The sequence below is a fragment of the Ranitomeya variabilis genome, chromosome 4 (genome assembly GCF_051348905.1).
Source record: "Ranitomeya variabilis isolate aRanVar5 chromosome 4, aRanVar5.hap1, whole genome shotgun sequence".
Taxonomy (NCBI): Eukaryota; Metazoa; Chordata; class Amphibia; order Anura; family Dendrobatidae; genus Ranitomeya; species Ranitomeya variabilis.
Genome location: NC_135235.1, coordinates 599926713 through 599998801, shown reverse-complemented (window position 1 = coordinate 599998801; position 72089 = coordinate 599926713). Strand labels below are relative to the sequence as shown.

Below are 72089 nucleotides of genomic sequence, written 5' to 3'. Positions count from 1 at the left end.
TCATACGGGTGCGTCCCAACCATAACACCGGGAGGGACGGAGGATTAGCAGGACATCATCTAATCGAGTTGTTGTGAGGGAACACGAGAAACAGACACAACAGTTGTGGGGACTATTCCGTAAGCACAGCAGGGGAGGACCACAACACATAGCGCTAGCAGGAAGGCACAGATTTCCACCTGCAAGGAGAACTCTGGAGGTGCCATCGGACCGGCCGGACTTGCGCAGCCTGGTGAACCGTATTCCGGACTGAGGACCCAGAGACCTTCAGTAAAGAGGTAAAGAGACTGCAACCTGGTGTCCTCGTTATTTACTGCACCGCACCACCACCACTATCTACATCTATCACTGTACGCCCCTCAGCAGGGTCACGGACCGGGTCTAGCCACCGTGACAACCCCAGAGCAGAGACTCAGAGGCCCGGTACCGGGTACCCCTCGGCCCTGCGGCAGTGGGGGCGCTACAACTTGGCGTCACGAACAGGATCTACTTAAGCCTGAAGAATCAGGTCATGTGTGCCTTGGAACTGTGATTTATTGTGCTTGGACTGTGCTTTATTGAGAGGATTGTGTATCGCTGTTTGCCGCCAGAAGTTCCCGCCAAAAATCGCCGCCATTGCTACACCAAAGAAGAAGGAGGGCGTGCCATGGGAGGAGACTATCAAAGTGGCGCCAGAAGCGGCGACCGCCCCCTGCGCCTCTTGCTGCAAAGCGAGGACCTGCCTCAAAGCAGAGGACCACCCCTTGATTTGCAACGGCGGGAAGTGGGTGACGGAGAAGCTCGGCCCCGGAGAAATGGCGGAGTCAGGTGCATGCACTGCCACCGACTATCAGACAGCGATGATGAACAGCAAGTGCCTGAACGAGGAGGGAGCAATCCCGGCTTGCCCTCATCCACCAGAGGCGGGCCCACGTCCACTGCAGCGGAGGGACCTGAATTCCTTGGAACCGGCAACGGAGCTGAGCCTACCCATCCCGACCTCGGAGCCAGCGGAGGAGGGACCATGGAGGGCGGAGCCGCATCCGGAGACCGCATTGGAGGAGCCGCGGTCCGGGCTGCAGCCGACTCCAGTGTCCTCGTTAGTGGACCGGATCGACATCGGTGGAATCACATCAGGCGCAGGTATGGAAGACGCCCCTGCTCCCCCGCTCGATCCCGCTCTCGCGACCGACCCTCATCCCAGTAAAAGCCGCCTCCTCTCGGCAGAGCTAGTGGTGTTACCCCCCGACGCAATGGGGAAGTTGGTACCACCGCTGCCGACCAGGATGGGAGAACCCATAGACGTGGGCCCAGACGGGGTGATTCTCCAGTGGGACACTCCCCGGATTGGACCAGGTGGGGCTCGGGAGGAAGGTTTCACCCTTGCTGTGCTTACCTGGGAACAATACAAATAATGGTTGATCCTACATTGGAGAAGACAAAAAGAGGCAGAATTAACTGACCCACCGAGAGTACAACGACCACCCCTTGCGCGTGGTAGGAAAGACGTGGTAAAGCGGGGAACTGTGTTGGCCTTCCACCCGAAGAGGGGATGGGGCTCCATACAGGAACCGGGGCTACCAACTGACGTCTTCGTTACTAGTCACAACGTGAAAACTCCCTGCTGCAGCCGAGATGGTGACCCGTTGCAAAAGGGGGATCAGGTGACCTATACCCGTCATCGGAATGCGCAAGGATGGTACGCTCGGAACGTTCACCGATGTGAACCTGAAGGGGCGTCATCTGTTACTTCAACTGGGATTGAACCAGACGTGACAGACCTTACTACTATTGCCGCCGTGCGTCTTATTGCACCAACTGAGCTGGCGGCTAGAGTCCGCCTTCAGATCCAGACATCAGGTGGTCTGACTGCACCCGAGGGACCAACTATTGACACTGGCACCGCATCAGTCGTGGACCAGGGGCCGGGGCCTGCGCAGTCAGGAGGTGTCCACTTTCGGCTGATGTCGTGCACCCTACTATGAGGATAAACCTCGATACCATGAGAATGTAAATAGTTCCTTGTTTTTCTCTACTACTTTGCTGCTAAAACCCATACGGGGTTAGTCAGTGAGTCCTCTTAGGAGCCATGTAAGGATGGCTCAGTGATTTCAAACCGAAAGTAAATGTTATGTTCTATACTGTGTATAGTGGTTGAAAAGGCAGTAGGCCTGGGTTGAAAGGGGCGGTCCTGTAAAGAAAGGAGAGGCAGTAGGCCTGGAGCAGTTAGGACAGGCGGTCCTGCAGATTTAACGAAGAAGAATGAAAGAGAAAGAGTTAGGCTACTTTCACACACAGCATATTTGCTGCGTATTTTTACGCGCGCGTATTTTGCTGCTGCTTTACCTGCGTTTTTTTACGCAGGCAAAAAACGCAGCTGCTTTCACACACAGCGTTTTTTGCTGCGTTTTTTGCAGCTGCGTTTTTTCAGCATTGTGTACTGAAAATAAAGTTTGTTTGAAAAAAAAAAAAAGGGGAAAAAAAAAAAAGAGTCATTGAGGTCATTTCCTGTCTTTATGACTCAGAATACAATACACACTGGAGTTAACATCATGTCGATTCTGCCAGCTGCAATGGCCTTGAGCCAAAGACGCCTCAGCAAGCGGAACAGACATCAGCTGGGGTTTACTAACCCCACTGTCACTAACCCCAGGTTACTAGGGCAGGCGTCAGTCAGACGCCCCCCCTCGTAACCCTGTACGGTAAGGGTATGTTCACACGATCCTGATTTCAATCCTTTTTTTTCAGGACAAAAACCGCAGCTCTTGGCAGAAAACGCAGGTGCGTTTTTGGTGCGTTTGTGGTGCGGTTTTTGATGCGGTTTTTAGTGCGGTTTTCTCTGCAGATTGTCTGTGTTTGACACAAATAAAGCTTTAACTGCAGTGGGGGAAAAAAAAAAGAAATGATGTCATTTCCTTGTCCAACCCTTTTCTTCTTCCATCCTCCATTTTGGGACTAAACACCAAAATGAGTGGACGTGTTTTGAATGACAGCGCTCCGCAGAGTGCTGAGCGTAGGCCAGATCACAGCCCGCGGATCCAGCTCTATCCAGCTATTTAAGTCTACGTTCACATTTGTGGTCTGCGCCGCAGCGTCGGGCGCCGCATGCATCATGCGCCCCTATATTTAACATGGGGGCGCATGGACATGCGTCGCACTTGCGTTTTGCGCCGGCCGCATGCGTCACTGCAGCGCACGCATCCGGCCGCAGAGGACGCAGCAAGTTGCATTTTTGCTGCGTCCAAAATCAATCAAAAAAAGGACGCATGCGGCGCACAACGCAAATGTGAACATAGCCTAAGTGCCACGTATTTAAGTGCCACGTATTTAAGTGCCACGTATTTAAGTGCCACGTATTTAAGTGCCACGTATTTCAGTGCCACGTATTTCAGTGCCACGTATTTCAGTGCCACGTATTTCAGTGCCACGTGCCACGTATTTAAGTGCCACGTGTCACGTATTTAAGTGCCACGTGCCACGTATTTCAGTGCCACGTATTTCAGTGCCACGTATTTCAGTGCCACGTATCAAAGTGCCACGTGCCACGTATCAAAGTGCCACGTGCCACATATTTCAGTGCCACGTATCAAAGTGCCACGTGCCACGTATCAAAGTGCCACGTGCCACGTATTTAAGTGACACGTGCCACGTATCAAAGTGCCACGTGCCACATATTTCAGTGCCACATATTTCAGTGCCACGTGCCACGTATCAAAGTGCCACGTATCAAAGTGCCACGTGCCACGTATTTAAGTGACACGTGCCACGTATCAAAGTGCCACATATTTCAGTGCCACATATTTCAGTGCCACGTGCCACGTATCAAAGTGACTGAGCGCCGGCCCTAAAGTGAAAGTGAAAGCAGAGCGGTGACGTCACCGCTGTGCTGTTAAGGCCGGAGCTCAGTCAGTGTCGGGAAGCAGAGGCTGGGGGACGCGCAGGTGAGCATGTACTGTTTGTTTTTTTTACTTTTACGCTGGTAACCAGGGTAAACATCGGGTTACTAAGCGCGGCCCTGCGCTTAGTAACCCGATGTTTACTCTGGTTACCCGGGGGCCTCTGCATCCTTGGTCGCTGGAGAGCGGTCTGTGTGACAGCTCTCCAGCGATCAAACAGCGACGCTGCAGCGATCGGCATCGTTGTCGCTATCGCTGCAGCGTCGCCACACACACACTCACACTCCATGCTGCTTCACTGGGGGGCGGGGGCTTCCCTCTTCCTGTCCGACGTCACGTCCGGTCCTGGGTGTCAACCCCTCCGTACAAAGACGCCGACACCCAGGACAAAGGCGCTGTGTGTGCACGTTAATATGGGGCCCTAGGGGGATACGCAGACACGCCGCTGCGTAAAGAATTGACATGTCAATTCTTTTTACGCCGGCGTGTTTGCAGACAAAAGCGCCGCGTTTTTTTGCGGTGTGTCTGAACGGCAAAGTGAATTTCTCATTCACTTTGCCGGCAGACGAAAATGACATTGCGCATTTTTGAAAAGCGCCCGCAAAATAGCGCTCAAAAATGCGCTATGTCTGAAAGTAGCCTTAATTAATATTATAATGTTCAGAATAATTCTTTAGTGGGTCAGCTTGCACGCCCTTAAAGAAGAAGTCAGTTTCATAATGTTTTATAAGTAAGTCTTTAGTGGATAGGGAGTATACGTCCTTAAAGGCAATGTCAACTTGTTATTCAAAAGTTTGCACTACGTAGAATACCCGGTTGGGTAACAGGAGTTATTTATAACCTGTAATTTATAATGTTTAACCATGTTTGTAACGTTCAAGTGTCCTCACCTCCCATAAAGGGAAGCTCTGTTCAAGCTTACTTATTGTTATTACATTTTCAAAATTGTATGTCTTTTTGCTAACCTGTATTGTTGTTTTCTTCCCAGTCCAGGAGTACTGGATTTAACCGGGGGGGAGTGCAGCACCCCAAAGTCCTGGTCGTTGCAGTACTGTGGCTCCGCCACTAAGGGGAGCTATGGTACGTCTGATGGCACTGAAGGAGTTCATCTGACCAGGTATCACAGACACCAATACATTTCACAGTCGGGCCTCCAGGGGGAGCTAAGGGTTCTATTCATTAGGCCACTCCTCACATACTGGTAAAACTGGGGGTCAGGCAGGAAGTTAGAGAGAAAGCTGACTGGGTTGGAACCAGGCAACACCTTGTGGCAGGGGGTGTTGTGGGGAAAGATTCGGTAGGGCCCCTGTCGGGGGTGGGATCCTGACAGAGGTCTGGCAACTTGAGAGAACGTGACGGGACCGTGCCTGCTCAGGATAGTGGCGGTGCCCAAGGAAGGATTAGAAGCGAGATATATTGTGCTGAGTGAGAAACGAGGTCAAAGCAAGAAGGAGAATACCAGTAGGAGTCGTGCTGTAAGACCGAGGCAACATCCTACTGAGGCGCACAACCGGAGGCCGGAACGCCGAGGAAGTATTCATATATCTAGCTCCAAGCAATACTTCAAACCAACGGCTGGACAGTCAGTCACAGGCGGGCTGTCTCACCTAAATCACCTATGCAGACTTGGGGGGCAACCTGTGGAGAGGAGCGACTCTAGGGTCCCGGAAGAGCTCCGAGCCTACCCGTCATACGGGTGCGTCCCAACCATAACACCGGGAGGGACGGAGGATTAGCAGGACATCATCTAATCGAGTTGTTGTGAGGGAACACGAGAAACAGACACAAAAGTTGTGGGGACTATCCCGTAAGCACAGCAGGGGAGGACCACAACACATAGCGCTAGCAGGAAGGCACAGATTTCCACCTGCAAGGAGAACTCTGGAGGTGCCATCGGACCGGCCGGACTTGCGCAGCCTGGTGAACCGTATTCCGAACTGAGGACCTAGAGACCTTCAGTAAAGAGGTAAAGAGACTGCAACCTGGTGTCCTCGTTATTTACTGCACCGCACCACCACCACTATCTACATCTATCACTGTACGCCCCTCAGCAGGGTCACGGACCGGGTCTAGCCACCGTGACAACCCCAGAGCAGAGACTCAGAGGCCCGGTACCGGGTACCCCTCGGCCCTGCGGCAGTGGGGGCGCTACACATGTGTGACTGTATGTGTGCTACATAGGACATGTGACTGTGTGTGTGCTACATAGGACATGTGACTGTGTGTGCTATAGAGGGGGCATGTGACTGTGTGTGCTACAGAGGGGGACATGTGTGACGGTATGTGTGCTACAGAGGGGGACATGTGTGACTGTGTGTGGTACAGAGGACATGTGTGACTGTGTGTGCTACAGAGGGGGACATGTGTGACTGTATGTGTGCTACAAAGGGGGATATATGTGACTGTGTGTGTGCTACAGAGGACATGTGTGACTGTGTGTGTGCCACAGAGGCGTACATGTGTGACTGTATGTGTGCTACAGAGGGGGGCATGTGTGACTGTATGTGTGCTACATAGGACATGTGACTGTGTGTGTGCTACATAGGACATGTGTGACTGTGTGTGTGTGCTACAGAGGAGGACATGTGACTGTGTGTGCTACAGAGGGGGACATGTGAGACTGTATGTGTGCTACAAAGGGGAACATGTCTGACTGTGTGTGCTACAGAGTACATGTGTGACTGTGTGCCACAGAGGCGTACATGTGTGACGGTATGTGTGCTACAGAGGGGGACATGTGTGACTGTGTGTGCCACAGAGGACATGTGTGACTGTGTGTGCTACAGAGGGGGACATGTGTGACTGTATGTGTGCTACAAAGGGGACTGTGTGTGTGCTACAGAGGGGGACATGCATGACTGTGTTTGTGCTACATAGGACATGTGACTGTGTGCTACAGCGGGGGACATGTGACTGTGTGTGCTACAGAGGGGGACATGTGTGACTGTGTGTGTGCTACAGAGGACATGTGTGAATGTGGGTGTGTGCCACAGAGGCGTACATGTGTGACTGTATGTGTGCTACAGAGGGGGGCATGTGTGACTGTATGTGTGCTACAAAGGGGGACATGTGTGACTGTGTGTGGTACAGAGAGGGACGTGTGACTGTGTGTGCTACAGAGGGGGACATGTGAGACTGTATGTGTGCTACAAAGGGGGACGTGTGACTCTGTGTGCTACAGAGGACATGTGTGACTGTGTGTGTGTGTGCGCTACAGAGAAGGACATGTGTGACTGTATGTGTGCTACAAAGGGGGACATGTGTGACTGTGTGTGTGCTACAGAGGACATGTGTGACTGTGTGTGTGTGCTACAGAGGGGGACATGTGTGACTGTGTGCGTGCTACAGAGGAGGACATGTGTGACTGTGTGCTACAGAGGGGGACATATGTGACTGTGTGCTACAGAGGGGGACATGTGCGACTGTGTGTGTGCTACAGAGGGGGACATGTGTGACTGTATGTATGCTACAGAGGGGGACATGTGTGACTGTGTGTGTGCTACATAGGACATGTGACTGTGTGTGCTACAGAGGGGGACATGTGTGATTGTGTGTGTGTGCCACAGAGGAGGACATGTGCGACTGTGTGTGCTACAGAGGACATGTGTGACTGTGTGTGTGCTACAAGGGGGACAGGTGTGACTGTTGTGAAATTGGATTCTGGGCTCCCCCGGTGGCCACTTGTGGAATTTAACTTGTGTGCATCATCCCCTCTGTTCACCTGCTCCTATCAGGATGTGGGAGTCGCTATATAACCTTGCTCCTCTGTCAGTTTCATGCCGGTCAACAATGTAATCAGAAGCCTTTCTGTGCATGTTCCTGCTACTAGACAACTCCCAGCTAAGTTGGACTTTTGTCCTTGTGTGTTTTTGCATTTTGTTCCTGTTCACAGCTGCTGTTTCGTTACTGTGTCTGGAAAGCTCTTGTGAGCGGAAATTGCCACTCTGGTGTTATGAGTTAATGCTAGAGTCTTAAAGTAATTTCTGGATGGTGTTTTGATAGGGTTTTCTGCTGACCATGAAAGTGCCCTTTCTGTCTTCATGCTATCTAGTAAGCGGACCTCGATTTTGCTAAACCTATTTTCATACTACGTTTGTCATTTCATCTAAAATCACCGCCAATATATGTGGGGGCCTCTGTCTGCCTTTTGGGAAAATTTCTCTAGAGGTGAGCCAGGACTGTCTTTTTCTCTGCTAGGATTAGGTAGTTCTCCGGCTGGCGCTGGGCATCTAGGGATAAAAAACGTAGGCATGCTACCCGGCCACTTCTAGTTGTGCGGCAGGTTTAGTTCATGGTCAGTATAGTTTCCATCTTCCAAGAGCTAGTTCTCATGTATGCTGGGCTATGTTCTCTCGCCATTGAGAATCATGACAGTTTGACCGGCCAAAAAAAGGGTTAAATTACTGGCTGAGAAAGGAGAGAAAAAAAGAAGTCTGCTACAATTTTTTTTTTTCCCTCTAGTTCTGAGTGTGCTCTTAATTGAATCACTTGCTAGTCTGCCTATGCTGCAGCCTTCCTCTCTTCCTCTCCTTCTAATCCTTGAATGGCTCTGTGTTCACCTGTTTCAAATGGATCTTCAGAGTGTAGCTACAGGTTTGAATAATCTCGCCACAAAGGTACAAAATTTGCAAGATTTTGTTGTTCATGCACCTATGTCTGAGCCTAGAATTCCTTTGCCTGAATTCTTCTCGGGGAATAGATCTCACTTTCAAAATTTTAAAAATAATTGCAAATTGTTTTTGTCCCTGAAGTCTCGCTCTGCCGGAGACCCTGCACAGCAGGTCAGGATTGTAATTTCCTTGCTCCGGGGCGACCCTCAAGACTGGGCTTTTGCATTGGCACCAGGGGATCCTGCGTTGCTCAATGTGGATGCGTTTTTTCTGGCCTTGGGGTTGCTTTATGAGGAACCTCATTTAGAGCTTCAGGCGGAAAAGGCCTTGATGTCCTTGTCTCAGGGGCAAGATGAAGCTGAAATATACTGCCAAAAATTCCGCAAATGGTCTGTGCTTACTCAGTGGAATGAGTGCGCCCTGGCGGCGATTTTCAGAGAAGGTCTCTCTGATGCCATTAAGGATGTTATGGTGGGGTTCCCTGTGCCTGCGAGTCTGAATGAGTCCATGACGATGGCTATTCAGATCGATAGGCGTCTGCGGGAGCGCAAACCTGTGCACCATTTGGCGGTGTCTACTGAGAAAACGCCAGAAAATATGCAATGTGATAGAATTCTGTCCAGAAGCGAGCGGCAGAATTTTAGACGAAAAAATGGGTTGTGCTTCTATTGTGGTGATTCAACTCATGTTATATCAGCATGCTTTAAGCGTACTAAGAAGCCTGACAAGTCTGTTTCAATTAGCACTTTACAGTCTAAGTTTATTCTATCTGTGACCCTGATTTGTTCTTTGTCATCTATTACCGCGGACGCCTATGTCGACTCTGGCGCTGCTTTGAGTCTTATGGATTGGTCCTTTGCCAAACGCTGTGGGTATGATTTGGAGCCATTGGAGGCTCCGATACCTCTGAAAGGGATTGACTCCACCCCATTGGCTAGTAATAAACCACAATACTGGACACAAGTGACTATGCGTGTTAATCCGGATCACCAGGAGGTTATTCGCTTTCTGGTGCTGTATAATCTACATGATGTTTTGGTGCTGGGATTGCCATGGCTGCAATCTCATAACCCAGTCCTCGACTGGAGAGCTATGTCTGTGTTAAGCTGGGGATGTAAAGGAACTCATGGGGACGTACCTTTGGTTTCCATTTCATCATCTATTCCCTCTGAGATTCCTGAATTCTTGTCTGACTTTCGTGACGTTTTTGAAGAACCCAAGGTTGGTTCACTACCTCCGCACCGGGAGTGCGATTGTGCCATAGACTTGATCCCGGGTAGTAAATACCCTAAGGGTCGTTTATTTAATCTGTCTGTGCCTGAACACGCTGCTATGCGAGAATATATAAAGGAGTCCTTGGAAAAGGGACATATTCGTCCTTCGTCATCTCCCTTAGGAGCCGGTTTTTTCTTTGTGTCTAAGAAAGACGGCTCTTTGAGGCCGTGTATTGATTATCGACTTTTGAATAAAATCACGGATTAAATATCAATATCCGTTACCACTGCTTACTGATTTGTTTGCTCGTATAAAGGGGGCCAAGTGGTTCTCTAAGATTGATCTCCGTGGGGCGTATAATTTGGTGCGAATCAAGCAGGGGGATGAGTGGAAAACCGCATTTAATACGCCCGAGGGCCATTTTGAGTATTTGGTGATGCCTTTTGGTCTTTCAAATGCCCCTTCAGTCTTCCAGTCCTTTATGCATGACATTTTCCGCGATTATTTGGATAAATTTATGATTGTGTATCTGGATGATATTCTGATTTTTTCGGATGACTGGGACTCTCATGTCCAGCAGGTCAGGAGGGTTTTTCAGGTTTTGCGGTCTAATTCCTTGTGTGTGAAGGGTTCTAAGTGTGTTTTTGGGGTTCAGAAGATTTCCTTCTTGGGATACATTTTTTCCCCCTCTTCCATCGAGATGGATCCTGTCAAGGTTCAGGCTATTGGTGATTGGACGCAACCCTCTTCTCTTAAGAGTCTTCAGAAATTTTTGGGCTTTGCTAACTTTTATCGTCGATTTATTGCTGGTTTTTCTGATGTTGTAAAACCATTGACTGATTTGACTAAGAAGGGTGCTGATGTTGCTGATTGGTCCCCTGATGCTGTGGAGGCCTTTCGGGAGCTCAAGCGCCGCTTTTCTTCCGCCCCAGTGTTGCGTCAGCCTGATGTTGCTCTTCCTTTTCAGGTTGAGGTCGACGCTTCTGAAATCGGAGCTGGGGCGGTTTTGTCGCAGAGAAGTTCCGACTGCTCCGTGATGAGACCTTGTGCTTTTTTTTCCCGTAAATTTTCGCCCGCCGAGCGGAATTATGATATTGGGAATCGGGAGCTTTTGGCCATGAAGTGGGCTTTTGAGGAGTGGCGTCACTGGCTTGAGGGGGCCAGACATCAGGTGGTGGTATTGACTGACCACAAAAATTTAATTTACCTTGAGTCTGCCAGGCGCCTGAATCCTAGACAAGCGCGCTGGTCGTTGTTTTTCTCTCGGTTTAATTTTGTGGTGTCTTACCTACCGGGTTCTAAGAATGTTAAGGCGGATGCCCTTTCTAGGAGTTTTGAGCCTGACTCCCCTGGTAATTCTGAGCCCACAGGTATCCTTAAAGATGGAGTGATATTGTCTGCCGTTTCTCCAGACCTGCGGCGGGCCTTGCAGGAGTTTCAGGCGGATAGACCTGATCGTTGCCCACCTGGTAGACTGTTTGTTCCTGATGATTGGACCAGTAGAGTCATCTCTGAGGTTCATTCTTCTGCGTTGGCAGGTCATCCTGGAATCTTTGGTACCAGGGATTTGGTGGCAAGGTCCTTCTGGTGGCCTTCCCTGTCACGAGATGTGCGAGGCTTTGTGCAGTCTTGTGACGTTTGTGCTCGGGCCAAGCCTTGTTGTTCTCGGGCTAGTGGATTGTTGTTACCCTTGCCTATCCCGAAGAGGCCTTGGACGCACATCTCGATGGATTTTATTTCGGATCTGCCTGTTTCTCAGAAGATGTCTGTCATCTGGGTGGTGTGTGACCGTTTCTCTAAGATGGTCCATCTGGTTCCCTTGCCTAAGTTGCCTTCTTCTTCCGAGTTGGTTCCTCTGTTTTTTCAAAATGTTGTTCGTTTGCATGGTATTCCGGAGAATATCGTTTCTGACAGAGGGACCCAATTCGTGTCTAGATTTTGGCGGGCATTCTGTGCTAGGATGGGCATAGATTTGTCTTTTTCGTCTGCTTTCCATCCTCAGACTAATGGCCAGACCGAGCGGACTAATCAGACCTTGGAGACATATTTGAGGTGTTTTGTGTCTGCGGATCAGGATGATTGGGTTGCTTTTTTGCCTTTGGCGGAGTTCGCCCTCAATAATCGGGCCAGCTCTGCCACCTTAGTGTCCCCGTTTTTCTGTAATTCGGGGTTTCATCCTCGATTTTCCTCCGGTCAAGTGGAATCTTCGGATTGTCCTGGAGTGGATGCTGTGGTGGAGAGGTTGCATCAGATTTGGGGGCAGGTGGTGGACAATTTGAAGTTGTCCCAGGAGAAGACTCAGCTTTTTGCCAACCGCCGTCGTCGTGTTGGTCCTCGGCTTTGTGTTGGGGACTTGGTGTGGTTGTCTTCTCGTTTTGTCCCTATGAGGGTTTCTTCTCCTAAGTTTAAGCCTCGGTTCATCGGCCCGTACAAGATATTGGAGATTCTTAACCCTGTGTCCTTCCGTTTGGACCTCCCTGCATCCTTTTCGATTCATAATGTTTTTCATTGGTCATTGTTGCGCAGGTATGAGGTACCAGCTGTGCCTTCCGTTGAGCCTCCTGCTCCGGTGTTGGTTGAGGGTGAGTTGGAGTACATTGTGGAAAAGATCTTGGACTCTCGTGTTTCCAGACGGAAACTCCAGTATCTGGTCAAATGGAAGGGATACGGTCAGGAGGATAATTCTTGGGTCACTGCCTCTGATGTTCATGCCTCCGATCTTGTCCGTGCCTTTCATAGGGCTCATCCTGATCGCCCTGGTGGTTCTGGTGAGGGTTCGGTGTCCCCTCCTTGAGGGGGGGGGTACTGTTGTGAAATTGGATTCTGGGCTCCCCCGGTGGCCACTTGTGGAATTTAACTTGTGTGCATCATCCCCTCTGTTCACCTGCTCCTATCAGGATGTGGGAGTCGCTATATAACCTTGCTCCTCTGTCAGTTTCATGCCGGTCAACAATGTAATCAGAAGCCTTTCTGTGCATGTTCCTGCTACTAGACAACTCCCAGCTAAGTTGGACTTTTGTCCTTGTGTGTTTTTGCATTTTGTTCCTGTTCACAGCTGCTGTTTCGTTACTGTGTCTGGAAAGCTCTTGTGAGCGGAAATTGCCACTCTGGTGTTATGAGTTAATGCTAGAGTCTTAAAGTAATTTCTGGATGGTGTTTTGATAGGGTTTTCTGCTGACCATGAAAGTGCCCTATCTGTCTTCATGCTATCTAGTAAGCGGACCTCGATTTTGCTAAACCTATTTTCATACTACGTTTGTCATTTCATCTAAAATCACCGCCAATATATGTGGGGGCCTCTGTCTGCCTTTTGGGAAAATTTCTCTAGAGGTGAGCCAGGACTGTCTTTTTCTCTGCTAGGATTAGGTAGTTCTCCGGCTGGCGCTGGGCATCTAGGGATAAAAAACGTAGGCATGCTACCCGGCCACTTCTAGTTGTGCGGCAGGTTTAGTTCATGGTCAGTATAGTTTCCATCTTCCAAGAGCTAGTTCTCATGTATGCTGGGCTATGTTCTCTCGCCATTGAGAATCATGACATGTGACTGTGCTACAGAGGACATGTGACTGTGTGTGTGCTACAGAGGGACGTGTGACTGTGTGTGTGCTACATAGGACATGTGACTGAGTGTGCTACAGAGGGAGACATGTGTGACTGCAGTTGTGACTGTGTGCTACAGAGGACATGTGACTGTGTGTGTGCTACAGAGGGGGACATGTGTGAGTCTCCCAACCATCCCGGATCCAGCGGGACTGTCCCGATTTTGACAGTCAGCCCCGCGATCCCGGGCGGGACATTAGTTGTCCCGCACTGGTTGGAAGGTGTGTATATCACCCGGTCAGCTCCCTGAGCCCTTGCACCCGCAGAGCAGCATATTGGCTGCTCTGTGCACACAGGACCTGTGATGAAGTCACAGGATGGGAGGAGTCAGGGGGGTCACATGATCGGGATGACCTCCTTGTACAGGACTCTGCTGGTTGTCATGGCGCTGGAGGAAGGTAAGTGTATGTGTGAGGTCAGGAGGTGTTTGCAGTGTGGATGTAGCAGAGCCGTGTGTGTACGAGGTGTATGGATCGGAGCAGCGTGTGAAAGGTGTATGGAGCGGAGTCGTGTGTGTACGAGGTGTACGGAGCGGAGCAGCGTGTGAAAGGTGTATGGAGCTGAGTCGTGTGTGTAAGACGTGTACGGAGCGAAGCCACGTGTGTACGAGGTGTATGGAGCGGAGCAGCGTGTGAAAGGTGTATGAAGGGGAGTCGTGTGTGTAAGAGGTGTACGGAGCCGTGTGTACGAGGTGGATGTAGCACAGCCGCGTGTGTACGAGGTGTACGGAGCAGAGCCCCGTGTGTACGAGGTGTGCGGAGTGGAGCAGCATGTGCAATGTGTATGGAGCGGAGCCGTGTGTGTACGAGGTGTATGGAGCAGAGCCGTGTGTGTACGAGGTGTATGGAGCAGAGCCGTGTGTGTACGAGGTGTATGAAGCAGAGCCGTGTGTGTACTAGGTGTATGGAGCAGAGCCGTGTGTGTACGAGGTGTATGGAGCAGAGCCGTGTGTGTGCGAGATGTATGGAGAGGAGCCGTGTGTGTGCGAGGTGTATGGAGCGGAGTCGTGTGTGTACGGAGTGGAGCCGTGTGTGTACGAGATGTATGGAGAGGAGCCGTGTGTGTATGAGGTGTAGGGAGCGGAGCCGTGTGTGTATGAGGTGTAGGGAGCGGAGCCGTGTGTGTGCAAGGTATACGGAGCGGAGCAGCCTCTGCAATGTGTATGGAGCGGAGCCGTGTGTGTACGAGGTGTATGGAGCAGAGCCGTGTGTGTACGAGGTGTATGGAGCAGAGCCGTGTGTACGAGGTGTATGGAGCAGAGCCGTGTGTGTACGAGGTGTATGGAGCAGAGCCGTGTGTGTACGAGGTGTATGGAGCAGAGCCGTGTGTGTATGAGGTGTACGGAGCGGAGCCGTGTGTGTACGAGGTGTACGGAGCGGAGCCGTGTGTGTACGAAGTGTACGGAGCGGAGCCGTGTGTGTACGAAGTGTACGGAGTGGAGCCGTGTGTGTACGAGGTGTACGGAGTGGAGCCGTGTGTGTGAGAGGTGTACGGAGTGGAGCCGTGTGTGTACGAGATGTATGGAGAGGAGCTGTTTGTGTAATGAGGTGTACAGAGCGGAGCCGTGTGTGTATAAAGTGTATGGAGCGGAGCCGTGTGTGTACGAAGTGTATGGAGTGGAGCCGTGTGTGTACGAGGTGTATGGGGAGGAGCCGTGTGTGTATAAAGTATATGGAGCGGAGCCGTGTGTGTACGAAGTGTATGGAGTGGAGCCGTGTGTGTACGAGGTGTATGGAGAGGAGCTGTTTGTGTAATGAGGTGTACAGAGCGGAGCCGTGTGTGTATAAAGTGTATGGAGCGGAGCCGTGTGTGTACGAGGTGTATGGGGAGGAGCCGTGTGTGTATGAGGTGTACGGAGCGGAGCCGTGTGTGTACGAGGTGTACGGAGGGGAGTCGCATGTGCAAGGTGTATGGAGCGGAGTCGTGTGTGTACGAGGTGTATGGAGTAGAGTCGCATGTGTACGAGGTGTACGGCGCGGACGCTGTCGGATCGGAGCAGATATTGCTCCTCGCTCTGACACTGACTGGCACAGGAGACACAGGAGATCTTTATCAGTGGCGTATCAAAGCTGCAGCGACGTGAGCAGTCAGCGGGGCAGCTGGATGACACCATTCAGCGCCGTGGGAGTGGAAGCTGCCGGCTGCTGCGAGGGAGCCGGTGAAAGGTGTGTGTGTGTAGTGATGGAGAAGGCAATGATGGGGGTGGGGTAACCATGTGTGGCCATTATACTGCACCCAGCATTGTGTGGGGCCATTATACTGTATGGAGCATCGTGAGGGACCATTATACTGTACCCAGCATTATGTGTCGCCATTATACTGTACCCAGCATCGTGTGGGGCCATTATACTGTAAAAAGCATCATGTGGGGTCATTATACTGTATGGACCATCACGTGGGGCAAGTATACTGTACGCAGCATCATGTGGGGCCATTATACAGTATGGAGCATAATGTGGCCATTATACAGCATGGAGCATTATGTGTGGCCATTATACAGTATGGAGCATCATGTGGAGCCATTATACAGTAAGGAGCATCATGTTTGGCCATTATACAGTATGGAGCATCATGTGTGGCCATTATACAGTACGCAGCATCATGTGTGGCCATTATACAGTACGAAGCATCATGTGGGGCTGTTATACAGTATGGAGCATAATGTGGCCAATGGCAATTATACAGTATGGAGCATCATGTGTGGCCATTATACAGTATGGAGCATCATGTGGCCATTATACAGTATGGAGCATCATGTGGCCATTATACAGTATGGGGCATCATGTGTGGCCATTATACATTATGGAGCATCATGTGTGGCCATTATACAGTATGGAGCATCATGTGTGGCCATTATACAGTATGGAGCACTGTGTGGCCATTATACAGTATGGAGCACTGTGTGGCCAATATACAGTATGGAGCATCATGTGGAGCCATTATACAGTATGGAGCATCATGTGTGGCCATTATACAGTATGGGGCATCATGTGGAGCCATTATACGGTATGGAACATCATGTGTGGCCATTATACAGTATGGAGCATCATGTGTGGCCATTATACAGTATGGAGCATCATGTGTGGTCATTATACGGTATGGGGCATCATGTGGAGCCATTATACAGTATGGAGCATCATGTGTGGCCATTATACAGTATGGGGCATCATGTGGAGCCATTATACAGTATGGAGCATCATGTGTGGCCATTATACAGTATGGAGCATCATGTGGCCATTATACAGTATGGAGCATCATGTGTGGCCATTATACAGTATGGAACATCATGTGTGGCCATTATACAGTATGGAGCATCATGTGTGGCCATTATACAGTATGGAGCATCATGTGTGGTCATTATACGGTATGGGGCATCATGTGGAGCCATTATACAGTATGGAGCATCATGTGTGGCCATTATACAGTATGGGGCATCATGTGGAGCCATTATACGGTATGGAGCATCATGTGTGGCCATTATACAGTATGGAGCATCATGTGGCCATTATACAGTATGGAGCATCATGTGTGGCCATTATACAGTATGCAGCATCATGTGGGCCCATTATACAGTATGGAGCGTCATGTGTGGCCATATTTTTTTATTATTGTTTACGAAACATTGTGATCAGAAGTGCTAAATGGGTGTGGCTGGGGCGTGACTAGTTGTGAAATGGGTGTGGTCAGAGATGTGGCCTAAAAGTTGCCGCGGCGCGCTGCACGCGTCGCTTTGTCCCTCTTTCCCTTCCTCGAAAGTTGGGAGGTATGGGACTGTGTGTGCTACATAGGAGGACGTGTGACTGTGTGTGCTACAGAAGACATGTGTGACTGTGTGTGTACTACAGAGGAGGACATGTGTGACTGTGTGTGTACTACAGAGGAGGACATGTGTGACTGTGTGTGTACTACAGAGGAGGACATGTGTGACTGTGTGTGTACTACAGAGGGGGACATGTGTGACTGTGTGTGTACTACAGAGGGGGACATGTGTGACTGTGTGTGTACTACAGAGGGGGACATGTGTGACTGTGTGTGTACTACAGAGGGGGACATGTGTGACTGTGTGTGTACTACAGAGGAGGACATGTGTGACTGTGTGTGTACTACAGAGGAGGACATGTGTGACTGTGTGTGTACTACAGAGGAGGACATGTGTGACTGTGTGTGTACTACAGAGGAGGACATGTGTGACTGTGTGTGTACTACAGAGGGGGACATTAGGGTCACAAGACTGAATTTTCCTGTCAGACAAGTCAGAAACTTCAGCTGGCAGCAAATGCACGCCTAACCTGGCGGCAGTATAGCGCAGGCGCATTGATTACTACACAGGCTCGGGAGCGCGCCTCTCTGACGTGCGCGAAAATAGTAGTCTGCGTGTTGACGTCACGTGAAGGAGGAAGTGGAGCGTTCTTCCATAATGGCGGAGGTGAGAGAGAAGCTGCGGCTCGGGATGTGACAGGAGGCGCTGCACCCGATTCTCCCGGCCTTGGTGTGTATGACCGGGCACTGCAGGGTGTGCTGCTTTGGCTGAGTCTGACGTTGGGGACCGACACGTCCGTAGGTTCTGGGCTTATGATATCTCCTGTCAGGGGGAGGTGACAGAGAGGCAGGGGCAGCACCTCTTTCGGACCCTGCACCTGCCCCAGGGGTCACTACATGGGGATGACTATGTAGCCATCTGTTCCCAAGACAGTGGGGGAGCATCAATGACCGGAGGATGTGTGACTCTGTGTGCTACGTAGGGGGACGTGTGACTGTGTGTGTGCTACATAGGGGGATGTGTGACTGTGTGTGTGCTACCTAGGGGGATGTGTGACTGTGTGTGTGCTACCTAGGGGGATGTGTGACTGTGTGTGTGCTACATAGGGGGATGTGTGACTGTGTGTGTGCTACCTAGGGGGATGTGTGACTGTGTGTGTGCTACCTAGGGGGATGTGTGACTGTGTGTGTGCTACCTAGGGGGATGTGTGACTGTGTGTGTGCTACATAGGGGGATGTGTGACTGTGTTCTACATAGGGGGATGTGTGACTCTGTGTGTATGCTACATAGGGGGATGTGTGACTGTGTGTGCTACATAGGGGGACGTGTGACAGTGTGTGCTGCATAGGGGGACGTGTGACAGTGTGCGTGCTGCATAGGGGGACGTGTGACAGTGTGCGTGCTGCATAGGGGGACGTGTGACAGTGTGCGTGCTGCATAGGGGGACGTGTGACAGTGTGCGTGCTGCATAGGGGGACGTGTGACAGTGTGCGTGCTGCATAGGGGGACGTGTGACAGTGTGCGTGCTGCATAGGGGGACGTGTGACAGTGCGCGCTGCATAGGGGGACGTGTGACAGTGCGCGCTGCATAGGGGGACGTGTGACAGTGTGTGTGCTGCATAGGGGGACGTGTGACAGTGTGTGTGTGTGCTACATAGGAGGACGTGCTGCGGGGTGGTGGACATGTGTTACTGTGTGCTGCGGGGTGGTGGACATGTGTTACTGTGTGCTACGGGTGGGGAGGTGCCATGTGGCCTACTGGTAGTGGTAAGGGACGTGTGATTGTCGTCACGTTGCCCTGGTGTATATGTAATCTTATGTAATGGGCATACAGATTATTATACTGCAGTGCTATTAGATACTATAGTGTTGTTCTGCAGTGCTGTATATAGTCTCATCCCTGATATGTATGTAATGATGTATAATATACATACTGGCAATTATACTATAAAACTGTACATTGTATGCTATAGACTCATAGACTCAACCCTGAAGTTTTGTAACGTTATATAATGGACATGTGTAGAATTATACACTTTAGACTCACCGCTGGTATTTTAGTAATACAGGTCTGGCAAAAATTGAGGCCACTGCAAAATGTTCAGTTTGTCTGATTTTTCTCATTATAGCAATATTTTTGAGTAAAATGTAAAATTGTTCTTTCATTCTATAAACTACTGACAACATGTCTCCGTATTTGCAAGCAATAAATTTAAATTTTGTATTTTTTTCTGAAAATGAGAAATGGTCAAAATTTAAAATAAAAAGTGCTTTCAGACCTCAAATAATGCAAAGAAAAGAAGTTCAGAATCATTAAGGCCAGGTTCACATTGTGTTAACAGCAGCCCGTTCAACACATGCGTTAACGGGCTGTTGTTAACGCAAGTTGCAATTTGTCATCGCGCTAGCGCAGATAGAGCATCTGCTAGCTCTATCTGCGCTAGCAGTGACGGACCCGGAAATGCTGCAGCCCGCGTCCCAGGGTCCGTCACTCAATGACGGCACATAGCTAGCGCATGCCCATTGTGGGCGTGTGCTAGCGATGCGTCTGTCATAGGAATTAATGGCGTTAACGGACTACGTTACACCGCATTATGCCGCGGTGTAACGTAGTCCGTCTAACGGACGCCAATAACGCAGTGTGAACCTGGCCTTAGAAGCAACAATACTAATGTTTTAACTCGGAAAGAGTTCAGAAATCAATATTTTGTGGAATAACCATGATTTTTAATCGCAGCTTTCATGCATCTTGGCATGCTTTCCACCAGTCTTTCACACTGCTTCTGGCGCAAAAATGTAAGCAGTTCTTTGATGGTTTGTGACTATCCATCATCCTCTTGATTACATTCCATAGGTTTTCAATGGGGTTCAGGTCTGGAGATTGGACTGGCCATGACAGGGATTTGATGTGGTGGTCTGTGATTATTCTACAGTGCAGTGTATACCCTTTATTATACCCTGATATATACACTACCGTTCAAAAGTTTAGGGTCACTTAGAAATTTCCTTATTTTTTTTAAAGAAAGGCACATTTTTTTCCAATGAAGCTAACATGAAATGATTCAGAAGTACACTCTATACACTGTTAATGTGGTAAATGAATATTCTAGCTGCAAATGTCTGGTTTGTAATGCAATATCTTCATAGGTGTATAGAGGCCCATTTCCAACAACCATCACTCCAGTGTTCTTATGGTACTTTGTGTTTGCTAACTGTGTAAAGCTGGAGTCACACTAAACGACTTACCAACTATCACGACCAGTGATACGACCTGGCCGTGATCGTTGGTAAGTCGTTGTGTGGTCGCTGGGGAGCTGTCACACAGACAGCTCTCTCCAGCGACCAACGATCAGGGGAACGACTTCGGCATCGTTGAAACTGTCTTCAACGATGCCGAAGTCCCCCTGCAGCACCCGGGTAACCAGGGTAAACATCGGGTTACTAAGTGCAGGGCCGCGCTTAGTAACCCGATATTTACCCTGGTTACCATTGAAAAAGTAAAAAAAACAAAAAACCACTACATACTCACATTCTGATGTCTGTCACGTCCCCCGCCGGCGTCCACAGGGTTAAAACTGCTTTCGGCAAGAGCGCTGCTAATGCACGCGCTGCTGCCGAGAGCTTCCCTGCACTGAATGTGTCAGTGCCGGCAGTAACAGCGGTGACGTCACCGCTTTGCTCTGCTTTACGGCCGGCGCTGACAGTCAGTGCAGGGAAGCTCTTGCCAGCAGCGCGTGCATTAGCAGCGCTCCTGCCGAAAGCAGTTTTAACTCTGTGGATGCCGGGGGACGTGACAGACATCAGAATGTATGTACTGTTTTTTTTTTTTAACTTTTACAATGGTAACCAGGGTAAATATCAGGTTACTAAGCGCGGCCCTGCGATTAGTAACCCGATATTTACCCTGGTTACAAGTGAACACATCGCTGGATCGGTGTCACACACGCCGATCCAGCGATGACAGCGGGTGATTAGCGACCAAAAAATGGTCCTGATCATTCCCCAACGATCTCCCAGCAGGGGCCTGATCGTTGGTCGCTGTCACACATAACAAGATCGTTAGCAGGATCGTTGCTACGTCACCAAAAGCGTGACGTTGCAACGATATCGTTAACGATATCGTTATGTGTGACTCAGCCTTAAAGGGAACCTGTCACCTGAATTTGGCGGGACCAGTTTTGGGTCATATGGGCGGGGTTTTCAGGTGTTTGATTCACCCTTTCCTTACCCGCTGGCTGCATGCTGGCCGCAATATTAGATTGAAGTTCATTCTCTGTCCTCCGGAGTACACACCAGCGCAAGGCAATATTGCCTTACGCAGGCGTGTACTATGGAGGACAGAGAATTAACTTCAATCCAATATTGCGGCCAGCATGCAGCCAGCGGGTAAGGAAAGGGTGAATCAAACACCCGAAAACCCCGCCCATGTGACCCAAAACTGGTCCCGCCAAATTCAGGTGACAGGTTCCCTTTAAGAAGGCTAATGGATGGTTAGAATACCCTTGAAACCCCTTGTGCAAGTATGTTAGCACAGCTGAAAGCACTTTGGCTGATTAGAGAACCTATAAACCTGACCTTCCTTTGAGCTAGTTGAGAATCTGGGGCATTACATTTGTTGGTTCCATTAAACTCTCAAAATGACCAGAAAAAAGAACTTTCATGTGAAACTCGACAGTCTATTCTTGTTCTTAGAAATGAAGGCTATTCCATGTGAGAAATTGCCATTAAACTGAAGATTTCCTACAACGGTGTGTATTGCTCCCTTCAGAGGAGAGCACAAACAGGCTGTAACCAGAGTAGAAAGAGAAGTGGGAGGCCCCGCTGCACAACTGAGCAACAAGGCAAGTACATTAGTCTGTAGTTTGAGAAATCGATGCCTCACTTGGTCCTCAACTGACAGCTTGATTAAATAGTACACGCTAAACGCTAGTGTCAATGTCTACAGTGAAGAGAAGACTCCGGGATGCTAGCCTTCAGGACAGAGTGGCAAAGAAATAGCCATATCTGAGACTGGCTAATAAAAGGAAAAGATTAATATGGGCAAAAGAACAGACATTGGACAGAGAAAGATTGGAAAAAAGTGTTATAGACAGACGAATCCAAGTTTGAGGTATTTGGATCACGGAGAAGAACATTTTTGAGACGCAGAACAACTGAAAAGATGCTGGAAGAGTGCCTGACGCCATCTGTCAAACATGGTGGAGGTAATGTGATGGTCTGGGGTTGCTTTGGTGTTGGTAAAGTGGGAGATTTGTACAAGGTAAAAGAGATTTTGAATAAGGAAGGCTGTCACTCCATTTTGCAACACCATGCCATACCCTGTGGACAGCGCTTGATTGGAGCCAATTTCATCCTACAGCAGGACAATGACCCAAAGCACACCTCCAAATTATGCAAGAACTATTTAGGGAAGAGCTGCCTGCTTGGTATTCTATCTGTAATGGAGTGGCCAGCACAGTCACCAGATCTCAACCCCATTGAGCTGTTGTGGGAGCAGCTTGACGGTATGGTACGCAAAAAGTCCCAGGGTCCGTCACTCAATGACGGCACATCGGTATCGCACACCCATTATGGGCGTGCGCTAGCAATGCTCCCGAAATAGAGCTCAATGGCAGCATTAACGGACTGCGTTATGCCACGGTGTAGCGCTGTCTGTGTAACAGACTGCCAGAACGTAATGTGAACCTAGCCTTGTACTGAAGATCTGCTGCTCTGTTTCTTTTAAGGTGAGCACCATTGTCTTGTAGAATTAACTTGGCACACAAGAAATTGCTCAGGTGAAAATTTCATGTTAGGCTACTTTCACTCTTCTGGCGTACGTCGCAATGCGTCGTTTTGGAGAAAAAACGCATCCTGCAAAGTTGCCCGCAGGATGCTTTTTTTTTTTTTCTCCATAGACTTGCATTAGCGACGCATTGCGACGTATGGCCACATGTCGCATCCGTCAAGCGACGGATGCGTCGTGTTTTGGCGGCCGCGATGCACAAAAAAAGTTCAATGTAACTTTTTTGTCCGTCAGTTCCGCTTTTTCCAACCGCGCATGCGCGGCCGGAACTCCGCCCCCTCCTCCCCGCTCATCACACTGGGCAGCGGATGCGTCGTAAGACTGCATCCGCTGCCCACGTTGTGCTACATTTAGCACACTGTCCGTCGGGCTGACGGTTTGCGACGGCCCCGTACCGACGGAAGTGTGAAAGTAGCCTAATCCACGTGTTATAGTAAAAGATATACATACAAATGTTTCGGTCAATCAGACCTTCCTCAGTGTACTGACTGCAAAGTGGAAAATTATAATTACCAAGAAGTTAGTCCTAAAATGATGCAATGGCCCTTCAAAATAATCAGTACAAAATGTCCAGCTGTGATTAGATAGTGGGCAAACTGAAGAGAACCATTGTATTCCAATAAAATATAAGCTTTTATTAGTAATGGTTAAAAAACAGGTACAGACCAAATTTCCACAAAAATATCCAGCAGAGGGCACCAAGATACCAACCCAGGCCAACAAAAAAAAAATTACTTACTAAGTAAAAAAAATTGTCATTAATTATATAGATTACTTACCTCTACTTCATTTATAAGTAGTATCATAAAATCTATCTATCTATCTATCTATCTATCTATCTATCTATCTGTGTGTATATATATATATATATATATATATATATATATATATATATATATATATATGATACGACTTATAAATTAAAAGGGATCAGACCAACAAGGATCAAATGTACAGGGTGGGCCATTTATATGGATACATCTAAATAAAATGGGACTGGTTTGTGATATCAACTTCCTGTTTGTGGCACATTATTTTATGGGAGGAGGAAAACTTTTCAAGATGGGTGGTGACCCTGGTGGCCATTTGGGGTCATGTGAGACATCAAACTTATTGAGAATTTCACAAGAATAAAGTTAAGTTAAAACCAAGCAAACCATTGTTTTAGTGGTTTGCTTGGTTTTAACTTTATTCTTTCATGAGTTATTTACAAGTTTATGACCACTTATAAAATGTGTTCAAAGCACTGCCCATTGTGTTGATTGTCAATGCAACCCTCTTCTCTCACTCTTGATACACTGTTAGCAACACCGCAAAGAAATGCTAGTCTAAGGGGGTCAGATTCCTCGCAGGAATGCTCGGATCTGACACCCATAATGTGGTGCACTATCTTGCTGGAAAAACTCAGGGAACGTGCCATCTTCAGTGCATAAAGAGAGTAACACATCATCATGTAGCAATTTCAGATACCCAGTGACATTGAGGTTTCCATTGATGAAGAATGGCACCACTATCTTTGAACCCTATATACCACACCATACCATCAATTATGGATGTCAGGTCCGAGCATTCCTATATGAACAGTTTCCTGGAAAGTGGATTGGTCATTGTGGGCCAGTTGAATGGCCACCAAGGTCTCCCTATCTGACCCACTTAGACTTTTATCTTTGGGGTCATCTGAAGGACATTGTCTAGGCTGTGAATATAGGAGATGTGCAGCTACTGAAAGCCTGTGCTAGCATTTCTTCTGCGGTGTTGCTATCAGCACTGTACAATACACACTAAAGATGACGCGCTGGTCTATAATTAATGTATTATATGAATATGACCTATTATAGTAGTCCACAAAATTTAAACATCTTATGTACTATGAAAAAGAAAGTAATTTGGCACAAGAATCACATATTTTCTATATCTCACGTGGCTAGGAAGGTACGGAAACCGACGGTTACCTTCCTTCCACACATGCGCAAATATGACAAACGCAAACTCGCTTGGAGTCCAGTGGATCCCACTAGTGATGAGCGAATATACTCGTTACTCGAGATTTCTCTAGCACGCTTGGGGGTCCTCCGAGTATTTTTTTAGTGCTCGGAGATTTAGTTTTCAGCGCCACAGCTGAATGATTTACATCTGTTTGCCAGCATAAGTGCATGTGGGGGTTGCCTGGTTGCTAGGGAATCCCCACTTGTAATCAAGCTGGAGAGATGTAAATCATTCAGCTGAGGTGAGGAAAACTAAATCTCCGAGCACTAAAAAATACTCAGAGGACACCCGAGTGTGCTCGAGAAATCTCGAGTAACGAGTATATTCGCTCATCACTAGACCCCACCCAACTAATTAAAGGTGACGCTCTAGTAGGAGTTATTTTGCTGTTTGTTCCTACATATAAAAATTATATTGTGCCGCTGAATGGAGCTGTAGGGATTTGGTTTACCAGGATATGTTTTATCCCCTTTCTGCCAGCTGACGGAATAGTACGTCAGCTGGCAGAACCCCCGCTTTGAGGTGGGATCCGGCGGTGACCCCCCTCAAAGCCGCAACATGTCAGCTGTTTTGTACAGCTGACATGTGCGCGCAATGAGCGCGAGTGGAATCGCGATCTGCCCACGCCCATTAACTAGTTAAATGCCGCCGTCAAGCGCTGACAGTGGCATTTAACTAGCGCTCCCGGCCGCGAGGCCGGATGTGCTCGCACCGCTGACCCCCGTCACATGATCGGGGGTCAGCGGTGCATTGCCATAACAACCAGAGGTCTCCTTGAGACCTCTATGGTTGTTGATGACCGATTGCTTTGAGTGCCACCCTGTGGTTGGCGTTCAAAGTACACCTGCATTTCTGCTACATAGAGGTGATCTGTATTTCACCTCTATGTAGCAGAGCCGATCGAGTTGTGCATACTTCTAGCCTCCTATGGAGGCTATTGAAGCATGCAACAATTAAAAAAAAAAAAAAAAAAAAGTGTTTAAAAATATAGATATAAAAATATATATACAAGTTCAAATTACCACCCTTTCGCCCCAATCAAAATAAAACAATTTAAAAAAAAAAATCAAACCTACACATATTTTGTATCGTCGCGTTCAGAATCGCCCGATCTATCAATAAAAACAAAGGATTAACCTGACCGCTAAATGGCGTAGCGAGAAAAAAATCAAAAAGCCCAAATTAAGTTTTTTGGGTCACCGCTACATTGCATTAAAATGCAATAGCGGGCGATCAAAAGAACGTATCTACACCAAAATAGTATCATTGAAAACGCCAGCTCGGCACGCAAAAAATAAGCCCTAACCTGACCCCAGATCATGAAAATTGGAGACGCTACGGGTATTGGAAAATCGAAAAAAAAAATTTTTAATTTTTATTTTTTAGCAAACTTTGGATTTTTTTTCACCACCTAGATAAAAAATAACCTAGACACTCGTAATGACCTGGAGAATCATAATGGCAGGTCAGTTTTAGCATTTGGTGAACCTAGCAAAAAAGCCAAACAAAAAACAAGTGTGAGATTGCACTTTTTTTGCAATTTCATCACACTTGGAATTTTTTTCCCGTTTTCTGTTACACAGCATGGTAAAACCAATGGTATCGTTCAAAAGTACATCTCGTCCCGCAAAAAATAAGCCCTCACATGGCCATATTGACAGAAAAATAAAAAAGTTATGGCTCTGGGAAGGAGGGGAGCGAAAAACAAAAACGGAAAAAGCTCCGGGGGTGAAGGGGTTAATATCGGACTATTCTATTGTACGTTGTAGCCTATAGATAAAGCAATAGTCATAGTAGGTAGGTACTTATAATTCTGTATATACCATGCAGTGAATAGATGGAGCTACTCATGTAGTGACTGAACACGGTGATGACTTTCCCTTGGATATATCAGCAGATGGGATTACACATTGTTTATTGACCTCGGTATTGCTTCAATTATAGATATTCATCATTCTATTGCAAATTGTGTATGTATGTGTATATATCCATGTATGTATATGTGTGTGTGTGTGTGTATATATATATGTATGTATTTATATATATATATATATATATATATATATATATATATATATATATATATATATATATATATATATATATATATATAGCTTTTAACCCCTTAAGCCCCGAGGGTGGTTTGCACGTTAATGACCGGGCCAATTTTTACAATTCTGACCACTGTCCCTTTATGAGGTTATAACTCTGGAACGCTTCAACGGATCTTGGCGATTCTGACATTGTTTTTTCGTGACATATTGTACTTCATGTTAGTGGTAAAATTTCTTCGATATAACTTGCGTTTATTTGTGAAAAAAACGAATATTTGGCGAAAATTTTGAAAATTTCGCAATTTTCCAACTTTGAATTTTTATGCCCTTAAATCACAGACATATGTCACACAAAATACTTAATAAATAACATTTCCCACATGTCTACTTTACATCAGCACAATTTTGGAACCAAAATTTTTTTTTGTGACGGAGTTATAAGGGTTAAAAGTTGACCAGCAATTTCTCATTTTTACAACACCATTTTTTTTTAGGGACCACATCTCATTTGAAGTCATTTTGACGGGTCTATATGATAGAAAATACCCAAGTGTGACACCATTCTAAAAACTGCACCCCTCAAGGTACTCAAAACCACTTTCAAGAAGTTTATTAACCCTTCAGGTGTTTCACAGGAATTTTTGGAATGTTTAAATAAAAATGAACATTTAACTTTTTTTCACACAAAATTTATTTCAGCTCCAATTTGTTTTATTTTACCAAGGGTAACAGGAGAAAATAGACCCCAAAAGTTGTTGTACAATTTGTCCTGAGTACGCTGATACCCCATATGTGGGGGTAAACCACAGTTTGGGCGCATGGCAGAGCTTGGAAGCAAAGGAGCGCCATTTGACTTTTCAATGCAAAATTGACTGGAATTGAGATGGGACGCCATGTTGCATTTGGAGAGCCCCTGATGTGCCTAAACATTGAAACCCCCCACAAGTGACACCATTTTGGAAAGTAGACCCCCTAAGGAACTTATCTAGATGTGTGGTGAGCACTTTGACCCAACAAGTGCTTTACAGAAGTTTATAATGCAGAGCCGTAAAAATAAAAAATCATATTTTTTCACAAAAATTATCTTTTCACCCCCAATTTTTTATTTTCCCAAGGGTGAGAGAAGAAATTGGACCCCAAAAATTGTTGTGCAATTTGTCCTGAGTACGCTGATACCCCATATGTGGGTGTAAACCATTGTTTGGGCGCATAGCAGAGCTCAGAAGGGAAGAAGCGCTATTTTACTTTTCAATGCAAAATTGACTGGAATTAAGATGGGATGCCATGTTGCGTTTGGAGAGCCCCTGATGTGCCTAAACATTAAACCCCCCCACAAGTGACACCATTTTGGAAAGTAGACCCCCTAAGGAACTTATCTAGATGTGTTTTGAGAGCTTTGAACCCCCAAGTGTTTCACTACAGTTTATAACGCAGAGCCGTGAAAATAAAAATTATTTTTTTTTTTCACAAAAATGATTTTTTAGCCCCCAGTTTTGTATTTTCACAAGGGTATCAGGATAAATTGGACCCTAAAAGTTGTTGTCCAATTTGTCCTGAGTACGCTGATACCCCCTATGTGGGGGGGAACCACTGTTTGGGCGCATGACAGAGCTCGGAAGGGAAGGAGCGCCATTTGGAATTCAGACTTAAATGGATTGGTCTGCAGGCGTCACGTTGCATTTGCAGAGCCCCTGATGTACCCAAACAGTACAAACCCCCCACAAGTGACCCCATATTGGAAACTAGACCCCCCCAAGGAACTTATCTAGATGTGTTGTGAGAACTTTGAACCCCCAAGTGTTTCACTACAGTTTACAACGCAGAGCCGTGAAAATAAAACATTTTTTTTCCCACAAAAATGATTTTTAGCCCCCCAAATTTTTATTTTCCCAAGGATAACAAGAGAACTTGGACCCCAGAAGTTGTTGTTCAATTTGTCCCTAGTACGCTGATACCCCATATGTTGGGGTAAACCCCTTTTTGGACGCACGGGAGAGCTCGGAAGGGAAGGAGCACTGTTTTACTTTTTCAACGCAGAATTGGCTGGAATTGAGATTGGACGCCATGTCGCGTTTGGAGAGCCCCTGATGTGCCTGAACAGTGGAAACTCCCCAATTCTACCTGAAACCCTACCCCTAACCGTTTACTGAACATTTTCTGACAGTCATAAGTGCCACGTATGTAAGTGCCACGTATGTAAGTGCCACGTATGTAAGTGCCACGTATGTAAGTGCCACGTATGTAAGTGCCACGTATGTAAGTGCCACGTATGTAAGTGCCACGTATGTAAGTGCCACGGTATGTAAGTGCCACGGTATGTAAGTGCCACGGTATGTAAGTGCCACGGTATGTAAGTGCCACGGTATGTAAGTGCCACGGTATGTAAGTGCCACGGTATGTAAGTGCCACGGTATGTAAGTGCCACGGTATGTAAGTGCCACGGTATGTAAGTGCCACGGTATGTAAGTGCCACGGTATGTAAGTGCCACGGTATGTAAGTGCCACGGTATGTAAGTGCCACGGTATGTAAGTGCCACGGTATGTAAGTGCCACGGTATGTAAGTGCCACGGTATGTAAGTGCCACGGTATGTAAGTGCCACGGTATGTAAGTGCCACGGTATGTAAGTGCCACGGTATGTAAGTGCCACGGTATGTAAGTGCCACGGTATGTAAGTGCCACGGTATGTAAGTGCCACGGTATGTAAGTGCCACGGTATGTAAGTGCCACGGTATGTAAGTGCCACGGTATGTAAGTGCCACGGTATGTAAGTGCCACGGTATGTAAGTGCCACGGTATGTAAGTGCCACGGTATGTAAGTGCCACGGTATGTAAGTGCCACGGTATGTAAGTGCCACGGTATGTAAGTGCCACGGTATGTAAGTGCCACGGTATGTAAGTGCCACGGTATGTAAGTGCCACGGTATGTAAGTGCCACGGTATGTAAGTGCCACGGTATGTAAGTGCCACGGTATGTAAGTGCCACGGTATGTAAGTGCCACGGTATGTAAGTGCCACGGTATGTAAGTGCCACGGTATGTAAGTGCCACGGTATGTAAGTGCCACGGTATGTAAGTGCCACGGTATGTAAGTGCCACGGTATGTAAGTGCCACGGTATGTAAGTGCCACGGTATGTAAGTGCCACGGTATGTAAGTGCCACGGTATGTAAGTGCCACGGTATGTAAGTGCCACGGTATGTAAGTGCCACGGTATGTAAGTGCCACGGTATGTAAGTGCCACGGTATGTAAGTGCCACGGTATGTAAGTGCCACGGTATGTAAGTGCCACGGTATGTAAGTGCCACGGTATGTAAGTGCCACGGTATGTAAGTGCCACGGTATGTAAGTGCCACGGTATGTAAGTGCCACGGTATGTAAGTGCCACGGTATGTAAGTGCCACGGTATGTAAGTGCCACGGTATGTAAGTGCCACGGTATGTAAGTGCCACGGTATGTAAGTGCCACGGTATGTAAGTGCCACGGTATGTAAGTGCCACGGTATGTAAGTGCCACGGTATGTAAGTGCCACGGTATGTAAGTGCCACGGTATGTAAGTGCCACGGTATGTAAGTGCCACGGTATGTAAGTGCCACGGTATGTAAGTGCCACGGTATGTAAGTGCCACGGTATGTAAGTGCCACGGTATGTAAGTGCCACGGTATGTAAGTGCCACGGTATGTAAGTGCCACGGTATGTAAGTGCCACGGTATGTAAGTGCCACGGTATGTAAGTGCCACGGTATGTAAGTGCCACGGTATGTAAGTGCCACGGTATGTAAGTGCCACGGTATGTAAGTGCCACGGTATGTAAGTGCCACGGTATGTAAGTGCCACGGTATGTAAGTGCCACGGTATGTAAGTGCCACGGTATGTAAGTGCCACGGTATGTAAGTGCCACGGTATGTAAGTGCCACGGTATGTAAGTGCCACGGTATGTAAGTGCCACGGTATGTAAGTGCCACGGTATGTAAGTGCCACGGTATGTAAGTGCCACGGTATGTAAGTGCCACGGTATGTAAGTGCCACGGTATGTAAGTGCCACGGTATGTAAGTGCCACGGTATGTAAGTGCCACGGTATGTAAGTGCCACGGTATGTAAGTGCCACGGTATGTAAGTGCCACGGTATGTAAGTGCCACGGTATGTAAGTGCCACGGTATGTAAGTGCCACGGTATGTAAGTGCCACGGTATGTAAGTGCCACGGTATGTAAGTGCCACGGTATGTAAGTGCCACGGTATGTAAGTGCCACGGTATGTAAGTGCCACGGTATGTAAGTGCCACGGTATGTAAGTGCCACGGTATGTAAGTGCCACGGTATGTAAGTGCCACGGTATGTAAGTGCCACGGTATGTAAGTGCCACGGTATGTAAGTGCCACGGTATGTAAGTGCCACGGTATGTAAGTGCCACGGTATGTAAGTGCCACGGTATGTAAGTGCCACGGTATGTAAGTGCCACGGTATGTAAGTGCCACGGTATGTAAGTGCCACGGTATGTAAGTGCCACGGTATGTAAGTGCCACGGTATGTAAGTGCCACGGTATGTAAGTGCCACGGTATGTAAGTGCCACGGTATGTAAGTGCCACGGTATGTAAGTGCCACGGTATGTAAGTGCCACGGTATGTAAGTGCCACGGTATGTAAGTGCCACGGTATGTAAGTGCCACGGTATGTAAGTGCCACGGTATGTAAGTGCCACGGTATGTAAGTGCCACGGTATGTAAGTGCCACGGTATGTAAGTGCCACGGTATGTAAGTGCCACGGTATGTAAGTGCCACGGTATGTAAGTGCCACGGTATGTAAGTGCCACGGTATGTAAGTGCCACGGTATGTAAGTGCCACGGTATGTAAGTGCCACGGTATGTAAGTGCCACGGTATGTAAGTGCCACGGTATGTAAGTGCCACGGTATGTAAGTGCCACGGTATGTAAGTGCCACGGTATGTAAGTGCCACGGTATGTAAGTGCCACGGTATGTAAGTGCCACGGTATGTAAGTGCCACGGTATGTAAGTGCCACGGTATGTAAGTGCCACGGTATGTAAGTGCCACGGTATGTAAGTGCCACGGTATGTAAGTGCCACGGTATGTAAGTGCCACGGTATGTAAGTGCCACGGTATGTAAGTGCCACGGTATGTAAGTGCCACGGTATGTAAGTGCCACGGTATGTAAGTGCCACGGTATGTAAGTGCCACGGTATGTAAGTGCCACGGTATGTAAGTGCCACGGTATGTAAGTGCCACGGTATGTAAGTGCCACGGTATGTAAGTGCCACGGTATGTAAGTGCCACGGTATGTAAGTGCCACGGTATGTAAGTGCCACGGTATGTAAGTGCCACGGTATGTAAGTGCCACGGTATGTAAGTGCCACGGTATGTAAGTGCCACGGTATGTAAGTGCCACGGTATGTAAGTGCCACGGTATGTAAGTGCCACGGTATGTAAGTGCCACGGTATGTAAGTGCCACGGTATGTAAGTGCCACGGTATGTAAGTGCCACGGTATGTAAGTGCCACGGTATGTAAGTGCCACGGTATGTAAGTGCCACGGTATGTAAGTGCCACGGTATGTAAGTGCCACGGTATGTAAGTGCCACGGTATGTAAGTGCCACGGTATGTAAGTGCCACGGTATGTAAGTGCCACGGTATGTAAGTGCCACGGTATGTAAGTGCCACGGTATGTAAGTGCCACGGTATGTAAGTGCCACGGTATGTAAGTGCCACGGTATGTAAGTGCCACGGTATGTAAGTGCCACGGTATGTAAGTGCCACGGTATGTAAGTGCCACGGTATGTAAGTGCCACGGTATGTAAGTGCCACGGTATGTAAGTGCCACGGTATGTAAGTGCCACGGTATGTAAGTGCCACGGTATGTAAGTGCCACGGTATGTAAGTGCCACGGTATGTAAGTGCCACGGTATGTAAGTGCCACGGTATGCAAGTGCCACGGTATGCAAGTGCCACGGTATGCAAGTGCCACGGTATGCAAGTGCCACGGTATGCAAGTGCCACGGTATGCCAGTGCCACGGTATGCCAGTGCCACGGTATGCCAGGCACTGAAAAATACGTGGCATGTAAATACTTCAGTGCCACGATATTTCAGTGCCACGTATTTCAGGCACTGAAAAATACGTGGCACGTAAATACGTGGCACTTAAATACGTGGCACTTAAATACGTGGCACGTAAATACGTGGCACTTAAATACGTGGCACTTAAATACGTGGCACTTAAATACGTGGCACTTAAATACGTGGCCTTAAATACGTGGCACTTAAATACGTGGCCACTGAAATATCGTGGCACTTAAATATCGTGGCACGTAAATACGTGGCACTTAAATACGTGGCACTTAAATACGTGGCACTTAAATACGTGGCACTTAAATACGTGGCACTTAAATACGTGGCCTTAAATACGTGGCACTTAAATACGTGGCCACTGAAATATCGTGGCACTTATATACGTATATACGTATATAAACGTATATTTCAGTGCCACGTATTTCAGTGCCACGTATTTCAGGTTAGGGGTAGGGTTAGGGTTTTTTGTTTTTTTCTTGTTTTCTTGTGTTTTTCTATAAAAACGCATGCGTTTTACCGCGTTTACATGCATTTTTTCACACATGCGGTTTTTTTAAAAAACGCATGCAGATAAAAACGCAAGTGTGAAACCAGACTAAAAGACGCTTTTTATAGCAAAAAAGTTTTTGCGTCTCCACATTTTGAGACCTATAATTTTTCCACATTTTGGTCCACAGAGTCATGTGAGGTCTTGTTTTTTGCGGGACGAGTTGACGTTTTTATTGGTAACATTTTCGGACACGTGACCATTTTTTATCACTTTTTATTCCGATTTTTGTGAGGCAGAATAACCAAAAACCAGCTATTCATGAATTTCTTTTGGGAGAGGCGTTTATACCGTTCTGCGCTTGGTAAAATTGATAAAGCAGTTTTATTCGTCGGGTCAGTACGATTACAGCGATACCTCATTTATATCATTTTTTTATGTTTTGACGCTTTTATACGATAAAAACTATTTTATAGAAAAAATAATTATTTTGGCATCGCTTTATTCTGAGGACTATAACTTTTTTATTTTTTTGCTGATGATGCTGTATGGCGGCTCGCTTTGCGGGACAAGATGACGTTTTCAGCGGTAACATGGTTATTTATATCCGTCTTTTTGATCGCGTGTTATTCCACTTTTTGTTCGGCGGTATGGTAATAAAGCGTTGTTTTTTGCCTCGTTTTTTTTTTTTTTTTCTTACGGTGTTTACTGAAGGGGTTAACTAGTGGGCCAGTTTTATAGGTTGGGTCGTTACGGACGCGGCGATACTAAATATGTGTACTTTTATTGTTTTTGTTTGTTTTTTTTAGATAAAGAAATGTATTTATGGGAATAATATTTTTTTTTTTATTATTATTTATTTAGGAATTATTATTTTTTTTTTTTTTACACATGTGGAATTTTTTTTTTTTACTTTTTTACTTTGTCCCAGGGGGGGACATCACAGATCGCAGATCTGATAGTGTGCACAGCACTCTATCAGATCGGCGATCATACTTTCATCGGAGCAGGCTGCAGCTTTCATCTGCAGCCTGCTCCGACCCGGAAGTGCTCCCTGCAGGACCCGGATACAGCCCCTCGGCCATTTTGGATCCGGGGCCTGCAGGGAGAAGACGTTCGGTACGAGGTGAGTACATCACCTTGTACCGATCGTCTCAGGGAAGCCCGCAGGGAGCCCCCTCCCTGCGCGATGCTTCCCTGTACCGCCGGTACACCGCGATCATGTTTGATCGTGGTGTGCCGGGGGTTAATGTGCCGGGGGCGGTCCGTGACCGCTCCTGGCACATAGTGCCGGATGTCAGCTGCGATATGCAGCCGACACCCGGCCGCGCTCCCCCCGTGAGCGCGGCCGATCGCGTATGACGTACTATCCCGTCACCGGGAATTAAGGCCCACCCCACCTCGACGGTATAGTACGTCATATGGGATTAAGGGGTTAAACAAAAGGAAGAACTTTAAAAAAAACTCTCAAGGGACGCTTTCTGTTTCTTAAAATGGATGCCTGCACACATCACAGAGTGAACTATTTTGCCATCAATGTCCAATTTGTTTGTGACAAAATGAAATAGTTACCAAGACATTGGCAGTAAAAGACACCAAAGCTCATCACACCAGTGAGTTTTTCCAGGTCTTGGTGGAAGAGGTTCTGCAACACTATGAACTTAAAAAAGAGCAAGTTCTTTCTGTCGTAACTGACAATGCTTCAAATATGATAAGTACTATTAAGCTAATGAATGAGAGTAATGATGGTGACGAGCAGCTAGAAGAACATTCTGGGTCCACAGACACAGAAATGTTTGAAATAGAGGAACACCGTATTGTAACTGAGGAGCAATCTGAAGTTGCTTCAGATGAACAGCAACATGATAGTTTAGATGATTTTGTTGAAACTGTGTCAATACGTTCTTTCATTCATCACATGTGCTGTGTTGTGCATACGCTACAGCTGGCTATAAGAGACAGTCTGCAAGAAGGACATGCTGCTGCACTGATTGGCAAGGTGAGAAAATTGGCTACTGTTGCCAGAACCCCTAAAGTTGACTCCATTTTGAAGAGACGTGCTGGAAAAGGGGCAATTATTGATCAAGCCACACGATGGGGCAGTACTTACTTAATGATTCAGTGCTTGGTTGAACTGAAAACCTTTCTTGTAGACATGGCTAAATCTCAACTGACGCTAAATGAAAGTCAGTGGAATCAGGTGACTGAGCTGGAAAAATTGCTAGAGCACCCATTTACAGTGAATAAATAAATTACAAGCAGAGGACTTAACTTCCGGTATTTTCTTAAAGGAGTGGAAGAACCTGATGTTTCGCCTGTCCCACAGAGGAGGGTTAATTGCAAGTGGCATTGCTACATCAATGAAACGGAGAGAGGAGCTACTATTACAAAATAACATTCTTTTGGCAGCTGTTTATGTAGACCCAATGCATCGGATTCTTCTAGATGATCAACCGCTAACTAAAGGAAAAGAAGCTCTGTTTGAAATAGCAGTAAGGATGAAAGGGTTGCAGAACAGTCAGGAGGAACAAGAAGAATTTGGTCGTCCTGCCACATCTTCACCCTCATCAACTGATGAAGAATTTAATTTCGAAAAATATTTGGATCACAAGGACCGTGCAAAGCGTTCCCGCATAGAAGAGGAGTCATCCCCATCAAAGAACACAGCCAGTACATTTCAGCAGAATTTTTCATGTGCGCTAAAAGAAATTGAGAAATTTGACCGTTCATCAAAAATAACAGTGCAACAAGCGATTCCTCTGTATCCTGACATTGTCAGAGATGTTGCCCGAGTGGTTACTGCTTTGCCACCAACCCAAGTTATTGTAGAGAGGTTGTTCTCTGCTCTCAAAATAATTAGATCAGATTTGAGGGCATCCATGAAGGAGGATCTGACAGAGGCAATACTTTTTCTGAGGACAAATTTATAGATTTCTTCTTAACTGCATAACAGTGTTTATTGCATATTTACTTACAAGAGTTTAGAAAAGTTTATAAAAGTTATTTGCTATATTCTAATAAATATAGTTTTTGCTCTAAGTGGTCTGATTACTTATATGATGGTGAGAAACTGAATAAGCACGATGTTAATATTTTACAACAGTAAATTCGGGAGTCGAAACCTGATAAAATCCAGGAGTCGGAGTCGCAACTGTGGCTTACCGACTCCACAGCCCTATATATATATATCTCGACTCCACAGATAGAGAGAGAGAGAGAGAGAGAGAGAGAGAGAGAGAGATAGATATAGAGATATATATATATATATACATACACACACACACACACACACACACACACGCGCACGCACACATATATACACTCACTCACGCACGCACATGTTTGTGACCTCTGCATGTTTCGGGTCTAGCAGGCAAAATAACATTATGGTGGACTCTTCCCACAAGTAAGGCTACTTTCACACTAGCGTCGTACTCGGCCCGTCGCAGTGCATCGGGCCGACGTACCGACGCTAGCGTTGTTTGCGCTGCACAACGGGTGCAGCGGATGCTGATTTTCAGCGCATCCGCTGCCCCATTGTGAGGTGCGGGGAGGAGGGAGCGGAGTTCCGGCCGCGCATGCGCGGTCGGAAAAGATGTTCTCGACGCAGCAAAAAACGTTGCAAGCAACATTTTTTGCTGCCGACGGTCCGCCACAACACGACGCAACCGTCGCACGACGGTTGCGACGTGTGTCAATGCGTCGCTAATGTTAGTCAATGGGGAAAAAACGCATCCTGCAGACAACTTTGCAGGATGCGTTTTTTCGCCAAAACGACGCATTGCGACTAGTGTTGAGCGATACCGTCCGATACTTGAAAGTATCGGTATCGGAAAGTATCGGCCGATACCGGCAAAGTATCGGATCCAATCCGATACCCGATACCAATACAAGTCAATGGGACTCAAGTATCGGACGGTATTCCTGATGGTTCCCAGGGTCTGAAGGAGAGGAAACTCTCCTTCAGGCCCTGGGATCCATATAAATGTGTAAAAGAAAGAATTAAAATAAAAAATATCGCTATACTCACCTGTCCGACGCAGCCTGGACCTCAGCGAGGGAACCGGCAGCGTTGTTTGTTTAAAATTCGCGCTTTTACTTGGTTACGTGAAGTCCCGGCTTGTGATTGGTCAGGGCGGCCATGTTGCCGGGACGCGGACCAATCACAGCAAGCCGTGACGAAATTACGTCACGGCTTGCTGTGATTGGTCCGCGTCCCGGCAACATGGCCGCCATTAACCAATCACAAGCCGTGACGTCACGGGAGGCTGGACACGCGCGCTTTTTAAAATGGGCGCGTGTCCAGCCTCCCGTGACGTCCCGGCTTGTGATTGGTTGCGCCGCGGTCAACCAATCACAAGCCGGGAGGCTGGACACGCGCGCATTTTAAAATTTTAAAATGCGCGCGTGTCCAGCCTCCCGGCTTGTGATTGGTTGCGCCGCGAATCACAAGCCGGGACGTCACGGGAGGCTGGACACGCGCCCATTTTAAAATGCGCGCGTGTCCAGCCTCCCGTGACGTCACGGCTTGTGATTGGTTGCGTCTCCCATGTGACTGCGACGCAACCAATCACAAAGCCGGGACGTAATTTTAAAATCCTTAAGGACCTGAAATTACGTCACGGCTTGCTGTGATTGGTTGCGTCGCCCATGTGACTGCGACGCAACCAATTACAACGCCGGAACGTAATTTTAAAATCCTGAAGGACCTGAAATTACGTCACGGCTTACTGTGATTGGTTGCGTCCCGGTCACATGGGCGGCACGCAACCAATCACAAGCCGGGACTCACGTAAAGGAAAGAAAAGCGCGAATTTTAAACAAAGAACGCTGCCGCTTCCCTCGGTAAGGTGCAGGCTGCGTCGGAGAGGTGAGTATAGCAATATTTTTTATTTTAATTCTCTCTTTTACACATTTTTACATTAATGTTGTTTCGATACCGATACCCGATATCACAAAAATATCGGATCTCGGTATCGGAATTCCGATACAGCAAGTATCGGCCGATACCCGATACTTGCAGTATCGGAATGCTCAACACTAATTGCGACGTATTGCAAAAAACGCTAGTGTGAAAGTAACCTAAGGGTGAAGTTACTGTTATGATCCAAGTTACACTTTTTTTTGTGACATTTTAAGCCGTTTTATGTCAGAATTCTGGCCAAAATTGCTGAATAAATTGGGCCTGGAAATTTTTTTTTTTTTTTTTTCTTTTTCTTTACAAGGAGCACATGGCATGCATGAATGTGGAATTGTGGCCTGGTTACAAAAAGTAGAAAATTGCACCATGTTGTGTTTACTGTGTTGGGCACAGGATGTTTGGATCGTGCAACTGGATCCTTTGGATTTTGGAGCTGACGGTCTAGTATGTTTCCTCACCTGTTGGGAAAGCTTTTGCTAGAACAGACAAGCAAAACCAGATATTTGGGTGCTTTTCACACTGCTTGTGATTTCATGACAGACTATTGGGTTAGGGGTTTGTGGGTTCTGAATTTGGGGCTTTATATGAAGGGAAATTACATTGGTATGTGCTCAGTGTTTGCATGCTGGGATATTGTCACTAATCCAGAAAAGTAAATCCCTCCAGCTCCAATGTCGGGGTTTCCCTACTGGGAACTATTTGTTAATGTCATTGCCTTGGGGAAGTTCTTTTTATTTTGAAGTGTAATAGACATACTGTATCCACATAACCAACCTTTTTTTTTTTTTTTTTTAATCCAACTTGTGTTAAAAAGCAAAAAACAAAAAGAATGTACGGTACTCAAATAAAAATCCTCTCCCACTTTGCTATTGCTCCCATGCATATGTTTCTGTGCAGTCTGATCCTACAAATGTGTTTTATTCCCTTTCATTTTTTCACTTTTTGGATTTGTAGATTAGCAAGAAGTAGGAGACAGATAAGGAGTATAATCAATGATACTAAACAGTTTGTATCTGTGCGCAAAGGTGATGGAAATTCAGAATGTGTAAGATGTTTGTATTTGTGTAATGTATTTGAAGCCAATATATAGATTTAAAGTGGAAATAACCTTAGAGTATGTTCACATGTGGCTTCCTGCTGCAAAACCACTGCGTTTTACAGTAAAGTGAATGAGACTTTAAAAAAACAAAAAGTGTGCATGAGATTTTTGAACTGCTGCTTGTCAATATTTTCAGAGTGTTTCACCCACTCTAATGAATGGGGGAAAATACATCAAAACCACAAATAAAAACCCATATGCATATTTTAGATGCCAAAGCGCTGGCTTTTTCTGCAGGATAAAACACTGCAAATATGCGCTATGTGTGAACACAGCCTTAAAAATGTTGTTTCAGCATACAAGGAGGACTATTTACTGAGGACTTTTTATATGTAGGGTAAATACTGTTCCAAATATTCTTGATGATTTTCTAAGGCTACAACTTTAGTTGCATGATTCCGTCCTGACACATCTGATCCGCAATGTTTTCTCCCAGTGGCTGTGAATGGTTTCCATTCAGTCCCTATGGAAGTGTAACTGTTCAAACTTGTGCCACGGTTACAGGAAAAATGAAAGTTGTGAACGTCTCTTGCATTGGCACACAAAGTACAATGTGCATCTTTTTTTCTGCATTCGCCTGAAGTCGTCCTCTATGCATAAAGCTTGTTATTAGTGACATTTTTGTTCCTCCTTTTGCAGAGTCCTCAGATTCAGCGGAGTGACTGATAGTCGCCTCACGAATCCGGACGCCATAGAAAAGCCATGGATGGGATGAGGTAACTGCAGACCTGCGACCAGAACCACATTTCAATGGATACAAAGTACAAAGAAGATCTCTTCAGAAAATATGTACAGTTCCACGAATCTAAACTGGAAGCTTCAGATAGTAAGCAGCGAGCAGTCAGCGATGAGTACCTCCGCACCTCCGCCTCGGCCTTACTCAGCCTGCCGAAAATTGATCCCATTTATAGATTCAGGCTGATCAGGTTTTACGAAGTCTGCGATAACTCCCTAAAAACCCTGCGAACATCCAATCTGCGCTCACTTCACAATGCAGCAGCTATGCTGGAGACCATCGGTATTAACCTGTTCCTTTACCCTTGGAAGAAAGAGTACAAAAATATTAAGGTGAGTCCTGGCCTTGGAGGGGGAAGGGGGCATCAATAGATGCTAAGTAAAATCAATTATAGCCTATATAACATGGCTTATAGGTTGTCACTAGTGATGAGCGAACGTGCTCGGATAGTGTGTTATCCGAGTATCTTGGTGTGCTCGAATAATGTTAGAGTACCTGCAGCTGTGTGTTTTGCAGCTGTTTGACACTTGCGGGGATTGCCTAACAAACAGGCTGTCTTAACAACAGCAAAACATGCAGCCGCAAACATATAACAAGTCATCTGAGCACGTTCACTCATCACTGGTTGTCACCCAGTTTTCTGATGCCGTTTGATGGCATAGAATTGTTTTCACCTTCCATAAGTCCGTGTCAGTGATAAGTGTGTACTTGCATCTGAATTATACCCCAGAGCTGCAATCATTCTTCTGGTGAAGTTAGTGTACATACATTAATTATCCTGTACTGATCCTGCGTTACATCCTGTATTTATACTCCAGAGCTGCACTCACTAAGCTGCTGGTGGAATCACAGTGTACATACATTACATTACTTATCCTGTACTAATCCTGCGTTACATCCTGTATTATACTCCAGAGCTGCACTCACTATTCTGCTGGTGGAGTCTGTGTACATACGTTACATTACTTATCCTATACTGATCCTGAGTTACATCCTGTATTATACTCCAGAGCTGCACTCACTATTCTGCTGGTGGAGTCTCTGTGTACATACGTTACATTACTTATCCTATACTGATCCTGAGTTACATCCTGTATTATACTCCAGAGCTGCACTCACTATTCTGCTGGTGGAGTCTCTGTGTACATACGTTACATTACTTATCCTATACTGATCCTGAGTTACATCCTGTATTATACTCCAGAGCTGCACTCACTATTCTGCTGGTGGAGTCTCTGTGTACATACGTTACATTACTTATCCTATACTGATCCTGAGTTACATCCTGTATTATGCTCCAGAGCTGCACTCACTATTCTGCTGGTCACTATTCTAAGGTAAACCAACTATGAACATGATTATGGCTCTATCTAATTCTACCCCATGTGTTTGATCTTTTAGACTTGTTTTTAATCATCATATACTATTATCCATTTTTATTAGCGATACCATTATAGTCTCAAGTGCCACAAACACTTTCAGACATCCAAGATATATTTCAGAGAGGCAAGCATTAACTTGAGATCATATGTCCTTTAGTCAAGAGACCAGCTTGAGGGGTGGCATGAAGACACGGTCCTTTCCATAAGTGCATTTATAAGGGTGTGTTTTTTTGCAGCTGTACTAAAATTGGAAAAGCAACGTGTGGTGTACCTTTCACCTATAGTTTCAAGAAAGGGCTTGTAAAGGGAAATGTTAGTTGGGATCATTCCATATCAAGTGATCCAAATATGAATATTTTTTTTACCTGACGTCTTTAGATTTTTTTTATTTTTTGTTTTTATGAAGTACAACTTTAGTTAATTACAAATTAAAAGTTTAGAATTTTTTTCTTCATCAGTTAATTTTTTTCAGATTTTTAAAGTTTTAAAAAAGCGCTGATTTTGGCCTGGTATGGCTTTACATTTTTTATCATATCTCGGGCTATAATTAAGATATAGAGGTGGGAGAGGCATCATTTTTCTCAGAACGGTACCGGCTTTCATTTGATATGTCACAAGACTATGTTCTTTATATTTTGTTTTGGTGAAATCAAATTAAACATTTTGATGCGCAATTCTGAAAAAAACGTATGTTTTAAAATTGTGAAAACATGCATGTGTGTTACTTGTGTCCTTGTTTATATTTGTACAGGGATTCAACTTGGGACCTATCAAATTTGTATTTTTTTTTAAGCCTTGAATCATCTGATTTTATGTTTGTGAGTTTCTTCCCTTTTTCTTTTCAAATAACAACTTATTGCATTCAACATTTATATGTAACAAAAAAGTAACACAAAAAACAAATACCGAAGTGCCAGAATAAACACATCTCAATCATCATAACAACTTGCTCAGCATTTTCAACCTGAATTCATTGAACAAGCCAAAAGAAAAAATGATCATATCCTCAAGTGTGATTTTCTAAATACAGTCTGATCCTAATTATATGTTAAAAACCAGATTAAAAGAGACAATATTTTTACCACCTATTTATACATGGAACAATTTTTTTTCTACTATATCACTAAACATGTCATTTCTGAAGTGTTTAAGAAGAATAGTACAGTAGTTAAATCCTCGTACTATAAAATATGAACTAATCAAACAATTAATAGTAGGTTTTTACAGTGGCCTTTTATCATCAATGTGTCCCTTCTAGTGGGTGAAATGTCATCTTGTCCATAAGCGCTCACTAGCAATGGCCGTTTCCTTCTGTGTCAGTATGTGCGGCTGTCATGGTGCTCGGCTCCACCTGAGTTAGATCTGATTTTTGTTCACTTTTACAATGTCTGATTTTCTTGGATACACAAAGGACGGCGCTGGACCAGAAGGTGCAGAAGTGTCACTTCTACGTCTTCATTTTCACAATCTTTGGAGAGTCCAGTAGCCGTCAGCGCTAATTATATTCACAGGTCACATAGCCAGTTCTGTCGTCCATTGCCGATCTTGTGCCGCCTTCTACCACGTCATGGACGTCACTGTCTTTATTTCCACTACATGGGATGACAGTCCGGTATTGCTGAGTCCCTGTGATGGGTTCTGATTCCTGTAACCGATGTTATAACAAACTCTCCTCTGCTTCGTAGTCCAGGTTTGTACAATACATGAACTGGATGTTAAGAATATTTTTCTCCCTCCATTTGAGGAGTTGCCTGGGTGATAAGATTTGGTGTGAATCTGGCCTGTGGAGACTGGAGCTGCCGGCCGGTCATCTGCTCTGCAGTCACTGTCTACCCCTGTTCAATCTCAGGTTGGGCCCTAACAAAGCTTCTCCTCTGTCCTCTCCTGCTTCTAACTCTAACATAATAAAATAATACAGGAATATCTAACAATCATGGATTATTAGGTAAATATGGACCCCACACTTCTACACCACAGGCTGAACAGACCTGAAATCAAGATTTTTGAACTGACACTGTAATAGTTTTATTTTTTAAAATATGATCCCATCACGATCCCAGCTTGTATTTTGGTGCAGACGTGGCTAGGAGCATAACAGGCACATGTGCAGTTTTTGAAATTTTTAAATTAAACGTTTTTTTCGGAAATGCGTTTTAAAGTTTTGCGCTTGCGTTCGCATAGGTAAAATATTATTAAAGATACTCTTGTGACATATCTGGTGAAAGCCTGTACTGTTCTGAGTAGAATGGTGTTTATTTTGTTTCTCTATCTCTTTTCTAGCCTGAGTTATGGGGAGAAATGTAAAGGCAGGCAACACCAAAATTCGCACTTTTTCTGAACTTTGAAAATCAATAAAAAATAAAAAAAAATATCTAGAATTTTCTTTTCTTCACATTTTACATTCTCTGACACAGTATTACCAAATAACAAAATCTCAAAAGAATTAAAAATATAGTGGTAAAAATCATTGGTTCACTTGACATGGAATGACCCGTTTAAAAAAAAAAAAAAAAAGGTTCTGAGATTACGGTATGGATCTCTTCTCAGGCTTGTTTCCTGAACAAGTATACATTGTGTGACAAATGCATCCAATGTCTGACATCACCAACGTGGGGGTGATGGATCTCTTCGGTTTAGGAAGTAGCTCACGACTATAGTACCAGCCAATCATCGACTTGCAGTTGTGCTCAAAAGTTTACATACCCCAGCAGAATTTTTGCTTTTTTGACCTTTTTTCAGAGAATATGAATAACACCAAAACTTTTTCTCCACTCATGGTTAGTGGTTGAGTGAAGCCATTTATTGTCAAACTACTGTGTTTTCTCTTTTTAAATCATAATGACAACCCAAAACATCCAAATAACCCTGATCAAAAGTTCACATACTCTGGTGATTTTGGCATGATAACATGCACTCAAGTTGACACAAATGGGTTTGAATGGCTGCTAAAGGTAACATCCTCTCCTGTGGCCTGTTTGCTTGTAATCAGTGTGTGTGCATAAAAGCAGAGTGAGTTTCTGGGATCCAGACACTCCTGCATCTTTCATCCAGCCACTGATGTTTCTGGATTGTGAGTGATGGGGAAAGCAAAAGAATTGTCAACGGATCTACAGGAAAAGTTAGTTGAACTGTATAAAACAGCAAAGGGATGCAAAAAAATGTCCAAGGAATTGATAATGCCAGTCAGCAGCGTTCAAACTGTGATTAACAAATGGAAAATCAGGGGTTCTGTAAAAACAAAACCACGGTCAGGTAGACCAACAAAAATGTCATCCCCAACTGCCAGGAAAATTGTTCGGGATGCAAACAAAAATCCACAAATAACATCAGCTGAAATACAGGACTCTCTGAATACTAGTGGTGTGGCTGTTTCAAGATGCACAATAAGGAGGCACTTGAAGAAAAATGGGCTGCATGGTCGAGTCACCTGAAGAAAGCCATTACTGCGCAAATGCCACAAAGTATTATTATTATTATTATTATTTATTGTGATAGCGCCATTTATTCCATGGCGCTTTACAAGTGAGGAGGGGTATACATAATAAAAACAAGTACAATAATCTTGAACAATACAAGTCATAACTGGTACAGGAGGAGTGAGGACCCTGCCCGCGAGGGCTCACAATCTACAAGGGATGGGTGAGAATACAGTAGGTGAGGATAGAGCTGATCGTGCAGCGGTTGGTTGATCGGTGGTTACTGCAGGTTGTAGGCTTGTCGGAAGAGGTGGGTCTTCAGATTCTTTTTGAAGGTTTCGATGGTGGGCGAGAGTCTGATGTGTTGTGGTAGAGGGTTCCAGAGTAGGGGTGATACGCGAGAGAAATCTTGTATACGATTGTGGGAAGAGGAGATAAGAGGGGAGTAGAGAAGGAGATCTTGTGAGGATCGGAGGTTGCGTGTAGGAAAGTACCGGGAGATGAGGTCACAGATGTAAGGAGGAGACAGGTTGTGGATGGCTTTGTACGTCATGGTTAGGGTTTTGTACTGGAGTCTCTGGGCAATGGGGAGCCAGTGAAGGGATTGACAGAGGGGAGAGGCCGGAGAATAGCGGGGGGGACAGGTGGATTAGTCGGGCAGCAGAGTTTAGAATAGATTGGAGGGGTGCGAGAGTGTTTGAGGGGAGGCCACAGAGCAGGAGGTTGCAGTAGTCAAGACGAGAGATGATGAGGGCATGGACTAGGGTTTTTGCAGATTCTTGGTTGAGGAATGAACGGATTCGTGCAATATTTTTGAGTTGAAGTCGGCAGGAAGTGGAAAGGGCTTGGATATGTGGTTTGAAGGAGAGATCAGCGTCAAGGATAACCCCGAGGCAGCGAGCTTGTGGGACTGGGGAGAGTGGGCAGCCATTTACTGTAATGGATAGGTTCGTTGGGGGGGTCACGTGAGATGGGGGAAAGATGATGAATTCTGTTTTGTCCATGTTAAGTTTCAGAAATTTAGCGGAGAAGAAGGATGAAATAGTGGACAGACATTGAGGGATTCTGGTTAGTAGGGAGGTGATATCTGGTCCAGAGATGTAGATCTGTGTGTCATCAGCATAGAGGTGATACTGAAAGCCATGAGATTCTATGAGCTGTCCCAGGCCAAAGGTGTAAATGGAGAAGAGCAGGGGCCCAAGGACTGAACCTTGTGGGACTCCGACAGAGAGGGGGCGAGGTGAGGAGGTGGTGTGTGAGTGGGAGACGCTGAATGTCCGGTCTGTTAGGTATGATGAGATCCAGGATAGGGCCAAGTCTGTGATGCCAAGGGATGAGAGGGTCTGTAATAATAGGGAATGGTCCACTGTGTCAAAGGCAGCCGACAGGTCGAGGAGGAGGAGAACAGAGTAGTGTCGCTTGCTCTTGGCGGTTAAAAGGTCAGTGGTGACCTTAGTTAGGGCAGTTTCAGTGGAATGGTGTGACCGGAAGCCAGATTGTAAGCGGTCAAAGAGGGAGCAAGAAGAGAGATGGGAGGACAGTTCAAGGTAGACGTGTTGTTCTAGTAGTTTTGAGGCATAGGGGAGAAGTGATATAGGGCGATAGCTAGATACAGAGGATGGGTCAAGAGAGGGCTTTTTGAGGATAGGTGTGATGGAGGCATGTTTAAAGCTTGAGGGGAAAACACCATTTGTTAGTGATAGGTTGAAGAGATGGGTTAGGGTTGGGATGAAGATTGTGGTGAGGTTTGGGATGAGGTGGGTTGGGAGCGGGTCAAGTGCACAGGTGGTGAGATGCGATCTTGAGAGTAGAGTGTTGATCTTCTGTAATGGTGGAGTAGTTGGTTTTGGAGGTGGAGGGTAGGGAAGTTGGGAGGAAGGGCTCTGGGGCTTGTTGACCAAAACTGTCTCTGATGTTATCAATCTTCTGCTTGAAGAATGAGGCAAAGTCTTCAGCAGAGATAAGTGAGGAGGGAGGAGGTGCTGGGGGACGGAGGAGAGAATTGAAGGTGTTGAATAACTGTTTAGGGTTGTGAGACAGGGAGGATATGAGAGATGAGAAGTAGGTTTGTTTAGCTGTGGCGAGTGCGGTCTTGAAAGTAGTGAGGGACTGTTTGAATGCAATTAAGTGGTCGTTGGAGTGGGATCTTTTCCATCTGCGCTCAGCAGCCCTGGAAGCTTGCCTCAGTTCTTTGGTCAGGCTGGTGTGCCAGGGCTGTCTGTTGATTTTGCGAGCTTTGGTATGTGTAAGTGGGGCAGCAGATTCCAAAGCTACAGCTATTGTGGTGTTATATAGAGCGGCAGCGTCATCCGCATTGTGTATGGAACTTATGTCTGTGAGAGGGAGGAGGGATTCAGAGAATGAATGTAGGTCAAGATGTTTAAGATTTCTGCGAGGGTGTGAAAGTTTGTGGGGTGGGGACTCTAGACATGGAGTGGAGAGAGATGAGAATGTGAGAAGGTTGTGGTCAGAGAGAGGAAGAGGCGAGTTAGAGAGGTTAGATAGGGAGCAGAGGCGGGTGAAGATGAGGTCCAGTGTGTGACCATCTTTGTGAGTGGCTGCAGAAGACCATTGAGTGAGGCCGAAGGAGGAAGAGAGAGATAGAAGTTTAGTGGCAGCTGAGAGGGAAGTGTCAATGGGTATGTTGAAATCGCCCATGATGATAGTGGGGATGTCCGCAGAAAGGAAATGAAGTAGCCAGGTGGTGAAGTGGTCAAAGAAGGTGGTGGCTGGCCCTGGGGGGCGGTAAATGACAGCCAGTTGGAGGGGGAGTAGATGCGCACAGAGTGCACCTCAAAGGAAGGGAGGGTAACAGAGGGTGGCAGTGGGATTGGGGTGAAGGAGCAGTTATCTGACAGGAGAAAACCAACTCCTCCACCATGCTTGCTGCTGGGGCGGGGTGTGTGAGAAAGGTGGAAGCCACCGTAAGAGAGTGCAGCAGGGGAGGCCATGTCAGAAGGGGTGAGCCAGGTTTCGGTGATGGCGAGGAAGGAAAGTTTGGTAGTAACAAAAAGATCATGGATGTAGGAAAGCTTGTTACAGACAGAGCGAGCGTTCCACAGAGCTCCTGTTAGTGGGACTGGGGAAGCGGGGGCTGGGCGAATGGGTATAAGGTTAGAGAGGTTACGGAAGTTTGTGATGGAGCGTGGATGGGAGGTAGAAATGACTGGGAATATGGTGAGGAGGACCAGGATTTGGAGAGATATCACCAGCAGTGAGAAGGAGCAGAGATAGTGTTAGCAGGTGGGAGCAGGAGAGAGCGTGAGGGGGCTGCCTGTGCTTTGAGACAGAGGATTGTATGTTAAGGAACAGTTCTGAGGAGGAGGTGAGATGGATGGGGAGGATTGAAGAGGAGATGAACAGTTCCTTACTTGGTGTGGGGATTGGGGGAGGTAGCAGAAAGTGAAAGATTATAGGGGTAAAAGTGACAACAAACAGAAACATTGTTTGCAGTGACTGGCCAGTTACCTTCAGTTCCATTCAGGTTTTAATTCTAATGTAATCCACACTTTTAGAACACACTTCTAGAAATCACACTGCAGACTGAAGTCTAGCAGACTTGTGCTATGCAATATATGGAAAACTAAGTGCGTTCAGGTGTGGAGCAGAGAGGAGTGGTCTCTGCTCATCTTGGTCAGAGAATTAAGGGTGGACCAGATGCATACAATCAAGACTAAGTAAACAAGGTCATAAATATCACAGGGTAAGTTGGGGGTTAGCTGAAAGGCATACCATCACAATGCTAGGAGCAGGGGAAAGTCTATGCGCAAAGCTGGGTGATGTATTATGTGCGCTTCATAGGAGAGCTGGATGAACATACCATCACAATGCTAGGAGCAGGGGAAAGTCTATGCGCAAAGCTGGGTGATGTATTATGTGCGCTTCATAGGAGAGCTGGATGAACATACCATCACAATGCTAGGAGCAGGGGAAAGTCTATGCGCAAAGCTGGGTGATGTATTATGTGCGCTTCATAGGAGAGCTGGATGAACATACCTGTTGGAAGAATAGAGATGCTTGTTAGTATCTCTCCTACAATACGCAAAACACAGACACAAGCCTCAAAACTTCTGGACTAAGGTAATTCAGAGTGATGATACCAAAATTGAACTTTTTGGCCACAACCATTACATTTGGAGAGAGATCAACAAGGCCTATGATGAAAGGAACAGCATTTCTACTGTAAAGGAAGGAGGTAGATCGCTGATGTTTTGGGTATGTGTGAGCTGCAAAGGCATAGGAAACTTGGTCAGAGTTGAAGGAAAGGTGAATGCAGCATGTTATCAGCAAATGCTGGAGGCAAATTTGCACTCATCATCCTGGAAGCTGCACATGGGACGTACTTGGACGTTCCAACATGACAACGATCCAAAACACAAGGCCAAGTCGACCTGTCATTGGCTACAGCAGAACAAAGTGAAGGTTCTCGAGTGGCCTTCTCAGTCTTCTGACCTCATTATCATTGAGCCACTATGGGGAGATCTCAAGCGCGCAGTTCATGCTAGACAGTCCAGGAATTAAAGACTTTTTGCCAAGAAGAGTGGGCGGCTTTACCATCTGAGAAAATAACCTCGTCCACAACTACCACAAAAGATTTCAAGCTGTCATTGATGTTAGAGGGGGCAATACACGGTATTAAGAAATGGGGTATGTGAACTTTTGATCAGGGTTATTTGGATGTTTTGGGTTGTCATTATGATTTAATAAGAGAGAACTCAGTAGTTTGGTAAAAAATGGCTTCATCCAACCACTACCTATGAGTGGAGAAAACACCAAAACTTTATAATTCATATTCTCTGAAAAAAAGGCCAAGAAAGCAAAAATTCTGCCGGGGTATGTAAACTTTTGAGCACAGCTGTATATGGTCTCTGTATAAGTGGGTGTTTTTTTTTTTTCCTGTCCTTTCCCAAATTGTGATTTGCATCATTTCTGGGAAATATTTTAGGATAAGACTCCCATCTAATCAAATATGTGTCTAATTGGGTAGTCAGGAGGAGGAAAATAAGAATTTTATATATTGCAAAAATAAGGCACTTAGTCCTTACCCTCACAGATAAAGCCTCTGACATATAATAAGTGGAGTCAACATCGCGGACCCCAAGCAGGACTGAACAAGGTGCTGTATTTGTAAACTGCAGCTCTCAGGGGGTATGAAACAGCTTGGCTTAATACATCCAATTGTGAAACTTATTTGAATTCCAAGATCTATTAATTAAAACTTTTTTTTCTTTCATCTAGATAGATTGGTTTTATAGCAGTTGTAGCTCAATTTTTCTGAAACAGAGCTCCAAATCCCCTGCACAAACATGGATTTAACCCCTTAGTGACCAAGCCATTTTTTTTTTAACTGACATGTCACTTTATGCAGTAATAACTCTGGAATACTTCATCATATCCCATTGATTTTGAGATTTTTTTTTTTTCCGTGACACATAATACTTTATGACAATGGTAAATTTAGGTTGATCTGTTTTGTATTTATTTATAAAAAATATCAGAAATTTGCCTAAAATGTTACAAAATTTGCAATTTTTAAACTTTGATTATCCCTTTTAATCCAGATAGTCATTCCACACAAAAGCATTATTTCCCTTGTCTGCTTGACATCAGCACCTGTTGTAAATAGTTTTATTTTGTTAGCGTTTTAGAAGGTTTAAAAATGTAGCAGTAATGTCCTTGAAAAAATGAAAAATTTACAAAATGTAATTTTTTTAGGGACCCGTTCATGCAAAAAGGTATGACAGGAATGAAAGTTTATTTTTGCCACCTAAATTTTGATAACTTCCAAACAAGCCGCTATAGCTGGAAGACTTTAAGGCCATTATTTTGCCTTGAACTGCCATGGCAAACATCAGGACCACACGATCAAGATCTCAGGGTGCAGATGGGGTTAAAGAGGGAGCTCCCACACTGTTAACCATCTAGATGCCATAGTCACTATTGACAGCAGCATTTAAGGGGTTAAAGGACCGTAATTAGTGGCAACACTGATCGTTGCTGATGCAGCAAGTTGTCAGCAATAGTGTGCAGCTAACACCTACAGGATGGTGACCTCTTGGGGGGGGGGGGGGGATAGTTTCTTTAATCGAAGGTCAGTGAAAAGATGTATTGGTGGTCACTAAGGGGTGAATAGAGAAGTCTTGACTACCTGCAGCCACCACTAGAGGGTGTTTACGTAGACCTCATAAGAGTATGCAGGAAGCCCCCTATAGTGGTGGCTGCAGATAAGTAGAATTTTGTCATGTCGCTCTCATGGCTACCCAGAGGGTTTGGAGCTCTGTATCAGACTGCAGTAACAATAGATTGTCTGCACATAGCATTGAAGGTGTGACTTTACATCAGTCAAATGATTTATTTTGTCTTGCCCTAACTGCTGTTTGTTTCCTCACCAGACATACACTGGGCCCTTTGTATATTACGTAAGAGCTGCTTTAATCGATGATGACATCCGGCATATATTGAATCATATGGGTTATATACAAGAACAAGGGACCGTCTACAGACTGAAGGACCATGTGGACACCGCGCAAGTCAAGAGAGTCTCCTTTGAACTTTTTCTAGCCCGAGTTGAATGTGAACTTCTCCTAGAAATCTACCTGCAAGTAAAGGATAAAGGCTATTTAGAAGTGGACGTGGTAAACGAGCGTAAAAACAGCAACGAGGACGTCAGGGGCTGCACGGACGAAATGAAGAGACGTGTGGAGTGCAAGGAATCCTTAAATGTATCCATGGCTAGGATGGTTCTTCAAAAATCTGCCAGCGAGAGGGCCCCATCTAAGGATTACTTTAAGCAAAAAGTAACAAAACCATCCAAGTCTGTTGACGCCTATGACAGCTACTGGGACAGCAAAAACAAACCGCCACTTACTGCATCTCTCAGCCTGCGCAAGGAGCCTATCCTGGTAGACGCTGAAGACGACCTCAAAGATGAAATCATTCGTCCCCCACACTCCCTGCTGACTATGTCTAGCTCTCTGCATGGCTGCTCCGATGAGTTTTTAAATCTTTCCTCCAACCCCAACGGGCTAATACGAGCCAATGCTACATATGGCTACTTCCCCAACGAAGACGATGTAGACTTGTATACGGACATGGATGCTAGATTACTAAATGTGAAGAGGCAGGAGCTGGCCAAGCCTGAATTATGGCTTTTTGAAAACAAAACAAATCCGGCTTATCACAAGCGTTCGCAAGTAGCCAAAGAGACCGTATTCATAAAGTGCCAAAATTGCGGCGTTCCCTCCGGTAGTCCCATATGCCAAAAGTGTGAAAGTATGCTTCTCTACAGACCAGACGGCCCTTTGCTCAAACAGAACAACCTGTCAATCAAAACTACTGTACAAAACGACAGCTACTCCCCCGGATCAGCTCTGCGAGAGAAGTCTTCATACGGGACATCATCCTCCCAGGAACGCCCGTCTCAGCAGAACGCCAAAATGAAGACTTCGACCACGCTGCGCTGCGGCTTCTGCAATCGAGCTGGAGCATCCAACACCTGCACAGTTTGCTCCAAAGTCTCGTGCGATGCTTGCGTTGTTGCTTACTCTCACGAGTATTGTTGCCGAAAAAGCGATTATCACAGGTTTGCACCAAACAATCAGCTAAACTATAAATCCTCTCAACTCTCCAACCTTGTGTACAGATAAATGCGCAAATTACTATTATTTTTTTTGTTTTGTTCTTTTTTTATTTTATTTTGTTCCCCTTCTTCCTTTGAAAAAAGGGCTAAAGGACAGGACCTCTGAACTGGAATATCCCACTGACCGCTAGAACAAATACCACAGTGAAAAGGATTCAGGGAGAAGATCCCAATCAGTGTTTTGTGGTTCCTTACAGACCTTGCTGCTATACCATGGTGCAATAAATCCTTAGGCTTGCTATTTAAATTAAAACCCTTTCAAAGCAGGAGACGAAATCGAAATATATTTAGAGTGATATCCGTGTACTCAAAGCCATTGTATGGTTCGGACTCTGAGAATAGAAGTTAATTGGTTAAATCGTCATTAACGAGAAGCGCTTAACCCTCCCCCATCACCACCACTTTGGTCCAATTATTAATTTCTATAGCAAGTGTGTACTTTGAGGATTTGTTGGGTAAGCGATGCTACATTCTAAAGCAGAAGCCGTTCTTGTTATTTTGCAGATGAATTTTCAAAATCGCCACACGCTATGGAAATAGGTTTTTGTTTTTCTTAAAACAATCGTATAAACAAAATAGTGAAAGGTTTCTTGATTCAGGTAATTTTACTTAGTATTTCACGTCTGGTTTGCATGCAGTGATCCTGCCAAATGATATATAAGTTTCAGTGTCTGGCTGTTTTTGTCCTCAAGTTCCTGAGACAGTCGTGCCCTGTTCTCTGATCTATGGCAGTTTTGCTGTGTATACTATAGGTAAGTGGGGTTATTTATAAAGAAAAAAAAAAAAAAAGTATATAGTTCCAGATTCCTCCTATGAAAGAAGTACGTTCGTGTCACTTTGCCGTCTCTTGTTCCACAGAGAAATTTTATCAACGTATTGAAAATCCTAAATAAAAGTGGACTAAGATTTATTTGCTGATGCATTGAGCTGCCCCTCTGTACCAAGTGGTTTGTTGCATTATGTTGCCGCCTTTATACATTTTAGTTTATATTTTAGACGTTGTATTTGTAGTGTGACCGTATAGGCACTTGTCCTGCAATAAAATGACCTGTATTATAGAGATGCAATGTGCCAGTCATGTGAAATCTAGTGAAGATTGAAAATGGGGTGGTAGTGCACAAGGGGCATCTTTCAGATGCATTGACACACCCTCAGTGCACTTCCAGCCTCATTTTCATATGGCTTGTACACTGGATTTCTGGCACATCCGGATCTCTACCAAAGGGTATCGTTTATATTGGGGAACAAGCATCTATAAAGCCATGCAACTACTTGCATATGTAAATCCAAGTTTGTTTTTTTTGTTTTTGTTTTTTAATCAAGAGGAACCTGACAGCAGGTATATAATGCCCAATCCACGGCAGCATTTATCACACTGGCTGTATGATTTCAGCCATGTATGTTTTGATTTGGAAAAGCTGCAGCGTTTAAGATATTCTTTAAAGGCGCCATGGACCGAGCCGCACAGGAGACTAGTCGGATAGGCCAGTCCATGGCAGCTTCTGCCCACAAACTGCCAATGACTGACAGGTCTCTCCCTATACACGCACATAGGGAGCGACCTGTGATTCAAAGCTATCTGTCGGGGAAATGCTGCCGGGGACCAGCCTTTTCACCTAGTCTCCTGTGCCGCTCAGTCCATGGCCATTTTTTTTTAAGCATGCTTTCCTTTGAAACGTAGCAGGTTTTAGAATCCACCATACTTGACTGAAGTCATACAGCCAGTGTCTGATGCTCGTATGCATCATGTCAGGTTCCCTTTAAAGACCTAAGGGAGGTTTAATACCAACCATATTTGTCATGCCGTTTATTTATGCAATAAAAGTTTGATAAGAAGGCGATCTGAGCAATATGACCCTCGACCGCGCCGAGATGTCACTGCACGTTGCTCTTTCATTAAAGTGATCAAAAAAGAAAACCTAAAACCTTTGAGCATTCTCACTGGTTTCCAACCTCTCCAACTGTCATATCCTATTTTACTACAGGGGAAATATGTCTTCACTGAATACAGATTTCACGGCATGACAGATAAGTCCAGGAGAAGAAAGAAACAGATTTCTCTAAGAAACGGTGGCGTGTCAAGATTGTGCACCCCTGGTCAAATTACTGTTATTGTGAACAGTTAAGCAAGTTGAAGATGAAATGATCTCTAAAAGGCCTAAAGTTAAAGATTACACATTTCCTTTGTATTTTAGGCAAAAATATACATTGTAATCTTTTACATTTTGAAATTTAAAAAAAAGGAAAATGGGCAGATGCAAAAGTTTGGGCACCCTGCATGCATAGAACCTAGTAGCACCCCTTTTTAAAAAAGTATCACAGCTTGTAAACGCTAGTCTTTCACTTCCTATTTGAGAGATTTTCATCCATTCTTCCAGTTCTGTGAGATTCCTGGGTCATCTTGCATACACTATTTTGAGGTCTGGCCACAGATTTTCAATGATGTTCACATCAGGGGACTGTGAGGGCCATTTTTTTTTTATAGATGGTGTTATGTTTGCATCAATAATTTGTTAAAATTTGATTGAATCCATTCTTCCCCCTACCCGTTAAATGTTCCCTGTGCGGTTGGCTGCAACCAAACCCCAAAGCATGATTGAGCCACCCCCATGTTTATTGGTTGTTCAGATGTTCATTTCCTGAAATTCTGTGCCCTTTTTCTCCATAAACCTGATCATTGTGGTCAAAGAGTTCTATTATAACTTAATCGATCCATAGGATTTGTTTCCAAAATGCATCAGGTTTGTTTTAGATGCTGCACACGTATGATGCTGAATTTTATGGTGAGGACACAGGAAATGTTTTCTTCTGATGACTTTTCCATGAATGCCATATTTGTGCAGGTGTCTGTGAACAGTAGGAACAATGTACTACAACTTCAGAGTCTGCTAAATCTTTCTGAAAGGTCTTTTGCAGTCAAGTGGGGTCTTGATTTGCGCCTTGTCAATCGTACGGGCAGCTCTTACTGAAATTTTGCTTGGTCTTCCAGACCATATCTTGACCTCCACTTCTCCTGTTAACTGTCAGGTCATTATGTAGTTAAATGAGGAAAGGGTAACTTGAAAACTTTTCTATCTTCTTATAGCCTCCTGCTGCTTTGTGGGCCTCAACCATTTTCATTTTCAGAGAGCTAGGCAGCTGCTTAGAAGAACCCATGGCTGCTGTTTGGCACAAGGTTAGAGGAGGCTGGGTTTTTATAAAGATGGGACATTTGCATCACCTGGTCTTTCCTAACGATGATGGTGAACAAGCCAAAACCTTAACATGCTAATGTCTGAATTTCCAAGGGTGCACAAACTTGTCGGGCCATTTTCCTTTTTGTAATTTTTAAAATATAAAATTAAAATCTAAATTTTTTTTTTTCCTAAAGGAAATGTCATCTTCAACTTTAGGCCTTTTAGAGATCATTTCATCTTCAATTTGCTTAACTGTTCACAATGCATCATTTTGACCAGTGATTCCCAAACATTTACATGCCACTGTATATTACAAAGTTTCTTTTTTTTTCATGTGTACTTTTTATTTGTAGTGGAAAAAATAGCTTTAACTTTAGGTCAACTTTACGGTTGTCTCCCATTGATTGGTCCTCTCTGATCCTTTTTTTTTTTATAGTGTATATTCCATAGACCTTTCAAATTCCTTTACATTTGTCCGACGAGTATATCTCAAATATCAGTTTGGAAATCCACTGAATAGCAAATTAATAGCACTATAAACCCCTAACGCAGTGCAGGTCATTAAAAGGGGTTTCCCATGTGAGACTTGAATTAGTGAATAATGTCTGCTCACTAGGGATCCCATTGCTTGGACCCTTATCAATCACTAAAAAGTGAATCTCGTTCTCCTGTTTCTTCCTCACTGCGTTCACAGTTGAATGGGGAGATTGTGGAGTTCAGCTCAGTCCATCTTGTTGAGAATGGATGGAGGGGCAGTGGTCATGTGCGACTGTTGCCCCATTTATTCCCTGTCGCAGTGTGAAGAGATAGGGACTTGTGTTTGAGCGAATGTACTCGGATAAGATGTTATCAGAGAATGCACGGGTGCTAATCGAGTGTCTTCGACGTTCTCAAAATATGTTTGAGTCCCTGCGGCTGCATGTCTTGCTGTTCGACAGCCGTAACACGTGTAGGGATTGCCTGTTTGCAGTGCTCAGACAACACCTTATCTGTGTACGTTCACTCATGGCTAAACAGGACCTGTGCTACTGATCGGTCAGACCACCAGGGATCTGATACATGCTGTGATTAGATAATGTCTTTATGGGAGGTCCCTTTAACTTTAGGTTTCTATGTGGGCCCTGATTCAGAAGCCCCCAACCCACCACCCCATTGATCTTTTCTTGAAGATTTAGTAGTGTCCCCGTCTCGATAAGAAGTGGATCTTCTGGGGTGGGCTTTACAGCCTTAACGTCTTGGTTCATGCTTCTCTCTACTGCACGAGGACTTGGTAATTGCTGATAAGGCCATTATCGTTTAGGAGTCCGCCTTTTTCTCCAATTTAAAAAAAAATAAATAAATCGGATACCGAAAGCAGATAACTAGTGATCGTGGTGACGTTGCACTGCATGGAGTCGGGCTGTAATCCCTACCCCGACCTGTAGGTGGTAGTATCGCAGTTCAGGTCTGTGCTCTTTCCTTATGCCTTGAAGGGGCCATGTGCTTCACAAACAATCCAGAAGACTCCCATCTATCCAAAATCTATCCAATGTTACCACTTAACCGACATGAAGTGAAGAAAAAAATGCCATGTGGATTTTTTTTTTATTTTTTGTATGTAAAAATACTTACAAAATTATTTCTTGTAGGAATTATATACTGTATATATAACGTCTTATAAACTGTATCATGTTTATGGCCTCTGCCAACAGGGTGCACCATGTATTAGTGAAAAGGCTAAACTGTGCCATGATCCTGCTGCAATAATCCCAGCAGTTATGTCTATTATGCTCTATACTGGTTCGTGTCGTCATACTGTGCTAATAAATCAGAATCATGACTTGTTTTTTTTTTCTGTAATTAGACAGTTTGAGGTCTCACTTGAATATCTTGAAATATCTGCAAGTCCTGCACTATTTCTGCATCATCCGCCATAGCAGTATCTGTTTCCATATACGCTACTCACATGTGTATATACCTGGAAAGCTGCGATCAGGGACCTTACAGGCTTGGTGAGCCCTCGAAGGTTCATTAGGACAGGTGCAAGTAATACCCCATCCATGAGGTGAGTGTAGAGGATATAGTGTGGCAGGATTAATCCAAATGTAAATATCTTAATTTATATTTAAAAGTAAATCCTTATTGCTCAGTGAAAGATTTGCTGATTTTTGCTACTTTGGTTTTCATTTCTTTACAGTTTCAAGATCTAACTAAAAATATAAATATATTTTTTTTTAAAGATTGAGGTTGGAAACCTGTCTGGATGGTACTGCTAGTGCGGCTGAAGGTTTGGTTATATGCAGCAGTGTAGGAAATCTAGAGATGTAACATCAGCTCCTGCTGCTGGCCTCTGGGCCACTATACGAAGGCTGGGATTAAACGTCGACCAAACTTCACCAAAAGCTATGTGCTGCAACTACCTAGTGACAAGTAACAAAACGTTGGATCCCGTCAACTTTTTTTTTTCGCCTTGCAGGTTCACGCAACCTGTTTAACAGGCTGGGGCTTTATCAGGGCTAGGTTAGGATATATTGACAGCTATCTGACATAGGGAAGTGATTTTTTTACTCTTCAAGTAGATAGCTTGAAATGTTGTAGAATTGATAGTCTATAAGAAGCAGATTACGTTAATATTTTGCACGCCCCGTCCCCTTGCGTCTGGCAACATCTATTTTATTTGCACTCCAGCGTTGGATATTTGCAGTTACATTTGTCTTCTGCTTGCAAATGTGACATTGCAGAGTGTGCACAATGACTATAAACCAGCAGCAGGCGACCTCCCTGATTCCGCCATCGCTTGTAAATTTGTAATATGAATACCTAATGATGGCTGTTAGATGTACATACGTAACATGTATATATAAGGAATGTAATTTTAGGAAGGACTTGCCATTTATAACCTGTACAGCACCGATCACGTGAGATGTTACCTATGGCAGCCTCTTGCCGGTCCTCCATAGACCATGCCAGCGTCCTCTTCTGGAAAATCCAGCACTACATAAGCGGAGCCTGCAATGCCACGTATCCTCTCCAGTGATCACAGCTCAGAACGGCGTGTGAGCCCTGTGCATATCTAGTGCCATACAAATGACTAGTCATATGACTTGTGTTGAATTGTGAGTTATAGCGATGCTTTTTTTTTTTTTTTTGTGAATCTTTGTTATGAGTTTGCTGTGATGGCCGTAAAAGATCGAAAATATAATCTCATTTAAGATCTGGGTGCTTCGGGTTTTATTTCGGTGTGTAACGTGCAATGAACACAAACTGATTTTGTGGTTTTACATGGTGCCAGAAAATGTGTAATTCACAATCTATGTCATATAAATTATTTTTTATTATATTTGCAGTTTGTTTTTACTTTATGCCATACTGAGAAAAAACCCAAACATTTTACTACCTGGATACCAGGAAAACTACTCCATCATGTGAAAAACAACCCCTATCCTCCCAGTGCTGCACGCGAGACACAGGACATACGATAAGGTTAGGGCCACATGGTGTCAGAGCTGAAAACGGGCTGCCTGCAACTTATTCATGACTGGCATCAAAGCCTATGAAGAGAAAGTTATGTGCAACCTGTTAATTAAAATTTGTGTTGGATTTTTTTTTTGTGATGCACTTTGTAGGGTGGGATGGCACCGTTTCTGCTCATTGTGTTATGCAGTTATGACCTAAAAGTGCTAAGTCCATATGGGCAAAACAAAAGCCAAACAGCTGAAGTTCCATCCTATTAAAAAAAAATAAAATAAATTAAAACAATCCTGTGAGCCGGATTTTACTATGTAAACTACTGGCATTGTCAGTTTGGCAGTGTTAAGCTGATTAAAATGTTACCTGGGGTGAAGAAATCGATCTCGTGGTTCTTGTGCAATCAGTGTTAGAAGTTTTTAGTTAATGATATGCCCATGCTTCGGGGTGCCCTGTAGGCAGGTCTTTCCTTGGTTTCTCTGGCATAGGGCAGGAAGATAAGACCCCTGCCTAAAGTCCTGCCCCGGAGCATGAGCTTATCACTAACTAAAAACTTCTAACACCGATTACACACTGATTACACAAGAACCACAAGACAGATTTCTTCACCTCTGGTATCATTTTAATCAATTTAATAATGTCAACCTGACAATGCCTGTAGTTAACTTAGCAAAATCCTGCTGACAGGTTCGCTTTAACCCCTTCCCGACCTTTGACGCATACGCTGCGTCATGAAAGTCTGTGCCTTCCCGACCTATGACGCAGCGTATGCGTCATGGAATGATCGCATCCCTGCAGATCGGGTGAAAGGGTTAATTCCTATTTTACCCGATCTGCAGGGAGAGGGGGAGTTGTACTTCAGCCTAGGGGGGGTGGCTTTGCCCCCACGTGGCTACGATCGCTCTGATTGGCTGTTGAAAGTGCAACAGCCAATCAGAGCAATTTGCAATATTTCACCTATGAAAATGGTGAAATATTGCAATCCAGCCATGGCCGATGCTGCAATAGCATCTGCCATGGCTGAAAATCATGTTCTGGCCCCCCCCACCGCCCCCGATCTCCTCCCCAGTCGTCCGTTATGTGCCCCGGTCCTCTCCGTCCTCCTGTCCGCTTCCCCGTCCTCCTGCCCGCTCCCCCGTGCTCCTGTCCGCTCCCCCCGTCCTCCGATCCCCCCCCCTGTGCTCCGATCCACCCCCCCACCACCCACTCATACTTACCGATCCTCCCGGTGTCCGGCCGTCTCCTCGCTGGGCGCCGCCATCTTGGAAAATGGCGGGCGCATGCTCAGTACGCCCGCCGAATCTGCAGGCTGGCAGATTCGTTACAGGTACATTTTGATCGCTGTGGTAGCTTCTACCACAGCGATCAAAATAAAAAAATAATAAATAACCCCCCCCCTTTATCACCCCCATAGGTAGGAACAATAATAAAATAAAGAAAATATTTTTTTTTCTTTTTCCACTAGGGTTAGAACTAGGGTTAGGGGTAGGGTTAGGGTTACGGGTAGGGTTAGGGGTAGGGTTATGGCATGTGCACACAGAGCGGATCGGCAGCGGATCCGCAGCGGATCGGCCGCGGATGGGCCGCGGATCCGCAGCGGATGGGCCGCGGATCCGCAGCGGATGGGCCGCGGATCCGCAGCGGATGGGCCGCGGATCCGCAGCGGATGGGCCGCGGATCCGCAGCGGATGGGCCGCGGATCCGCAGCGGATGGGCCGCGGATCCGCAGCGGATGGGCCGCGGATCCGCAGCGGATGGGCCGCGGATCCGCAGCGGATGGGCCGCGGATCCGCAGCGGATGGGCCGCGGATCCGCAGCGGATGGGCCGCGGATCCGCAGCGGATGGGCCGCGGATCCGCAGCGGATGGGCCGCGGATCCGCAGCGGATGGGCCGCGGATCCGCAGCGGATGGGCCGCGGATCCGCAGCGGATGGGCCGCGGATCCGCAGCGGATGGGCCGCGGATCCGCAGCGGATGGGCCGCGGATCCGCAGCGGATGGGCCGCGGATCCGCAGCGGATCGGCCGCGGATCCGCAGCGGATCGGCCGCTTATCCGCCGCGGATCGGCCGCGGATCCGCCGCGGATCGGCCGCGGATCCGCAGCGGATCGGCCGCGGATCGGCCGCGGATCCGCAGCGGATCCGCAGCGGATCGGCCGCGGATCCGCAGCGGATTGGCCGCGGATCCGCAGCGGTTCGGTAGCGGATCGGCCGCGGATCCGCAGCGGATGGGCCGCGGATCCGCAGCGGATGGGCCGCGGATCCGCAGCGGATCGGCCGCGGATCTGCAGCGGATCGGCCGCGGATCTGCAGCGGATCGGCCGCGGATCCGCAGCGGATCGGCCGCGGATCCGCAGCGGATCGGCCGCGGATGCGCAGCGGATGGGCCGCGGATCCGCAGCGGATTGGCCGCGGATCCGCAGCGGTTCGGTAGCGGATCGGCCGCGGATCCGCAGCGGATTGGCCGCGGATCCGCAGCGGTTCGGTAGCGGATCGGCAGCGGATCGGCCGCGGATCCGCAGCGGATGGGCCGCGGATCCGCAGCGGATCTGCAGCGGATCGGCCGCGGATCCGCAGCGGATCGGCCGCGGATCCGCAGCGGATTGGCCGCGGATCGGCCGCGGATCGGCCGCGGATCCGCAGCGGTTCGGTAGCGGATTGGCAGCGGATCCGCAGCGGATTGGCCGCTGCGAATTCGAAGCAGTTTTCCATCAGGTTTACAGTACCATGTACACCTAAGGAAAACCAAATCCGCTGTGCCCATGGTGCGGAAAATTCCGTGCAGAAACGCTGCATTGTATTTTCCGCAGCATGTCAATTCTTTGTGCGGATTCCGCAGCGTTTTACACCTGTTCCTCAATAGGAATCCGCAGGTGAAATCCGCACAAAAAAACACTGGAAATCCGCTGTAAATCCGCAGGTAAAACGCAGTGCCTTTTACCTGCAGATTTTTCAAAAATCGTGCGGAAAAATCTCACACGAATCCGCAACGTGGGCACATAGCCTTAGGGTTAGGGTTGGAATTAGAGTTAGGGTTGGAATTAGGGCTAGGGTTTGAAATAGAGTTAAGATTAGGCTTGTGGTTAGGGTTACGGATAGGGTTAGGGGTGTGTTGGGGTTACAGTTGTGGTTAGGGTTGGGATTAGGGTTACGGTTAGGATTAGGGTTAGGATTAGGGTTGGAATTAGGGTTACGGTTGTGTTGCGGTTAGGGTTGTGGTTAGGGGTGTGTTGGGGTTAGGGTTGTGATTAGGGTTATGGCTACAGTTGGGATTAGGATTAGGGGTGTGTTGGGGTTAGTGTTGAAGTTAGAATTGAGGGGTTTCCACTGTTTAGGCACATCAGGGGTCTCCAAACGCAACATGGCGCCACCATTGATTCCAGCCAATCTTGCGTTCAAAAAGTCAAATGGTGCTCCCGCCCTTCCAAGCCCCGACGTGCGCCCAAACAGTGGTTTACCCCCACATTTGGGGTACCAGCGTACTCAGGACAAACTGGGCAACAACTGTTGGGGTCCAATTTCTCCTGTTACCCTTGCAAAAATAAAAAATTACTTGCTAAAACATAATTTTTGAGGAAAGAACAATTATTTTTTATTTTCACGGCTCTGCGTTATAAACTTCTGTGAAGCACTTGGGGGTTGAAAGTGCTCACCACACATCTAGATAAGTTCCTTCGGGGGTCTAGTTTCCAAAATGGGGTCACTTGTGGGGTGTTTCTACTGTTTAGGCACATCAGGGGCTCTGCAAATGCAATGTGACGCCCGCAGACCATTCCATCAAAGTCTGCATTTCAAATGTCACTACTTCCCTTCCGAGCCCTGACGTGTGCCCAAACAGTGGTTTACCCCCACATATGGGGTATCAGCGTACTCACAACAAACTGGGCAACAAATATTGGGGTCCAAATTCTCCTGTTACCCTTGTGAAAATAAAAAATTGCTTGCTAAAACATCTTTTTTGAGGAAAGAAAAATGATTTTTTATTTTCACGGCTCTGCGTTGTAAACTTCTGTGAAGCACTTGGGGGTTGAACGTGCTCACCACACATCTATATAAGTTCATTGGGGGGTCTAGTTTCCAAAATGGGGACACTTGTGGGGTGTTTCTACTGTTTAGGCACATCAGGGGCTCTGCAAATGCAATGTGACGCCCGCAGACCATTCCATCAAAGTCTGCATTCCAAAACGTCACTACTTCCCTTCCGAGCCCCGGCATGTACCCAAACAGTGGTTTACCCCCACATATGGGGTATCAGCGTACTCAGGAGAAACTGGACAACAACTTTTGGGGTCCAATTTCTCCTGTTACTCTTGCAAAAATAAAAAATTCTGGGCTAAAAAAATATTTTTGAGGAAAGGAAACACATTTATTATTTTCACGGCTCTGCGTTATAAACTTCTGTGAAGCACTTGGGGGTTCAAAGTGCTCACCACACATCTAGATTAGTTCCTTGGGGGTCTAGTTTCCAAAATGGAGTCACTTGTGGGGAGTTCCTACTGTTTAGGCACATCAGGGGCTCTGCAAACGCAACCTGATGCCCGCAGAGCATTCCATCAAAGTCTGCATTTCAAAACGTCACTACTTCCCTTCCGAACCCCGACGTGTGCCAAAACAGTGGTTTACCCCCACATATGGGGTATCATCGTACTCAGGAGAAACTGGAAAACAACTTTTGGGGTCCAATTTCTCCTATTACCCTTGGGAAAATAAAAAATTGTGGGCTAAAAAATCATTTTTGAGAAAAGAAAAATTATTTTTTATTTTCATGGCTCTGCGTTATAAACGTCTGTGAAGCACTTGGGGGTTCAAAGTGCTCACCACACATCTAGATTAGTTCCTTGGGAGGTCTAGTTTCCAAAATGAGGTCACTTGTGCGGGAGCTCCAATGTTTAGGCACACAGGGGCTCTCCAAACGCGACATGGTGTCCGCTAATGATTGGAGCTAATTTTCCATTCAAAAAGCCAAATGGCTTGCCTTCCCTTCCGAACCCTGCCGTGCGCCCAAACAGTGGTTTACCCCCACATATGGGGTATCATCGTACTCAGGACAAACTGGACAACAACATTTGGGGTCCAATTTCTCCTATTACCCTTGGGAAAATAAAAAATTCTGGGCTAAAAATCATTTTTGAGGAAAGAAAAATTATTTTTTTATTTTCACGGCTCTGCGTTATAAACTTCTGTGAAGCACTTGGGGGTTATAAGTGCTCACTATGCATCTAGATAAGTTCCTTGGGGGGTCTAGTTTCCAAAATGGGGTCACTTGTAGGGGAGCTCCAATGTTTAGGCACACAGGGGCTCTCCAAACGCGACATGGTGTCCGCTAACGATTGGAGCTAATTTTCCATTCAAAAAGTCAAATGGCACGCCTCCCCTTCCGAGCCTTGCCGTGCACCCAAACAGTGGTTTACCCCCACATATGAGGTATCGGCATACTCAGGAGAAATTGCCCAACAAATTTTAGGATCCATTTTATCCTGTTGCCCATGTGAAAATGAAAGAATTGAGGCTAAAAGAAATTTTGTGTGAAAAAAAAGTACTTTTTCATTTTTGCGGATCAATTTGTGAAGCACCTGGGGGTTTAAAGTGCTCACTATGCCTCTAGATGAGTTCCTTGGGGGGTCTAGTTTCTAAAATGGGGTCACTTGTGGAGGAGCTCCAATGTTTAGGCACACAGGGGCTTTCCAAATGTGACATGGTGTCCGCTAACGATGGAGATAATTTTTCATTCAAAAAGTCAAATGGCGCTCCTTCCCTTCCGAGCCTTACCATGTGCCCAAACAGTGCTTTACCCTCACATGTGAGGTATTGGTGTACTCAGGAGAAATTGCCCAACAAAATTTAGGATCCATTTCATCCTGTTGCCCATGTGAAAATGAAAAAATTGAGGCTAAAATAATTTTTTTGTGAAAAAAAAGTACTTTTTCATTTTTATGGATCAATTTGTGAAGCACCTGGGGGTTTAAAGTGCTCACTATTCTTCTAGATAAGTTCCTTGGGGGGTCTAGTTTCCAAAATGGGGTCACTTGTGGGGGAGCTCCAATGTTTAGGCACACGGGGGCTCTCCAAACGCGACATGGTGTCCGCTAAAGATTGGAGCCAATTTTTCATTGAAAAAGTCAAATGGCGCTCCTTCCCTTCCGAGCCCTGCCGTGCGCCCAAACAGTGGTTTACCCCCACATATGAGGTATCAGCGTACTCAGGACAAATTGGACAACAACGTCCGTGGTCCAGTTTCTCCTTTTACCCTTGGGAAAATAAAAAAAATTTCGCTAAAAGATCATTTTTGTGACTAAAAAGTTAAATGTTCATTTTTTACTTCCATGTTGCTTCTGCTGCTGTGAAACACCTGAAGGGTTAATAAACTTCTTGAATGTGGTTTTGAGCACCTTGAGGGGTGCAGTTTTTAGAATGGTGTCACTTTTGGGTATTTTCAGCCATATAGAACCCTCAAACTGACTTCAAATGTGAGGTGGTCCCTAAAAAAAATGGTTTTGTAAATTTTGTTGTAAAAATGAGAAATCACTGGTCAAATTTTAACCCTTATAACTTCCTAGCAAAAAAAAAAATTTGTTTCCAAAATTGTGCTGATGTAAAGTAGACATGTGGGAAATGTTATTTATTAATTATTTTGTGTCACATAACTCTCTGGTTTAACAGAATAAAAATTCAAAATGTGAAAATTGCGAAATTTTCAAAATTTTTGCCAAATTTCCGTTTTTTTCACAAATAAACTCAGAAATTATCGACCTAAATTTACCACTAACATGAAGCCCAATATGTCACGAAAAAACAATCTCAGAATCGCTAGGATCCGTTGAAGCGTTCCTGAGTTATTACCTCATAAAGGGACACTGGTCAGAATTGCAAAAAACGGCAAGGTCATTAAGGCCAAAATAGGCTGGGTCATGAAGGGGTTAAATATATAGATTTAATATTGTTTATATATAGATTTAATTTTTTTTTCTAGATGGATATCTATATAGAGAGATGGATAAATATTAGTAATGAGTGAACGTGCCCACATAAGGTTTTCCGAGCATGTTCAGGTGCTAACAGAGTGCCTTCAGTGTGCTCTAAAAATATGTTGGAGTTGCCGTGCCTGCATGTCTCCTGGCTCTTCAACAGCCACAACACATACAGGGATTGCTAACAAACAGGAAATCCCTGCATGTGTTGTTGCTGTTGAAGAGCCAGGAGACATGCAGGCGCTGCGTCTCGATCATATTATCCGATCACGGTGAAGACACTCGGTTAGCACCTGAGCATACTCGGATAACACCTTATCCCAGCACATTCAGTCATCAGTAATAGATAATTATAGCCGATAAAAAGTCAGCCTGGCAAACTGGCAGTACCTTATGAGGCATTTGAAGATGTTAGCCGAAACGTGTCTATGTCCTGTTGCTGTGCCAGTCTGACGTTTTTTTGGTTTGTTTTTTTTAATGAAGATCTTTTAAAAATTATTTTTTTTAATGTGATGAAACTTCATTTTTTTTTCCTGTGGATATAATTTACTTTACAGAGCCAATTAGCCAGCTGGTTGATGTTTGGACTATGCAACAAGGCTGTGGAGTCTTAGGCTGGTATAAAATGAACAGACTCCTAAAATCTAGGATAAATTGGGTTCAGTAGTTCAGTGCAGGATGTGCCGTAAATGTTTTCATAATTTGGGAAAGTTATGAAATGTCCTATAAATGTGTGTCCTGTTCCTGATCTAAGGATCTCGGCTTTTATCTGAGATGAATCTGTGCTGCATGTTATGTCCATGCTCAGTAGTGAGGCAGGACTGTGGAGTCGGAGTGGAAATGAATCTGCAGCAATTTATGTACATGCTCAGTAGTGAGGCAGTGCTGTGGAGTCGGAGTGGAGATGAATCTGCAGCAATTTATGTACGTGCTCAGTAGTGAGGCAGTGCTGTGGAGTCGGAGTGGAGATGAATCTGTGCTGCATGTTATGTCCATGCTCAGTAGTGAGGCAGTGCTGTGGAGTCGGAGTGGAGATAAATCTGTGCTGCACTTTATGTATGTGCTCAGTAGTGAGGCAGTGCTGTGGAGTCGGAGTGGAGATGAATCTGTGCTGCACGTTATGTACATGCTCAGTAGTCGAAGTGGAGATGAATCTGTGCTGCACTTTATGTACATGCTCAATAATGAGGCCATGTGTTGTGGGGTCGGTGTTATGAAATGTCCTATAAATGTGTCCTGTTCCTGATCTAATGATCTCGGCTTTTATCTGAGATGAATCTGTGCTGCATGTTATGTCCATGCTCAGTAGTGAGGCAGGACTGTGGAGTCGGAGTGGAGATGAATCTGCAGCAATTTATGTACGTGCTCAGTAGTGAGGCAGTGCTGTGGAGTCGGAGTGGAGATGAATCTGTGCTGCACGTTATGTACATGCTCAGTAGTCGAAGTGGAGATGAATCTGTGCTGCACTTTATGTACATGCGCAATAATGAGGCCATGTGCTGTGGGGTTGGTGTTATGAAATGTCCTATAAATGTCTGTTCTGTTACTGATCTAAGGATCTGGGCTTTTATCTGAGATGAATCTGTGCTACATTTTATGTACAGGGTCAGTAGCGACCAGTGTTGTGGAGTCGGGGTAATGAGGAATCAAAGGTTTAGCTTACAGACTCCACAGCCCTGCTATGCAATAGTAAGATGATGTATTGCTGAGCTTTTCCTGTTCATTTACATAATGATTTAAAAGTGGAATTTCATAATCAAACATTAGTCCTACGTTTCACACTGATTAGACTAGTTGAGGTGGCGCAAGAGTGCTGTGATGGCTAAAACTACTTGAATAATTGAATACAGAGTAATCCTTTACTTTTCTGTGTATTGAATAGTTTGCACAACACGTTTCTGTTGAGGACTATATCCTTCATCAGGTACAATAAAGAAAATGGTAGGTTTACTTCTATTTAAAAAAAAAAAAAAAAAGTGCACTTGATTGGCGCCCATACAAAAAATACTACACGATCTGAGCACAGTATGATGTAAGGGTGAAGACCCTGGTTCCAGCAATGTATAACTTATTGGGATGATTGCAGCAGATTTGATATAGAACACCACCCACACCACTGGTTGGCAGCTTTCTGCCTATACACAGTATGCAGCCAATCAGTGATGTGGGCGGGATTATACAGAGATCATGAGTATGGAGGACTACATGGCAGCAGGTTTACTAGACCTCTAGTGATGATTTGCTGATAAAACACTGATTTTTAAAAACTACAGCAAGCAACCCAGTAAGTGGCATATACACACACACTCCACAATCGAGGAAATGACTGAAAATGGCAAAGTCTTTGTAATAAGCGATTTTTCATAGCCTCATAGTACGGAATCCATGTTAAAAATATATAAACTGTATATTTTGTCAATGGAAGTCAGATCTGACTAAACAGGGTAAAGGTGAAAATATTAAAAAGCTGCCACCCAATTGAGAAAGCGATTAGGGCATGGAATAGCCTTTAAAAATATGGATGAAAATTAGATACAAAGAAAATCACAGCTAATGCACTTTACATGTCCGGCTTCCATAGCCTAGAACACAGGCTCATCAAATAGTTACAAATCAAGTGGTTATTTTAAAATATGCTTGTGAATGTTTCTATTTATATACTCTTTATGGATTCCTACCTATTGAACCACTAAAAAGTTTTTTATTTAAAAAGATTGTATTTTCAGTTCACTTTTGCAGTAGAGTGTGTGTTTATGTACTGTATATGGATGGATGGATGTAAGCATCCAAGCCACTATCAAGGAGTATCCAGGAATACATCAGAAAAATGCCACCAAAAGATGACATTCTGAGAGAAAGCTTAAGGCCACGGTCACACGTTCGTTATTTGGTCAGTATTTTACCTCACTATCGGTAAGCCAAAACCAGGAGTGGGTGATAATACAGAAGTGGTGACGTGTTTCTATTATACTTTTCCCCTGATTTTTCCACTCCTGATTTTTCCTTACAAATACTGATGTAATATACTGACTGTGTGACCGTGGCCTTGGGCTTCCAACAACAACAGATCTGGAAGGAAGAACAGGAACATGAAGCGCCATGGCAAGACAAGCCGCTGCATGAGATGTACCGTCGACACATAATGGAGGTGGCGGACATGGAGAAATCCTACCAATGGCTGGAGAAAGCTGGGCTCTGAGACAACACAGAGGGACTAATCATAGCGGCACAAGAGCAAGCACTATGTTCCAGATCCATAGAAGCGGGAATCTACCACACAAGACAAGACCCAAGGTGCAGACTGTGCAAAGAAACAGTCCAACACATAGTGGCAGGATGCATAATGCAAGCAGGAACCGCGTATACCGAATGCCACAACCAAGTAGCGGGAATTGTATACAGAAATATCTGCATAACATATGGGCTAAGGCTGGAGTCGGTGAGTTTGAGGAGGCAGGCCAGTAAGGCTGACAGCGTGGTCTCTGGGATCTGCAGAGCCCCTTGCTGGATTCAGGTGCTGCCAGGTTGTTACTGTGCTGTGCAATATTGATTTAGTGACTTGGCTCTGATAAGGGGGTTGGTGTTCAGATCAAATCTTGAAGGACATTGCCCCCTGCAGGTCTCAAGTGCTGTGTTCTGCATTAATAAACTTGAAGCACACACGTTGTTATGGAATAATTCCCACTCCTTTTGGTAGTAGCACCTAGTGCTTCCCAGGTCAGCTTCTCTATTGAAGGTGCGGAACGCTTGATTTTTTCTATGTGAGTGGAATACTCAATAGTGACGTCACTGACCATATCTACGTACATGCATCAGGTCTCTCATACAAAATGGAAAAGTACCTAGCCAAATCTGGAAAATCAAATCGGCCCTCAACTAGGCAACAAAACACGATCTCTCCACCTAAGATAACTACGGGTATGGAGCGTGAGGATACGCAATCTATTGCTCAGGCTTTACAGACGTACTAATGCCAAAAACAGACTCCAGACTGGTGGCGTTTCAGGAGACTCTGGATGCTATTGCCTCTCAAGTTAACATACAAGGGGTACGCCTAACGGCCGCAGAACAGTGTCAGATTTGGAGGACATGGTTGCGGATCCCTCAGGGAAGTTAGATCAGAGACACAAAAATGTCACATACCTTGATATAAAACGGGATTATAGGGAGAGAAATGAGAAGCACAGAGTTCTGAGTGTAGTAGTTAGTTTCCAAATGTGTATACTCAGTGTGAATCCACTCACCTGACATTATACCTCAGGAAGAATCCAAGAAGTCGAAACCAGTTGCATTTTAGTTTGAAATAAAAATCATCCTTGAATCAGAATATTGAGTTCCATCATCATCCTTCAGGAGCGTATATTGCTGGGAAAAACATTTACAAACATACCTTCTTGACAAACTTGACGATTTAGAGAACCGGTCGCACCGTAATAATATGAAATTGGTGGGACTCCCTGAATCGATCAAATCGGCCAACTTAATGGGGGTGGTCTCGGATTGGCTCCCAAAAGCACTAAATTTAACGCCACTTTCGGGGGCCGTGAAAATTGAGAGTACATCGCTTGGGCCCTCCTAGGAATGATGCAGACTCTAGACATCTTATGACTTGTGTTTGAAACTGTTTATCTGTGAAGCATTGCGGAATATGTTGGCGCTATATAAATACATATTATTTATTATTAAAGTTATATTTTGGGTCTTGGATTTTCAAGATAGTTAGCTTATTGGCATATAGAAAGAAGCAACCATTATCATATAATCACCATAAGCTGTTTCTTTCCAGTACTGCTGAGCCGCTGTTGCAACCAAACGCAAATCATTTGACCTCACATGTGCAATATTGGTGGGAAAGAATATTTGTTTTAGGTTGCAATTTTACGCTTTTCCATGAATGGGAAAAACTGGGTATTTAATGACCCGGAAAAAGCACTGCAATATCTTCGGGTAAATACCCAATCAACTTTGCAGGCTTCGGATGAGACCTGAGGTCACGGGACATGTTTTCTTCTTTACACTTTTGCCAAATAGGTTGACGTCACCCTCCATGTTATACACTTGTTGAGACATTGATCCTTCCTTTTTGATCAGGTCCAAGTTCATTTATACCTTGGGCTCTTCAGATAATGACCTTTACGCTCAGTCGCTGGGATGAGTGTGGGGTCTACACACGCCTTGGAATGTGAATAGGCTCAATTCCCCAGTTAAGAGGAAAAAGGTTTTGCACTATTTACAGTTTACAGTGTCCTAACTTTCATGTTGTTTTTTTCTTTTTCTAGCAGAAGACTCATTGGGTGAAGGATAAGCATCCATCTTTATTTAGTAAAAATTATGTTTTATGTGCAGAGGCGTCATATTCTACAAAGCAGAGAGGGGTGGCGATACTCATCAGTAAATGTATTATGACATTTTAGAGACCTGGGAAGACCCAATGGGGAGGTTCTTGATAGTAAACATCAACGTAGAAGGGGTTCCATATTGCTTAGTAAATGTGTATGCACCCAATAGCCCAGACACCCAGTAATCCTGGTTGCTTTCTAAACTAGCAGGATGGGATACATCTAATCTGATAGTGAGAGGTGACTTGAATGAGGCCCACGACTCATCTCTTGACAGGTCCGGTTCAAATAGGCCTGGCGCTGCAATGCACGGAGGTCTTATACAGAAACTGATGGACCATCTGGGGCTGACGGATGTGTGGAGATGGCAGCACCCCACTGACAGACTATTCCCACTATTCTCATGTCCATGAATCCCTTGCAAGATTGGACTAATGACTTTAAAGGGACTCTGTCACCTGAATTTGGAGGGAACAATTTTCAGCCATAGGGGCGGGGTTTTCGGGTGTTTGATTCAC

At 45.5% G+C, this 72089-nt stretch overlaps 1 protein-coding gene across 2 annotated transcripts; it reads left to right on the top strand.

The window, feature by feature from the left end:
* The first annotated feature begins 17540 nt into the window (after positions 1-17540).
* Positions 17541-53560, top strand: SPATA2 (spermatogenesis associated 2). Of its 2 annotated transcripts, none has more exons than XM_077253243.1 (3): positions 17541-17723; positions 40109-40537; positions 51396-53560. In XM_077253243.1, exons 2-3 carry the CDS (start codon positions 40220-40222, stop codon positions 52647-52649), a joined length of 1572 nt encoding a protein of 523 aa, XP_077109358.1. In that variant the 5' UTR covers positions 17541-17723; positions 40109-40219; the 3' UTR covers positions 52650-53560. The 2 variants fall into 2 exon arrangements, with proteins under 2 accessions (XP_077109358.1, XP_077109357.1); XM_077253242.1 differs by having other exon boundaries at positions 17655-17786.
* The last annotated feature ends 18529 nt before the right edge of the window (positions 53561-72089 follow it).

Excerpts from the sequence above, each read along its gene's own strand:
- SPATA2 (XM_077253243.1), top strand. The coding sequence starts at position 40,220 with ATGGATACAAAGTACAAAGAAGATCTCTTCAGAAAATATGTACAGTTC. Across the intron at positions 40,538-51,395 it reads AAGAGTACAAAAATATTAAG|ACATACACTGGGCCCTTTGT; the intron begins GTGAGTCCTGGC and ends TTTCCTCACCAG.